Consider the following 72089-nt stretch of genomic DNA (forward strand, 5'->3'; position numbering starts at 1 on the left):
AGTTTTGCATTTTGTCAAGTTCACTTCGGATGTGTTAAATTGTCACATGCATATATTTCTTTCCGGCCTTCAGGACAGAGTCGAACAAGGATTATTTTTGCTAAGTGGGGGTCGAGGCTCGGTATGGGTTTACACAAGCCCCTCTGTGGAGGTAAAATATCTGGAGGTTTAAAGGAACTGAAGACGGACTTGCTCTCCGGGATTCTGCTGGTGCATACCGATTCGGTTCCCTGCTGGTTTAAAAAATAGTTGGTAAAATAATATTTAAATAAAGGTGTGTCTGACTCTGTCCATCAAAAGTTAAATATGTTTCACTGTATTTTTACAATGGGGGAGTCAAGTTTATTGGCTTATACGTTTGTTCATATCAACAGTCTAGTGGAAAATAATCCTCATAGGAAAGGGATGCTTGACTGGTGAGATAGGCTGTCCTTTTCCCAGCTGTGGCACTGTCCCTCCACTCACTTTTAGTTTCCTTTTTGTGCTTTGTCCCGGGTTTAACCTCAGCCGTACCATCTTAGTGCCTTGAAAGGGGTTTTAGTTATACTTTCAGGCTCTGTCTGACAGTTGTCTGCTCTCCCCTTGTTCAACTTCCCCCAAATCCCGTTTTATGCTAATATTCAGTCTCCCAATAATAAAACCAACATTCCCAGTATTTTTCTCCCTCTTCTCCATTACCCGCTTTAAAGGAGCCTCTCTCCCTCCCCTTATTTTATACATTTATATATAAAATAAAACTTTTTTTTTCATTTTTTAAAGAAGTTTTAGGAGTTGTTATACCGTTTTGTTTTGTATTCACTTACAGCTGGCGGTAAAATATCTGGTTGGAGATTTAAAGGAACTGAAGAAGGACTTGCTCTCCAGGAATCCGCTGGTGTATACAGTTTCGGTTCCCTACTGGTTTAAAAAATAGTTGGCAAAATAATCTTTAAATAAAGCTGTGGCTGACTCCATGCATCAAAGTTAAATATGTTTCAGGGTATTTTCACAATGGGGGGAATCAAGTTTCTTGGGTACATGTTTGTTCATGTCAACAGTCCCTGTTATTTACTTGGATTGTGAAATAGCTTAATAAAACACTTTGAAATATAAAAATTGGACCACAGGAACAACATGGCATCAAATTGTTCGTTTAGTCTTTGTTTATTTTTTTACATTAATGATGTAGCCCATTTTATTACTACAGGCACTTACGGGTCTCAATACTGTATGAACAAGTGGTATAAAAAAACAAGAGAGCCTGAGAAATCTCCGGCCATTTTCTACATTTTCTTCTGATCTCTGCTAAACCCCTTCAAGCCACATTGAGGCCTAGCATAAAAACAGGACAAATGGGGACCAGTAGTTATTTACAGCAGGATACAAAAACATTTTGGAGCCTGGAAACCATTTTTCATTTCTCACACCAAGACAGAATGCATCAAGGTTTAATTACTATATGTGTTAGGGCTGGCGAAACGCACCAAATAATAAAAGAAGGTAATAAGGTGCGTTCGCAGCCCGAGGTCCATCGTGCAGGGGTGGTAAACTGCTGCTCAGTAATGGCGGACGCTATATGGTGGTATAATAGAAGAACACCTGCGGGTTAATGTCACCGGGTGAGTACAGGGGCAGACTCTGTTGCTTCACAGAGCCGCACTACCGCTGAACATAAATGCCGGAGCCTGTTAAAGTTCACAGAGCTCGGCAAGGTAAACGCTCAGTATAAGGTCACAGAACTCCGCCCCAAGGACATAGGGTCAGAGGTCCTCTAGACCTACTAAGCGTGCGGCGTCGCAAACTGCGGATGCCACTAATTGACGCTGGCGACCGTGGAGTGGCGTTGATGCCAGTCTCTGACTCTGCCTCATACTTGATCCTCAGCCTGGGCGCTAACAGGCTAGGCTACACAACACATGCGTACCAAGGGTAGGGGTTTCATAATGAGTCATTCACCTGAGACATTCATACATGCATACAACACTCACTCCACATGGTCTATAATCCTGTTCTATATTAGCGCATGGCCAGGCGGCTATGCGAACCTTTTATAGTTGCAGCCTTCCGGGACCTTCCTGGTGGTCCAATCGGAGCAGCAACAGGACCCGAGCATGTGACCTCCGACCTCCAATGAGAGGTCATCCCATGGGCATGCTCAATAGGAGAAAAGCAGGACTTAGCCCCAGGAGCGTCTGCTTTCCGCTGGCTCATGCATGGTACAATACCTGAGCCTGGAGGAGCAACCAGACGCCTAGCATTAGCCTGGGCAAGTCACTGGGACCTACATCTCTGCTGAGCAGGAACCTCTGTGGCTGTAGAAGAATGGGAGACTGCAGAGGACATGGCTTGAGATTCCCCCTGTGCAGTGGTGGGAACTCAACGCCTAACAATATGATTACACTATGTAATTCCAGCAGCGGATTTGTCTTAATTGAATCTGTTTTTCTAGTAATTTAAACTACACATCTGACAACATGTAAAAAGCCTTTCTTTGCGTTTAATAATGAGAACATCATATCTAATGTCAGTCTCAAGGTCACTAATACACATAATAATATAAAAGGCAAGTGTAAAATTGCTTGTGCTGCTGATGTTCCTTATATATACCAATCCAATGCATTGAGATGCTACAACTTTCAACATTGAAATTGCAGCACTGAGAAGGAAAAGTTGTGGAATTAGGGAAATTACAGGATGGACAGATATGTTAAAGATATGCAAATGATGAAAAAATGGAAACAACATTTTCAAAACATCTGTTTATTTATTCAGTATTGATTATGAATACCACACAGTAAAATACCCGCTCTTAAGCTCAAATGGAGTAAGGAAGGTTTAAGATGAAAAGCGAATATCAAAAATTGCTGAAGAAAAATAGACATGAGTAACATGATGAGGCTGTGTGGACCTCAGATGCTGGACATGGGAAGGCCTCACTCAATGGTAATTACCTGCACGCAACCTCCGATCCTCACAAGATCTCCTTCTCTACTCCCCGCTTATCTCCTCTTCCCACAATCGCATACATTTCCCCCGTGCGTCACCCCTACTCTGGAACTCTCTACCACAACATATCAGACTCTCGCCTACCATGGAAACCTTCAAAAAGAACCTGAAGACCCACCTCTTCCGACAAGCCTACAACCTGCGGTAACCACCGATCGACCAAACCGCTGCACAACAAGCTCTACCCTCGCCTACTGTATCCTCACCCATCCCTTGTAGAATGTGAGCCCTCATGGGCAGGGTTCTCTCTCCTCCTGTACCACTTGTGACTTGTAGTGTTTAAGATTACTGTACTTCTTTTTATTATGTATACCCCTCCTCACATGTAAAACGCCAAAGAATAAATGGCGCTATAATAATAAATAATAATAATATTACAGTTACATGTGAAAAAATATCAACTTAATTGCAAAATTACTTATTTAAAGAGAAAGAAAAAAGTTAGAAAAAAATCCATTGAGTGATCCGCATTGATGTCAGCCAAGAGTTAAATTCATAGTTACAGGTGGCTGGGCCAATAACTAGAAATTAATTCATACTATGATTTGTATCAAATTAATCTTATATTTGGCACTGTCAAGGATAACAGCCGGGGGAATCACTCAGATCACATTGCTGACACCAGTTGACAAGGGAATGCAACTCTGCTGCCTACAATCGTCAGGACAATTACGCATTTTCTGACGAGTGATGGACGAGGCTGCGGCTGCTTCCACTATTAGGCTGACAACTGGGGAACTCGCAGTGAGCATATGGAATATACACCTCATTCCAACGCATGCAATATATTATATATATACACAGTTGTGCTCAAAAGTTTACAGAATTTTTGCTTTCTTGGCCTTTTTTCAGAGAAAATTAATGATAACACCAAATCTTTTTCTCCACTCATGGTTAGTGGTTAAGTGAAGCAATTTATGCTGCTATGTCCTGATCCATCTGCTTTCATCCACAGGTACGTCTGAACCCTCTTACTCCAGAATACCCACTGCACCCCTGAACCCCATGCATTCCTCATTTTCTGCTTTTTAACTGGTAAGTCTGTACTCTGTTTTTTCCCCTGAGTTTAATTCCATGTATCATACTTCAAACTTACTGTATGCATATTGATATGCCCATGCTCCTCACACATAGTCTTATCCTTCCATCTTATTCTGCCTCTTTCTTCAGCTTTGATGCTAGTCAAATGTCCTATTAACGGCAATCTGTTAATTGCTCCCTGCTGAGAACTGTCCTCCAGCCCCCTCCTCCCTCTCAATCTCACCTGGCTTCATTTCAGGGACATTTGAATGTTATAAGTTGAACAGAGCAGGTCAGATGCGACATCATTTGAAGTGTGACATCTTTTAAAGTGTTACATCAGAAATAGTCCAGAAATCGGTCAGAAGGTAAGAATAACCACTGCTTTCTAATTTTAATTGCCTTTCCTTTCTTACCCTGCTCTTTAACCATGCTTACATTTGCCTCACCGTTTTTGCTCCACTAATCTTCACTCTCCTTCGCTATCCCAAATCCCTGCACCCCCGAACCAAATAACTATCTCCCCCTCTCTCTTACCCCCCTACCTCGCTTCATCTGCAGACACTCTCCTTAACCTCAGACCTCTCCTACTAAAATATAATACAAGTCGATCACTCTCCTTCACCCACCTGCTTTCCCTTTGTCTGCTTCTTCTTACTGCTGGTGAAATATCCCCCAATCCTGCCCCCCCCCCCCGCCTCATACATCCCACTAATCCTCACCCCTATCTTTCTCACACTAAGAGAAACTTCCGCAATCCCTCACACTTAAAACCTGTCCCACTGACCCCCACCCTCCCGCTTCCTCTCTCTGGAGCATTGTGGAATGCCCACTCGGTCTGCAACAGGCTCCACCTGGCTGACACCCACTGATACGGTCTCCCTTGCCGCACTGAGTTACGGCGGCCTCCACTTTACCTACACTCCTCGCCCTGGCAACAGACATGGTGGAGGAGTGGGTTTCCTTCTTTCTAAAAACTGCTCATTTAACCCTATCCAAACCACACCCTCCCTTATCCTCCCTTCTTTCGAGGTTCACTCTGTCCATATCTACTCTCCCTCTACTCTCAAATGGCTATCATATACCGACCACTGGGCTCAGCCACTGCCTTCATTGACCAATTCTCCACCTGGCTCCTCCACTTTCTCTCTGCTGACATCCCTACCATCATCATGGGGGACTTCAACATCCCCATTGACACCCACCAGCCAGCATTCCTCCAAACTCCTGTCACTTACCTCATCCTTTGGACTTACTCAGTGGTCCTCCACAGCCACCCACACAGACGGGCATACATTAGACCTCATCTTCACCCGCCTCTGTTTCCTACCTAATCTCACAACCTCTCCCTCCCCCCTATCTGACCACCATCTACTCACCTTCTCATCCTTGTCCTTCTCACCTGCCCCCCATGTCCAGCCACTAGCACATCCTCACAGAAACCTTGCACACCTAGACACTCACAGACTCTCAGACTCTCTTCTACCTCAGTCCTCCATATCTTCACTCCATGATACAGACACCGCCACCACTTTCTACAGCACCACCCTCCCATTAGCCATAGACTCAGTCGCCCCTGTCATGTATGGCAAAGTGCGACGAATCAATAGGCAACCCTGGCACAACAACCTCGCCAAAAAACTTCGACAAGCATCCAGGGTCGTTGAGCGGCGTTGGAAGAAAACACGCCTGCCAGACGACATCACTGCTCTTAAACAAGCTACACTTGCCTTCAAATTAGCCCTCACCTCTGCTAAACAGACCTATTTCACAAACCTTGTATCTTTATTATCTCACAACCCAAAACAACTGTTCCGCACATTTAACTCTCCCCTCCGCCCACCACTGCCACCTCCAACTCCCCTCATCTCTGCCGAGGACTTTGCCACCTACTTCAAAAACAAGACCGACCAAACAAGACAAACCTTTACTGTTCCACCACCCCAACCACTCCACATACCAGACCTCTGCCCTTCCATAATAACCTCCCTCTCCAACATCACTGTAGAGAGCTTAATCATCTCCTTACCAAATCACACCTCACCACCTGTGCACTTGACCCCATCCCTTCCCACCTGCTCCCCAACCTCACTAACACGCTCATACCAGCCCTAATTCATCTCTTCAGCCTATCACTATATTCTCGCATCTTCCCCTCTACCTTCAAACATGCCACATCACACCCACCCTCAAAAAAACAAACCGTGACCCAACTGCAATGCCCAGCTATCGCCCCATATCACTGCTCCCGTTTGCTTCCAAACTCCTTGAACAGCATGTCCATGCTCATCTTTCTTCCCACCTCTCATCTAACTCCCTCCTTGACATCCTCCAATCTGGTTTCCGCCCCCACCACTCCACTGAAACTGCCCTGACCAAAATAACTAATGACTTACTCACAGCCAAAGCTAACAGACAGTTCTCTATCCTCCTCCTTCTCGACCTGTCCTCTGCCTTCGACACAGTCGACCACTGCCTACTGCTACAGATTGTTTCTCCCTTGGCATCAAAGACCTTACCCTGTCCTGGATCGCCTCATACCTTTCTGACCGCACATTTAGCGTTTCCCACTCCCACACTACCTGCTCATCCCGCCCTCTCTCTGTTGGAATCCCCCAAGGCTCTGTCATGGGGCCCCTACTTTTTTCCATCTATACCCTTGGCCTAGGACAATTCAAAGTCCCACGGCTTCCAGTACCACCTGTATGCGGACGACACTCAGATCTACCTCTCTGGCCCAGATGTCACCTCTCTGCTATCCCAAATCCCAGAGTGTCTATCAGCCGTATCCTCCTTTTTCACCTCAAAATTCCTCAATGTAGACAAAACTGAACTCATCATCTTTCCTCCATCTCACATATCTTCCCTACCCGATCTATCTATTATGGTAAATGGCATCACGCTCTCTCCCACACCTGAAATCCGCTGCCTCGGAGTAACTGTCCACTCTGCCCTGTCCTTCAAACCACACGTCCAAACTCTTGCCACTTCCTGTCGCCTCCAACTCAAAAATATTTCCAGAATCTATCCCTTCCTCAGCCCTCAATTTATGAAAACTCTTGTACATTCCCTTATCATCTCCCGCCTTGACTACTGCAACACTCTCCTCTGTGGCCTTCTTGCTAACTCTCTTGCACCACTCTAGTCTGTCCTCAACTCTGCTGCCCAACACACCTCTTCCCCAACAAATCCAGTTCAAACTACTAACAGTGACCTACAAAGTCTATGATTCTATGATTCTAAGTCATCCACAACCTGTTCCCTCCCTATATCTCTGAACTAATCTCGCAATGTCTTCCCTCACATAATCTTCGATCCTCCCAAGACCTCCTACTCTCCTCCACACTTATTCGTTCCTCACACAACCGCCTCCAAGACTTCTCTCAAATATCCTCCATCCTCTGGAATTCCATGCTTCAACACGTCCGATTATCCACCACCCTCGGATCCTTCAAACGAAAAGCTTACAGCCTGCAATAACCATTCTACCGCCTCACCACCGCCCGAGCTGCCGCCTCATCACCACCAGAGCTGCTGCACCCCGGAATCTTCTGTCTTTTCCCCACTATCCCGTAGAATGTAAGTCCGCAAGGACAGGGTCCTCTCCCCTCTGCACCAGTCTGTCATTGTAAATTTGTTTACTGTTAACGATATCTATAACTTTGTATGTAACCCCCTTCTCATGTACAGCACCATGGAATTAATGGTGATATATAAATTAATAATAATTATTGTCAAACTACTGTGTTTTCTCTTTTTAATTATGCAAATTGTCTCTTCAGAGAGGAAGAGGACTAGAACTCTAGTGCCACCTATTGGAGGTAGCAATCCTAAAAGTCAATGTTGACCCTTTAACGAGCCTAGTTACATGACTTAGGATAAAAGCCAAGCCAGAATCTCCATTTGCAGACACTGTGTTTCGAGGTACTACCCCTCATCAGTGCAAAGTGGGAGATCTGGTTTGGCCGTGAGAGAGGCGTCTGACCGATATCCAAGAAGTATCATTTCTCCTTGAGGAGAATGACATGCTGAGCATGTCGAGGTGAGGAGACTTAAAGCCACAATGCTCCTCTGGGAAATATGCTAATTATGCAAAATGTCTCTTCAGAGAGGAAGATGACTAGAACTCTAGTGCCACCTATTGGAGGTAGCAATCCTAAAAGTCAATGTTGACCCTTTAACGAGCCTAGTTACATGACTTAGGATAAAAGCCAAGCCAGAATCTCCATTTGCAGACACTGTGTTTCAGGGTACTGCCCCTCATCAGTGCAAAGTGGGATATCTGGTTTGGTTGTGAGAGAGGCGTCTGACCGATATCCAAGAAGTATCATTTCTCTTTTTAAATCATGATAACCCAAAACATCCAACTGACCCTGATCAAAAGTTTACATATCCTGGTGATTTTGGCCTGATAACATGCACAGAAGTTGACACAAATGGGTTTGAATGGCTACTAAAGGTAACATCCTCACCTGTGACAAATGCCAGGAAAATTGTTTGGGATGCAAAGAAAAACCCATAAATAACATCAGCTGAAATACTGTACTCTCTGAAAACTAGTTGTGTGGGTGTTTTAAGATGCACAATAAGGAGGCACTTGAAGACAAATGGGGTGCATGGTCGAGTCGCCAGAAGAAAGCCAAATGACATTGATCAAAAGTTCACATACCCCATTTCTTAATACCGTGTTTTGCCCCCTCTAACATCAATGACAGCTTCAAGTCTTTTGTGGTAGTTGTGGATGAGGTTCTTTATTTTCTCAGATGGTAAAGCTGCCCACTCTTCTTGGCAAAAAGTCTCCAGTTCTTGTAAATTCATGGGCTGTCTAGCATGAACTGCGTGATTGAGATCTCCCCAGAGTGGCTCAATGATACTGAGGTCAGGAGACTGAGATGACCACTCCTGAACCTTCACTTTGCTCTGCTGTAGCCAATGGCAGGTCGACTTGGCCTTGTGTTTTAGATAGTTGTCACGTTGGAACGTCAAGGTATATCCCATGCGCAGCTTCAGGGCTGATGATTGCAAATTTACCTCCAGTATTTGCTGATCATGTGCTGCATTCAATCTTTCCTTCAACTTTGACCAAGTTCCCTGTGCCTTTGTAGGTCACACATCTGAAAAATCAGCAATCCACCTCCCTGTTTTACAGTAGGAATGGTGTTCCTTTCATCATAGGTCTTGTTGACCTATTTCCAAATGTAACGTTTATGGTTGCGGCCAAAAAGTTAAATTTTGGTCGCATCACTCAAAATTACCTTGTTCCAGAAGTTTTGAGTCTTGTCTCTGTGCTGTTTTGTGTATTGTAGGTGAGATATTTTGTGGCATTTGCACAGTAATGACTTTCTTCTGGTGACTCGACCATGCAGCCCATTTTTCTTCAAGTGCTTCCTTATTGTGCATCTTGAAATAGCCACACCGCTAGTTTTCAGAGAGTCCAGTATTTCAGCTGATGTTATTTGTGGGTTTTACTTTGCATCCTGAACAATTTTCCTGGCAGTTGTGGCAGCTGATTGGACACCCATTACGGGTAGGATGTGGCTTCAGGGGTGCAGTTTACAGAACAAGAGGAACAGAGCTATTAAACTGTATATATTTAATCCAGAAAGGTAGTGTGCATTTATAAAAAATAGACAAAGATGATCCAAAATGAGAACAAACCAGTACGATATATACAATTACATGAAGTAAAAAATAATGAAAGAGAATTAATAATCCTGATGTTGCAGAATGGCTTTTATCTTTATGTAGGGAAGCATGCCGATTAGGAAAATGAAACCCTTTCACAGTGACCTATGTCTTCCTGAATGAACAAAACTTTCATTTTTATTAGCTCAAGGCTATTCCCCCCTTGATGAGGTAACATGTGGTCTGGTTGTGGGATGTGATCAGTCCTTCAGAATTCCATGAGATCTCCAACTTAAGGCCCCGTCACACTAAGCGATCTTGCTAGCGAGATCGCTGATTTTTTGACACATCAGCGATCTCGCCAGCTCGATCGCTGTGTGTGACGGGGATCAGCGACCAGCCCCCCTGCCGGTTATCGCTGATCGTGCTCAAGCGGCCTGGGCCGTTTTTCGAACGCTGGTTTCCCGCTGCCCAGCGTGCATCGCTGCGTGTGGCAGTGAGAGACCAGCGATCAGCGACGCTGGTTGCTAATGTGAACGTCGGGTATCCAGGAGCCGCGGCTCCTGGATACCCGTCGTTTACCTTGGAAGCCAGCCAGTTAAGCAGCAGGGAGCTGGCTGCCAGTCAGCATGGCACCACCAGTCATGACCAGTCAACAGAGTAGAGTGGAAGAGAAGCTGCTGCTCTGTCGATATGATGTTGGTGAAAGCCACTGAATCACCGGCAGGAGCAAATTGGTGGCCGCTCTGTGTCGGCAGAGATGGGTGCTGGGCCCAATGGTACCAGTCTAACCAGATTTTATATAATGTGTAGTATACTATTAGTATATTATACTCCACCAGTCCAACTTTGCTGTGCTAGATCCACATTATACTTTCTAATATACAGCATGTTGTAAACCACTGCACTTAGTCCAGGAGATCTTTAAAGCTGTCTGTATTTAGGAAACGCCACAGGGCAATGAGTTTCCCTGAGCAACATCATACACAGTTCATTGAATTGTAAGACAATGCTGGTGGAGCGCGGTGTTTCAACATAGTTATGCAACATTCTCAAAGCCATGGTTAAAAGCCAGCATCTCTGGTGGTCTAGAGTGGTGAGGGGGTTAAAAGTCCCAAAATCAATTGGGCCAACATCAAATTAGTTGCTTTTGGAAGTATACTGGTGACTGGACATCTGGCAGGAAAGATGTATGCATAAGAAAATTTCCCACAGAGTCAGGACAAGGGATAGACATAGATGGTTGTCTAGGGTGCCAATTGAAGAAGGAGTACAATTTATGGATTACAAAAAGCCACACATATAAAAGCAGAGGCAAACATGGGTGACTCGGGGGTGGGTAAATTTCCATCCAATTGTTATGCTGATAATCAGGGACCACGACAATATGGGCATATGTTGAAAGCACAGTTATTGACACCAAGAGAGTTCACCCCACTGCTTAAAACTACAGACTTTTCACTACTTCTCTATTCTGTAAAGCAATACTCGATACATTTATATGCAGTTTAGGCAAAAAGAATGTCATTTTCAAACAATGGATATTATCACTGTTATTGGTCATAACATAGTGATTATTGCTGTTTATGATGGGGAAGACAAAAGTAAGCTTCCCTGCTATTTTACATGTTACTTTAGGCTATTTATTTCAAGTTATATTGCATTGCTCACTGATGTATTCCCAGAGCTAGCACATTTATCAACATAATTCCCTTCTCTGTTGAGCCTCATGTCTAAGTTATAGATCAAATAATGAAATTCCTGCTGATAAAGCCATTTTCCTTGCCCATATAGACTTCTTTTTGATCTGCTAACAAATGACCTGCTGATATGGCTTGGCGCCCCACATTTTGTCATCCATTACACTCAAGAGACCATAACTAAATTCACAGCAGGATATCTATGCATGTGTACTGTCAAACCATTATTACCATATATATGAACAGAAAAACAGCAAAGGGATAAAACAGTAACAAGTGATTTGCTACATTGGCAGATAGATTTTCCGCCAGACAAATCTCATTGCTTCCTTTTAGACAGAGTTCATGGCCTCACACCTTGTTTCACAATGGAGTCGTCTTTTTGGAAAATCCCATCCTGTTCAGGATCTAGAATGGCGAGCAGCTACATATCACATTTTTTGCTTAGCAGTACCTGACATATCAATGCAGTTCAGAACAACGGTAATACTTAACTTCCCTTATGGTAACGCTACAGGAAAAAAAACTACAGTTGATACACCTGTCTAATAAAAACAAAAAAGCAAAAAAATAGACAAAACCATACATTCTATCACTGGTTCAGTGATCGGAAACAAAGATTGGTTATTAATGGAACACATTCGGATTAGGTCACAATTAACAGTGGGATACCACAGGGGTCTGTATTGCACCCTCTGCTCAGCAGGATAACACAGGGGTCTGTTGTGGACCCTCTTCTTTTTAAAATTTTCAGCATAGCTTCATAATACTAAAACAAATCATAGGGGAGATATGCGACGGTCACATTTCTTTTGTCATGATATCTCTACATACAAGATGTGGACAGAAAGCCCATGATCAACTGAATAACCCTATCCATATATTTTAGTGTACCCAGTTGCAAGGGAATACCTTATGTGGTTAAAACATTTTTTAGCCTAAATAAATGTTGCTAAATATTAATTGAAAAACAAACTAAAAACATAACAGTAACGAAACACATTTTTGTCTCCAATATTACTAAATAAATGCTCACATACGTGTAACTCAAAATGGTGCCAACCTACACAGTGCAACCTGTCCTGCAAAAAACAAAGCCTCATATAGCCATTTCAGGTAATGATGAACAGAATATAGTAAGACAATTATAGTCTTGAAGGGATTAAACTATTCACCCCCAAAATACTTAGCAATAGCGTAAAAATGAATGAGGTATCATACGAAAAAAAGACAAGTAAATGAGATTGCACACACTTACACATGATGCAGACGTTAATAGCTCCATATTAGGGGCAAAGTTCCTTCCTGACTCCATCTGGCAATCAGACTAGTTCCCTGGATTAACGCCCCATCACACAATCTAGTGCCCATAACCTGTAATATTATATTTATATTTATTTATTTAGAAGGTTCAATAGTCTCACTGCTCTTACAGTAAAGAATCTGCATCTGTGATTATGATTAGTAACATAAAACTTGGCACTCAACCTAAGGCTACTTTCACACTTCAGGTTTTCGGCGTCAGGTGCGATCCGGCGTCATGCCGGAACGCCGGATCCGGCAAATGTTTAGTAAAACCGGATGTGACGGATCCGGTTTTCTGACGGATCCGTCTTTTTCTTGACAGACAAAACCGGATCCGTCTCATCCGGTCCATCCGTTTTTCTATCCGTTTTTCGACGGATTACGCCGGATCCGGTTTTTAAAATTGACCCTTGTGGCCTTCCGAACGGGATTGGCTACTGGAAAACTATATATAGCATGTTCCTACAGCCCTTCTTTGACAGGTTGTAGAGGAGAAAGTGCAGGTTGGAGAGAAGAGCAAGTTACTGGCGAAGATGGATGTTGTCATTTGAAATATTTTGAAGAATTTGGCGGATTTTATAGCGGAGGCGAATCGTTTGAGGGTGATTGTTCTGGAGAAGGAGAGAGCGAGACAGCAGCGCATCAGGCATCGTAGACGACGTTTGTGGATCCACCCCATCACAGCCAAGAGAATGATGCGTGGGGTCTATTCTACACTCTGCATGGACCTTCGACGAAACCCGGATAAATTTTTTGGATATGTTAGGATGAAAATGGAGAATTTTGATTACTTGGTGGAGCGCATTGCACACCTCATAAGAAAAGCGGACACCTATTGCCGCTTCTCTGTTTCACCCACAGAGCGTCTGATGGTGACTTTAAGGTAAGCCACATTTATTGGATGTGATCGCATCAGAGCACACTTTCACTGCAATCTTGTTGGTGGTAGTTTGTATCTCCAAGTGTTATAGCTCAGTTTTGGTATGTAATGCTGTGATTTAAAACTAATTTATTGTTTTTTAATTCCCCACAGATTTCTTGCAACTGGAGAATCCCTTTCGTCACTGCATTTCCAGTACAGACTCGGGATTTCCACCATATCTGGAATAGTGAAGTACACATGCCGTGCACTGTGGGACTCCTTAGCTGAAGAGTTTTTACCAGAGCCCACAACAGAGAGGTGGATTGAAATTGCTGACAAGTTTCAACAGATATGTCAGTTTCCCAACTGCTTGGGCGCTGTGGACGGGAAACATATCCGCATTGTAAAGCCAGCTGGATCGGGATCGGAATATTTCAATTACAAGAAATATTTTTCAATTGTCCTCATGGCCATCGCTGACGCGGAATACAAATTTATTGCGGTTGATATTGGGGCCTATGGCCGCTCCAATGACTCTCAAGTTTTCAAACTGTCTGCCATGGGGCGTAAACTGTATGGAAACACCTTCCAGTTCCCACCACCTAGACCGCTGCCGCAAACATCTGGTCCACCTATGCCATTTGTCTGTGTAGGGGATGAAGCCTTCCAGCTGTCAGAACACCTTTTGAAACCGTACTCTAGCAGAGGATTGACAAGACCAAAACGCATTTTTAATTACCGCCTCACAAGAGCAAAAAGAATGGTTGAACGTACCTTTGGTATTCTGACAGCCAAATGGCGGGTCCTATTGACTGCAATCAACCTCAAGACAGAAACTGTGGACGAGGTGATCAAAGCGTGCGTGGTACTCCACAATTTTGTTATCTGCAAGGAACCCATTTCCATTGAGGACACCTCTGAAGAAACCACCTTGCAAGATTACCATGACATTACCACTAGAAGTTCTGTGATGGTTTCAGTAATGAGGGACAATTTTGCACTATACTTTATGTCACCTCAAGGCAGAGTACACTGGCAGGATGACAGAGTGTGAAAGATTTGTGCCCAACCAAACTTGTGTACCTTCTGTACCAACAGTATATACCTTTGCCAACCAAAGTTGGCTATCTTGTCATGGTCTCTATTTTTAGCTTTAGGCCACAGGTGTGTACCTGGTTGTGTTTTATGCAAAGTATTTCACCTTTTAACAAAAGTTGTGTACATTGTTATGAAATCACCAACAATAAACACAACTTTTTAGGTGAAATACTTTGCTTCAAACACAACCAGGAACACAACTGTGGCAAAAAGCTAAAATTTACCCACAGTTATATACCTAGTTTTGAATACCATTTCACATTTTAAATACCCTGTATTTAACCTTTTTCGCCGCAGAAAGAAATGACAGACAACCAGTGTAAAATAATTTAACTTTTATTGAAAAATGTTTTTTTTAGTAAACTTTTTTAAAATTTTAATAAACTTGTTTAATAAAGCTTTGAAACCATAAAACTGGTCATTTTTATTTAAATACACACATTATAAATCTGTGTAGTGTGTGGTGGAAATACTGCTGTAGGGGCTGCGGGACACTTCGACACTGGGAGTGTGGAGAGAGGACTGGGATCGTGGTGGGGAAGGAACAGTTAGAGGTGAAGGTGTGGAAAAAACTACAGAATGGGTGGACATGTGGGAAGCAGAAGAGGTGGTGGGTGGTGGAGTGGAGGGTTGGGCAGGGACTGTAGGAGCAGATGATGTTGATGGCAAGTTGTATGGGGAAGGAGTTTGGTACGGGGCAGGTTGCTGGAAGTGGGGAGATGTCTGGTACGGGGCAGGTTGCTGGAAGTGGGGAGATGTCTGGTACGGGGCAGGTTGCTGGAAGTGGGGAGATGTCTGGTACGGGGCAGGTTGCTGGAAGTGGGGAGATGTCTGGTACTGGGGAGGTTGCTGGTACTGGGGAGTTTGCAGGTACTGGGGAGGTTGCTGGTACTGGGGAGGTTGCTGGTACTGGGGAGGTTGCTGGTACTGGGGAGGTTGCTGGTACTGGGGAGGTTGCTGGTACTGGGGAGGTTGCTGGTGCTGGGGAGGTGGATGGTGCTGGGGAGGTGGATGGTGCTGGGGAGGTGGATGGTGTTGGGGAGGTGGATGGTGCTGGGGAGGTGGATGGTGCTGGGGAGGTGGATGGTATGTAATAGGAGGGGGAGGATGGAAAGTGGCTGGAGGGGGTGTAGATGTAATAGGAGGGGGAGGATGGAAAGTGGCTGGAGGGGGTGTAGATGTAATAGGAGGGGGAGGATGGAAAGTGGCTGGAGGGGGTGCAGGTGGAGGAACTACTGTGGTGGGAGGAGGAGGTTGGGAGGTAACTTGCTGGAGAGCAGCATGGCATGAATGCATTACATGCATCTGCTGGGCAGGAGAGAGCGTTTCCATGCGCTCCACAACAGACCTGAAAAAGGTGTGGTTTGGCGAAGATCTTGCTTCTGAATGCATGGTTTGCAGAAGTGTCTTCACCTCCAGAATGCTGGAGTTGATCTGCTGATAGCCTGCAGAGATTTGCTCTGACAAGACTTTTAGACAGTTCTGGAAAGATGCATTCAGATGCAAGAACTCTGGCGCATAAGTCTTTTCCTGACCCCTCTGCCGCTGCCGCCCAGTACCCGCAGGTGTACTAGAGGTGGCAGGGGCAGAAGGGTGGGGTAAAGGGAAAGCGATCTCCTCACCAGCAGCTTCATGTAATGTAGGCGGCCACGATGCTCCTGTGCTGGTGGATGGGACAGATGGGTCGAATGTGTGGGAAGGCTGGGAAGGTGCAGATGTACCGGGGCGGTCGAAGTGTCCCTCGGTGCCGGTCTCCTCAGGGATCGCCTCAGAAGGGTCCAATCGTGCAGGCTCCCGAGTGCTGCTCACCGTGCTGTGGAATAAAGAGAAAAAAAAACAATTAAAATAGTGACATGGTATGGCCCTGGCTGAAAAAAAAAAGTTACATCTAAACATTTTTTTGTCACATGTGGTGTGTAATATTTACCTTCTGGTGAGCATTGTCTCCCGGAGGAACGACAGGGCTCGTGCGTACTTGTACTTGCTCCTGCGTCCTCCAGATCCACTCGGGGCCCGCATCTCTTTATTGAACTCCTTCTTGAAACGATCCCTCACAGACCGCCACCGCTTCACAATTCTCTCCCCTGAAACGAGAAAGGACAAAGTGGTTAGTATACAACATCAGTGTTTCCCAAACTCCAGTCCTCATGGTCCCCAGGGGTCATGTTTTCAGGATTTCCAAAGTAAATAGAAATCCTGAACACATGATCCGTGGGGACCATGAGGACTGGAGTTCGGGAAACACTGGTTTAAATCAAGCAACCGGTACTGTATATACTTACGCTCTTTAATCTGGGCCCGAGCTTCGAGGTCCTCCCAGCGGTCCACAAGGAGCGAACAGATTTCCTCCCAGAGTCGTCGGGTAACGATCAGGTCAGCGTGGCATCGGTCAGCCATATTCCAGAGCGGCTCCCTTTCTCTGACGAGATCGATGAGGCGGTCCACATCAATCCCTCCATCCTCACCGTCAGAGTTGGGAGCACGCTGTGAAGGCTGTTAAAGAAAAAGACAAAAATAACATAATTAGCCTCCACAAAAGAAATGAAATAAAAAGTGCAAAAAAAACAAAGCAAAAATATTTATACTTACACGCTGGTGACCGCCGCGTTGCTGTCGCCGACGACCCTGGGAGGCACTGCGAGGACCTCTTGGCCGAGCACCAGATTGGGAAGACTAGAGAAGAAAACAAAAAATGTTATGTCTTTGGATGTAGGCATTTGTTTGCTGTGTGTGGTCTGCAGAACATTGTTTTCTATGTGTTGTGTGTAGTGTGATGTTGTGTTTCTGCGTTTGATGCAAAAAACTTACCAATTGTGAGCCCACTCCAAGTGTCTGTCCACCCCTTCCTTCTTCTTCTGGGAGCTCCTCTTCATCTTGTGATTCCTGTTTTGAAATAAAAGGCAATGAATACACATATATTACAGAGATGATGGATTTTGGAAATAAAAACTTACCGTCAAACGCTGACGATGCGAGGGAGGGCTCCCTGAAGATGTGCTGTCTTCCTCATGGCCAGACTCCATGGCTGTGGGTGGTGTTTCTGCTGCTGCCATTGCTGCTGTTGCTGCTGCTGCATCTATTGGGCGGCTGTTGAATAAAGAGAAACAAAGGGCCAATGAATATCTTGATATTCCATAGCCCTAGTTTGGAGGAATGGGGGATTTGATAATTACCGTCTCTCATCTGCTGCTGGACTCCCCTCCCGCTGTTCAGCATGCTGCTCCATTTGGGGTGGTGCTGATGGTGCTGCTGCTGCAGATGTCTGCTGCCTTCTCCTGCTCCTGGTTCTTGGCTTGGGTGGCATGTTGGGTGTGGCTGAGGGTCCCATTGTCTTGCTTTTATATATGTCCTGTGGGCAGAGCTACTGAGCATGCTCAGACCAAAGAAACCGGATCCGGCCGGCGGATCCAGCTGTGATCCGGCGCATTGCGGCGCTCATAGGCTTTCATTGTATGAAAAAGCCGGACACGCCGGATCCGGCGTGTCCGCCTTTTTCGACGGATACAAAAAACGTTACAGTCAACGTATTTTCCAGACGCCGGATCGCGTCACATTGCCGGATCCGGCGAAAATCGGATGAAACGCATGGCCATCCGGCTCGATCCGGCTCTAATGCAAGTCAATGGGGGGGAAACCGGATCCGGCATTGCATTTCGACGGATCCGGTTTTAGTCAAAAGCGCCGGATCGCGCCTGAAGCAGAAAACCTGATGTGTGAAAGAGGCCTAATTCAGAAATCCAGTTGATATTTTTAATGCAGTCATTCAAAATAACAGCAGACATGTCGGTCCCACACGGACCTTTGTCAGTCCGACTGCTTAAGTGGAAAGAGATATGACGCTGTATACGCCTGTATATTAGGAGGACATAAATGGGCTGTAGGTGCCCAATTGGGATGTAGATAGATTGGTGGCTGTGGCTGTATGTGTCTCTCCTACACCAACGCGGTATCCACCGCTAGTTAGGTGTGTGATTATGATTAAACCTTCTTTCCTCTAAACATTGAGCATGCCCACTTGTCTATTTTGCAGCCCTAGGTGTAAAAATATCATTGAAAAGATCCCTGCACTGTCCCCTCATGTACAGTGGTGTGGAAAAGTGATTGTTCCTTTCTGATTTCTATTTTTTTGCATGTTTTCACACTTAATTGTTTCCGATCACCAAACAAATGTAAATATTAGACAAACATAACACAAGTAAACACAAAATGCAGTTTATAAATGAAGGTCTTTATTATTAAGGGAAAAAGAAATACAAACCTACAGGACCCTGTGTGAGAAAGTTATTGCCTCTTAAACATAATAACTGGTTGGGCCACCCTTTGCAGCAACAGTTGCAATCAAGCATTTGCGATAACTGGCAATGAGTCTTTTACAACGCTCTGGAGGTATTTACATACTGTTATAAGATCGCCCCTAAGCCTTGTTTTTTTTCAAACTGAATAACCCTACATTTAATATCATATCCTGATATTGCAGTTCACCCATTTAGTTAATAACTTTGGTTGCTCTACTCTGCACCTGCTCTAGTTCAGCTATATCCTTCTTATACACTGGAGACCAAAATTGTGCAAAGTATTCTAATTGTGGCTATACTAGTGACTTTTATAGAGGCAACACTATGTTCTTGTCATAAACATAAAGCGCGGTTGACCACAGTTTTGTGCACCTCTGAAAAGAAGGACATCACTGAATAAAGGTCAGACAGAGTACCACTGCTATAGATACATAGCTAGTTTCATGGATAGATATAGAAATCATATTTCTTAATAAGAGATATTCTCCATAGAACAAGGGCAGCAATAAAGAACATTTGTGAGCTTTAATCCCTAGACCAAAATATAAATGTGTGTAAGTGGGGTCACAAATTCATCCTCAGCCTTGCTTATACCAAACTATAAAAAAAACCTTTATTGAAAGTCACATAAACAGGGCATATAAATATAAGTTACTCCACACATTAAAGGGAATCTGTCACCCCTTTTTTGAGATATCATATAATGATATCATTCAATTGTGTGTCACATAAGGATTCTCTTAGTACTTTTGCTTCCCCCTGACCCCCGCACCATTCATGCATAAATACCTTTTTTATATCGGTTCAGATGTATGTAAACTGCCGCTGTCCGGTCTGCTAGGCGGGGCTTATTCACCTGCTCCCCCCCTGTCTTGCTCTACGCATTTCTTCTTGTGTACCAATTTTAAAATGCCTGTACGTCATGCGAAAGCCCCAACGCACATTTCGCTTTTGCTTCCTCAGGGGCAGTGGGTTCTGTGCTATGTAAGATGTTTATATATCCTGCGGCATGGAGATATATCAAATCAGAGATGGGAGGAAAAGTATGTTCCACCATGAACATCGGGCACATGAAGGCGGTACTTCCGGTGCCAGTCTGCCACTTCCGGTGTTGCAGCCGCGATGCGTGTCAGGAAAAAGTGCTCCGGTGACTTCAATGGCACGCATCGCTCCATAGGACACATTCAGGGGCGGTAGCAACCTGGAGGAGCTGACATCATGCGCAACTTGTGGTAGGTTTACCCCATTTATATTATAAAACCTTCCAAAATGAATTCTACCCACCCTGGCTCCCTTTTTAATTCCTTTCTTAATGAATCTCCTGTTCCTGAATTCATGCTACATTCTTATATAACTTTGATCCATAAACAAGCTAAGGATAGGATGGATTGTAAGAACTATAGGCCTATAGCTCTCCGTGTAAACTCGCCCCGCAAACAACAAGCCCTCACATGACTATGTCAGATGAAATATGGAAAAATTATATCCATCAAAATATGGAGAAGCAAGTTTTTGCAATAAAAAGCGTCTTTTAGTGTGTGTCAGCAGACTAACATAAAAAATTATATAAATTTGGTATCGCTGGAATAGCACCGACCTGAGGAATAAAATTGATCAATTGCTTATACCACATGACAAAGGCTGTAAAAATAAATAAAACCAATTCTTCACCTGCTGTTGATTTTTTTCATCCTGTCTCCCAAAGATCGCAGCAAGGCTTGGCACACACTTATCGTGCGCTCTAAACTGAGCACTTATACTGGGGTTTCCATGTAACTCTCTGAAAAATGTAATTCTGATGGACCCCCCGGCAGAAGATGACCTATAATGAGGCAGATGGAGATACTGTGGATGCCGTGTGGCTGCCTATGATCCGGGGATGTCTGTCTTTTTAGGCGTGCTTAAAAGCGCAGTCTAACACAGCTTTGTGCACCACTGAAAAGAAGCACATCGCTGAATAGAGGCCACACAGAGTACCTCTGCTGCTGAGTTATAGTGACTGGATCTCTCAGGGGGGGTCTCATCTGGAACATGTCACTCAGAGATTTAGGCCGGGGTCACACTGGCGAGGAATACGGCCGAGTGAGAGGTGCTAAAAGCACGCATTACACATGGACCAATGATTCTCTATGGGGCAGCTCCCATCAGCCGTATATTTCTCATCCGTATTCTACAGTCCGTGCCAATCGCAGCATGCTGCGATTGTCAGCGTACTACGGCCGTAGTACGCCAATGCAAGTCTATGGGTGCGTACAAAATACGGATTACACACGGACCACACATGTGACTTGCGAGAAATACGCACCCGGTGTCTTTTAGCAAAGCCGGCAATTCAGTGCGCTATACAGTAAACTCACACTGACAGGTTTAATAAAGAAACGAAAGAATAGATATATACACATAGAATACATACATATATATATATGCATTCTATGTGTCTATCTATTCTTTGGTTTCTGTTAGAAACCCTGTCATAGGGCTCCATTATATGTCCATTTTGCAAGCCTGCGAGAAAATCTCGCTATACGGATGCCATACGGATTACACACGGATGCTTACATGCGCAAAATACGCGACCACACCTTGATTAAGGATGACATACGGAGCACTGTTTAGGGGCCATTCATCCGTATTACACATGTAAAATACTGACCGTATTTTGCGTCGGTTAGTGTGACCCCGGCCTTAGAGGTAAATCCCGATGCAAGTGCTCAGCTTAGAGAACTCACCACACATCTAGATAAACTCCTTGAGGGGCCTAGTTTCTACAATGCACTTTTTGCTTTTTATTTACAGCAGGGTTTTTGCTCACTTTTTCTCTTGTAGGTTTTATATGTTTGGTGGCCAATGTGAACATGCGTTTATGTTCTGCATGTGTACCAACTTAAGTCACGCTCAATCTTTGTGGATTTTTTCTAAAATGTGGTAACTTGTTGGGGAGGTTTCCACTCTTTTGGCACATCAGGGGTGCTCCAAACTCTACATGGCGTCCGGTAATGATTCCAGCAAATTTTGCATTCAAAAAGTCAAATGGCGCTCCTTCCATTCCGAGCCCTGCTGTGCGCTCAAACAGTAGTTTTCCTCCACATTTTGGGTATCGGCGTACTCAGGTGGAATTGTACAACAAATTTTACGGTGCACTTTTTACTTTTACCCGTGTGAAAATAAAAAAATAGGGCTAAAAGAACATCTTTGTGGGAAAAAATTGATTTTTTATTTTCATGGCTCAGCATAAAAAACTTCTGTAAAGCACCTGGGGGTTCCAGGTGTTCACCTTAAATCTAGATATGTTCCCTGAGGGGTCTAGTTTCCAAAATGAGGTTACTGGTGGGGTTTTTTCCACTGTTTAGGCATATCAAGGGCTCTCCGAATGCGACATGGCGTCCGCTAAGGATTCCAGCAAATTTTGCGTTCAAAAAGTCAAATGGCACTCCTTCTCTTCTGAGCCCTGCCATGCTCCAAAACAGTAGCTTTCCCCCACATATGGTGTATCGGCGTACTCAGGAGAAATTGCACTATAAATTGTATGGTGCATTTTCTCCTGTTACCATTGTGAAAATAAAAAAATTGGGGCTAAAAAATATTTTGTGGGAAAAATTTTATTTTTTTATTTTCACGGCTAAACATAAAAAAACTTCTTAAATCTAGATATGTTCCCTGAGGAGTTTAGTTTCCAAAACGGTGTCACTTATGAGAGGTTTCCACTGTTTAGGCACATCTGGGGCTCTCTAAATGTAACATGGCATCTGCTAGTTATTCCAGCAACTTTTATATTCAAAAGTCAAAAGGCAGGCCTTCCCTTCCGAGCCCTGCCGTGGGCTCAAACAGTGGTTTTCCCCTACATATAGGGTATCGGTGTATTCAGGAGGAATTGCAGAGCAAATGTTATGGTCCATTTTTTCCTGTTACGCTTGTGAAAATGAAAAAATGTGGAACTACAACAAAAAAGATAAATATTCACTTTTTTCTTCCACATTTCGATAATTCATGTGAAACAAGTAGAGGGTTACTAAACATGCTGTATGTGGTTTTGAAGACTTTGAATGGTGCAGTTTTTAGAAGGGTGTCAGATAGGGGTATTTTATGTCATATAGACCCCTCAAAGTCACTTCAAATGTGATGTGGGCTCTAAAAAAATGTTTTTTTAAAGTTTGTTGGAAAAATGAGAAATCGCTGGTCAACTCTTAACCCTCATAACTTCCTAACAAAAAAATTATGTTTTAAAAATTGTGCTGATGTAAAGTAGACACGTAGGAAATGTTATTTATTAACTATTTTGTGTGACATAACTCTCTGATTTAAGGGCATACAAAATAAAAGTTCAATCTCAGAATTAGTGGGATATGTTGAAACGTTCCAGAGTTATAACCACATAAAGTGACAGTGGTCAGAATTGTAAAATTTGGCCTGGTCAGGAAGGTGAAAACAGGCTTCGGGGTGAATTGATTAAAGGGGTCCAGATAAAAGTTAGAGTATTCAAACTTTTCCTCTTTGCAGATGACATTCTTCTAACTCTCCCAACCCTGACTTATCTCTCCCTAATCTACATTCCCTTTTCTTAGACTTTGGTAATCTGTCAGGTTATAAAAAAGACAACTAAAACAGAGGGCTCTCCCAAAAAATATGCAAGATCCTCAATAGAATCTTCTATGTAATAACTTCAAATATCACTGGAAGGACGATACTCTTAGGTATTTAAGAATTAACCTAACATCATCATTTTAAATTCTCTATAAAAGCAACTTTCCATCACTATTAGGCTATGTGCCCACGTTGTGTTTTTTATGCATTTCCGCAGCGTTTTTGCCGCAGAGGAAACGCTTAAAAAACGCTAATAAAACGCACCCCCCCCATGCAATCCTATGGGATTCTGCAGTTGCTGTGCCCATGCTGCGGATTTTACTGTTGCGGAATCGCATAGCAGTAAAACCCTCAGCATGTTCATTATTTCTGCGGAATTGCGGCGATTCCGCCACCATAGGATTGCATTGAAACGCTCACTTTATGTATGTGGCTATGCCCACCATGCGTAAAGTGAGCACTTCATGCACGGATGGTACCCAGGGTTTGGTGGACAGGAGACTCTCCTCCATGCCCTGGGTACCATTTTCCTGTAAAAATAGAATTAAAATAAAAAATCGGGATCTACTTACCCTCGGACGGCCCCTGGAGTTCTCCCGCCTCTCAGCCATGCTGCCAGCATCCTCCGTTTCCAGGGATGCATTGCGCGAATGACCTCTGATGACATAGTGGTCTCACGTGATGCTGCATCATCAGAGGTCATTGTCGCAAGGCATCCCTGGGAACAGAAGTTGCTGTCAGTGCCAATGAGGGGCGGGACAACTCCAGGGGCCGATGGAGGGTAAGTATATTCTCAATTTTTTATATTATTTTTTACACCCTATCTTTTACTATTGATGCTGCATAGGCAGCATCATTAGTAAAAAGTTGGTCACACTTGTCAAGCACTATGCTTGACAAGTGTGACCAACCTGTCAATCATTTTCCAAGCAATGCTTAAATTTGCTAGGAAAGCGCAAGCATTCTGTAAGCTAAAAACGCTTGCAAAACGCTTGTGTTTTGCGGGAAAACGCATGCGATTTTCGTATGCGTTTTACCCGTTGCAGGGAGTTGCGGAAATTTCGCAGCATTTCTGCAACGTGGGCACTTAGCCTTAAAAGTAATCTGTTACCTTTTGACAAGATGTATGTCTTTACCTTTATATCTGTTGGGTCTTATCTCAGCAATAAAAATGACCATTCGCACAAAACTGCTATACTTATTTGAAACTTTACCCATACCTGTTCCACTCTGAGGATTAAAGTTGCTGGAAGCAGCCAGTTTGAGGTTAATATGGGCAGAAAAATGTCACAGAATTTCAAAGTCTAATATGCTGATGAGTAAAAATTTGGGTGGTCTGTGTGTGTACGTCACTTTGTTCATTACCAATGGGCTACTCATCTACGGAGAATCCCAGCATGGTCATCAAAGACCGCTTATGCTAAATGGATGGAAATTGAAATTCTCTGGCTTGCATCAGTTCATCCTATCTCTCTGATATGGAACGGTTCATCTAACCCTTCTTTTAATGTACTTCTAGGCCCCATGAACCTTACTAGAAACATTTGGAGGACTTGCTCTAAAAATTCAAATTGTCATCAATAAACTCCCCCTAACATCCATGAACATTTAAATAAGCAAACTGAGCTCAGAGAATAAGTCCTTAATTGGAGGACATTAGTGGTGTGAAAGTTTTATAGTTCTATTATCCAAGTAAGATTAGAGGCCTGGTGCCCTCAACTTCTTTGGAGCAGATTCCTCAGATTCTGTCATGAGTCATAAATCACCTTGACAGATTTAGTCCTGTGTGGATGGAATCAAAGACTCTAATAAATTTTATTCCCAAACCCTGTGATGTTTTTGTGATTTAAAATTACCCTTTAAACAATATGAAAGTTGCCATATTATGTTGTGTCCTGGACCACACAAATGTTTGTCCACCGGTAAATTTTTTTTTTATCTGTAATTGTGTAGTGATGAGATCTCATCTTTGCTCTCAGTTTCTGTCCTGTTTCTCCCACATAAAGGCCCCCAATAGGACATATAGTGCACAGAATTAAGTACACCACATTGGAAGAAGAACATGTGAATGTCTCGGAATCTTATAGTCCTACTGTGTGTGTTAGGAATCTGTATCCTGTCTTTGGTATCTAGATGAGCGCAGGTTTTGCAGCTTTTCACATTGCACGAATAAATTCCTCTCTGTGCATCTGAGGGCATTGAACTTCACATCATGTTTCTTAAATATCATTTTTTACCCTGAACTAACAGGTGTGCTGCCTTCGTTTTTTGTCTCTATCTATCTAATCAGCTCATCAAACTGTCTCTATTAACTATTTCCCAGACATAATATGCTTGCACTTTGCCCACTTGGACAGACAGATTTAATTTAATTTTAAGCACATAGCACTTTGATTGCAATAATTTGAAGGTCAAAATAGGCTGGGTCATGAAGGGGTTAAATTTGGAGGTTGCCTGTAGTATAGTAAGGGAGGGCCTTTGAATATTGTCTTAGGCTGGTTTCACATTTGCGTTTTTTAGCGCTGGAAAAAAACGCTAACCTGCGCATGCGTTTTTTCCCCTATATTTAACATGGGTGCGCATACCTGCGCGCTTGTAAGCGCATGTATGCGATTTTCATGCGCTGCGTTTTTTTGGGGTGTGCGATTGGATTTTCCAGACGCATCATGTTGCATTTTTTGGCCCTGCAAAAAAGCGCATGCGCACATATGCGCACGTTTTGCGCTAAAAATGGCCATTATAGCCTATGGATGCGCATATGTGCGCACTGGCATGCTCATGTAAGCGTTTTTTTGCATATGCGTTTTTTTTTTTTAACCATGGAATTTAGGGGTTTGAGTTAGAGTTAGGGTTAGTTAAGGGGGTTTAGGGTTAGGGTTAGGGTCAGGGTTAGGGTTGGGTTTTGGGTCAGGGTTAGGGTTTAGTATGGTTTGGTTAAGGGTTAGGGTCAGGGTTAGGGTCAGGATTAGGGTTAAGTATGGTTTTGTTAAGGGTTAGGGTCAGGGTTAGGGTTAGGGTTAGGGTTAGGGTCAGGGTTAGGGTTAGGGTTAGGGTCAGGGTTAGGGTTAGGGTCAGGGTTAGGGTTAAGTATGGTTTTGTTAAGGATTAGGGTCAGGGTTAGGGTCAGGATTAGGGTTAAGTATGGTTTGGTTAAGGGTTAGGGTCAGGGTTAGGGTTAGGGTTAGGGTTAGGGTCAGGGTTAGGGTTAGGGTTAGGGTTAGGGTTAGGGTCAGGGTTAGGGTCAGGGTTAGGGTTAGGGTCAGGGTCAGGGTTAGGGTTAGGGTTAGTTAGGGTTTAGGGTTTGGGTTAGGGTTAAGTATGATTTGGTTAAGGGTTAGGGTCAGGGTTAGGGTTAGGGTTAGGGTCAGGGTTAGGGTTAGGGTTAGGGTCAGGGTTAGGGTTAGTAAAGTCAGGGTTTGGGTAGTGTGAGGGGCCACCTAAAAATGTTGGAAAAAAACGCAAACGCGGTAAAAACGCGCTAAAAACGCATACAAACGCATAAAAACGCTGCGTTTTTTTCATGCATGCTCATAAAAATGCTTGAAAAAAACGCAGCAGTTGTATGCTTATGTATGCGTTTTTTCAATGCGTTTTTTTGCGGGAAAAACGCGCTGCAAAAAAAAGCAAGTGTGAAACTAGCCTTAGCCGGTCATCCTTGTCAAAGATGTGGTGACGTTTTTCTGCAATTTTTCTTAGTACCTCAAGCTGTGGGTTGTAGGCCACCACCAAAGACCCTCCCTTGCAAAGGCTAGGTAGGTCACCAGCAAAGGATAGGCAGACAGCTGCAGGATAATATTAATATGCTAGGAAGGGGCATGGACATTGGCCCCCTCCCAGACTAGAAACATCACCTCTCAGCCGCCTCTAAAATGGTGCATCCATAAGATGTGCCATATCTGGCACTTAGCCTTGCTCTTCCAACTTTCCCTGTGGGGGTGGCAAATTGGGTGATAGGGTTGGGGTTGCTGTCACCTTTGTTAGGCGACATCAAGCTCAGGGGTTAGTAATGGAGAGGCACCTATAAGATACCCCTATTACTAACTCCATAGTCAAATTGGTAAAAAAAACCACCCAGAGTAAAGTCCTTTATTTGAAATAATGACATAGACTCCTTTATTGAATTAAAATTAACCAAACACTTATACTCACCTTTACGCCCAATCCATTGAAGGCTATGCCCCTGGTAAAAAAAAAAATAAAGTAACATAATTCCCACCTTTCCCCGACATGAAGATAATAATCCGTTTGTCGATAGCCGTCTCTAGCTCTGCTACATCTTCTTGGCACGTGGAACACTGGCATGATGCTAGTGCTCAGTATGTCAGGAAGTAGAGAAAATGAGCTGCATATGTTTGCGCACCTCAGTGCCTCTTGGGACGTCAAAAAGGTGAGCAGGTTTCATATTCAATGAACTCCTTTCACCTCACTGATGTCACCGCAAATGTGAGAAAGTTCTCACGCTCGCGGTGCCGTCAGAAAGGTCATGGAGTTCAGAGCCGATGGACTCCTTTCACTTGAATGTTATCAGCGTGAATGGCATGAGAACTTTCCCATGGCGCTCGTGCTGACGATGTTGAGGTGCACAGAGTTCATTAGATATGAACTCATCTCACCTTTTAACCTATCACCGCGAGTCACTGAGCTGACCATGCACTCGCAGCATAGTGTCTCTGCTTCCTGACATGCCGAATGCTCACATTGTGCCAATGTTCAGCATGCCAAATACATGTAGCAGAGCTAAAGTAGTCTATGGACAAAATGGTTTATTGTCTTCCCGTCGGAAAGGTGAGGAATATGGTTGATTATTTTTTTAAACTCTTTTACAGAGGACAAGGACATAAAACGATTATCATCACGTTTGGGACAGGTGAGGATTATGTTGCTCTATTTTATTTTTTTTAAAGGTGACATGGGTTTCAATGGATTGGATGTAAAGGTATATTTTTTATTTTGAATTAAATAAAGGAGTCTGTCATTACTTCAAATAAATGACTTTATTCATGATGTTTTTTTATTTACTATATGATTATGGGGTTAGTAATGGGGGTGTCTTATACACGCTTATCCATTACTAATCCCTGGGCTTGATGTCACCTGACAAAACAAAGGTGACATCAACCCATTTGCCACTGCCACAGGGTAACTGGGAAACATGAGGCTTCGTGCCAGATTTGGTGCATCTTATGGATGTGCCATTTCTAGGGCGCCTAATAGCTGATGTTTTTAGTCTGGGAGTGGGCCAATATCCATGGCCCTTTCCTAGCCTGTTAGCATCAGCCAGCAGCTGTCTGCCTAGTCTTTGCTGGTTATTAATTATAAGGGAACCCTATGTCATTTTATCGAGGGGGTACCCCCATTTTAATAACTAGTAAAGGCTTAGTAAACAGCTGTGAGCTGATGATAATAGCCTGGGAAGTTCCATGTATTTTACACACTTCCCTGGCTATAAACATCAGCCCCCTGCTGTCCGCTTTCCCTCTGCTAGTAATAAAATTTCAGGGAATCCCACATTTTTTTCAGAAAATGTATAAAGTAATAAAGGCATGTATGGTAAGCTACACATGTAAAGCACTGATTATATATCTCACTCACATATTTATATGTAATATATTTACGGTATAAATACATACAGCTCTGGCAAAAATTAAGAGACCACCACATCAAAACCCTGTCATGTGCAGCCCATTCTCCAAACCTGAACCCCATTGAAAACCTCTGGAATGTAATCAAGAGGAAGATGGATAGCCACAAACAAAGAAGAACTGCTTAAATTTTTGTGCCAGGAGGAGTGTGAAAGACTGGTGGAAAGCATGCCAAGACGCATGAAAGCAGCTTTTAAAAATCACGGTTATTCCACAAAATATTGATTTTTTTTTTTTTTTACATAAAATGTGTAAACAAAAAAATACACGTTTCAAATCGTCATGTCCGTAAAAATCCCATCTACTCGTAAAAGCGTCACCCTAGTTAACCCCTTCAGTGAACGCCGTAAAAAAAACACAAAAAAGTCGCAAATTATACTTTTTCCAAGCGGAATCATCATACCGCTTGGAAAAAGTGCAATAACACGCAATCAAAAAGACGGATATAAATAAACATGGTACTGCTGAAAATGTCATCCTGTCCCGCAAAAAAACGAGCCGCCATACAGCTCCGTCAGCGGAAAAATAAAAAAGTTATAGCTCACAGAATAAAGTGATGCAAAAATAATTATTTTTTTCTATAAAAGTTTTTATTGTGTAAAATACACCAAAACATAAAAAAAGATGTAAATGAGGTATCGCTGTAATTGTAGTGACCCGAAGAATAATGCTGCCATACTAATTTTACCACATGCGGAATGATGGAAAAAAAAAATAATAATTCTAGAATTGCTAGTTTTTGTTCATTCTGCCTCCAGAAATCAGAAGAGAAAGCAATCAAAAAAGTTATGTGCCTGAAAATGGTACCAATAAAAACATCAACTCGTCCCGCAAAAAACAAGCCTACACACGATTCTGTCGGCAGGAATATGGAAAAATTATAGCTCTCAAAATACAGCGATGCAAAAATTTCTTACAAAAAAAAAAGCGTCTTTTAGTGTGTGACAGAAGCTAAACATGAAAAAAGACGCTTTTTTGTAAGAAATTTTTGCATCGCCGTATTTTGAGAGCTATAGTTTTTCCATATTCCTCCAGACCAATTCTTCACCTTTTGTGGATTTGTGCATTCTGCCTCCCAAGGATCGCAGTAAGGCAATCACAGTGATTTACCCCCACATATGGGGTATCAGTGTACTCAGGACAAATTGCACAACAACTTTTGGGGTCTAATTTCTCCTGTTACCCTTGTGAAAATAAAAATTTGGGGGCAAAAATGATTTTTGTGGAAAGAAATATGATTTTTTATTTTCAAGGCTCTACGTTACAAACTTCTGTGAAGCGCTTGGGGGTTCAAAGTGCTCACCACACATCTAGATAAGCTCCTTGAGTGGTCTAGTTTCCAAAATGGTGTCACTTGTGGGGGGTTTCCACAGTTTAGGCACATCAGGGGCTCTGCAAACGCAACATGATACCCGCAGACCATTTCATCAAAGTCTGCATTCCAAAACGGCGCTCCTTCCCTTCTGAGCTCTGTCATGCACCCACACAGTGGCTTACCCCCACATATGGGGTATCTGTGTACTCAGGACAAATTGCACAACAACTTTTGGGGTCCTTTTACCCTTGGGAAAATAAAAATTGGGGATAAAAAGATCATTTTTGTGGAAGAAATATGATTTTTTAATTTTACGGCTCAATGTTATAAACTTCTGTGAAGCCCTTGAGGGTTCAAAGCTCTGACCACACATCTAGATAAGGTCCTTTGGGGGTCTAGTTTCCGAAATGGGGTCACTTGTGGGGGGTTTCCACTGTTTAGGCACATCAGGGGCTCTCCAAATGTGACATGGCATCCGATCTCAATTCCAGCCAAAAAGTGAAAAGGAGCGACTTCCCTTCTGAGCTCTGCCATGCGCCCAAATAGTGGTATATCCATGTGGTATCAGCGTACTCACGACAATTTGCACCATAACTTTTGGGGTCCTGTTATACCCTTGGGAATATAAAAATTGGGGTGAAAAGATTATTTTTGTGGAAAAAATATTATTTTTTAATTTTACGGCTCTACGTTATAACCTTCTGTGAAGCCCTTGGGGGTTCAAAGTGCTCACCACACATATACATAAGTTCCTTGGAGGGTCTAGTTTCCAAAATGGGGTCACTTACGTGGGATTTCCACTGTTTAGGTACATCAGGGGCTCTCCAAATGCAACATGGCGTCCGCTCTCGATTCCGGCCAATTTGACATTTAGAATCTCAAATGATGCTCCTTCCCTTCCGAGCTCTGCCATGTGCCTAAAGATTGTTCTTCCTCCACACATGGGGTATCAGTGTACTTTAGAAGTATCTAAAGGGTTAATAAACTTCTTGAATGTGGTTTTGAACACCATGAGGGGTGCAGTTTTTAGAATGGTGTCACTTTTGGGTATTTTCTGTCATATTGACCCCTCAAAGTGACTTCAAATGTGAGGTGGTCCCTAAAAAAATGGTTTTGTAAATTTTGTTGTAAAAATGAGATATCGCTGGTCAAATTTTAACCCTTATAACTTCCTAACAAAAAAAATGTTGTTTCCAAAATTGTGCTGATGTAAAGTAGACATGTGGCAAATGTTATTTATTAACTATTTTTGTGACATATCTCTCTGATTTAAGGGCATAAAAATTAAAAGTTTGAAAATTGCAAAATTTAAAAAATGTTTGCCATATTTCCATTTTTTTCATAAATAAAAGCAAGTCATATCAAAGAAATTTTACCACTAGCATGAAGTACAATATGTAACGAAAAAACATTCTCATAATCGGCAGGATCCGTTGAAGCGTTCCAGAGTTATAAGCACATAACGTAACAGTGGTCTGATTTCAAAATTAAGGCCTGGTCTTTAACCTACAAAATGGCTTGGTCGTTAAGGGGTTAAATTTTTTACTCTTTGTTTCATTGCAGCCATTTGGTAAATTCAAAAAAGTTATTTTTTGCTCATTAATGTAAACTCTGCACCCCATCTTGACTGGAAAAAAAACAGAAATATAGAAATTTTTGCAAATTTGTTAGAGAAAAACTGAAATATCACATGGTCATAAGTACTAAGACCCTTTACTCAGTATTGAATAGAAGCACCCTTTTGAGCTAGTACAGCCATGAGTCTTCTTGGGAATAATGTAACAAGGATTTCGCGCCTGGATTTAGTGATCCTCTGACATTCTTCCTTGTAGATCATCTCCAATTCCATCAGGTTGGATGGTGAACATTGGTGGACAGCCCATTTTCAGGTCTCTCCAGAGATACTCAATTGGGTTTAGGTCAGGGCCAGTCAACAATGGTCACAGAGTTGTTCTGAAGCCACTCATTTGTTATTTTAGCTGTGTATTTAGGGTCGTTGCCTTGTTCGTAGGTGAACCTTCGGCCAAATCTGAGGTCCAGAACACTCTGGAAGAGGTTTTCATCCAGGATATTTCCGTACTTGGCCGCATTTATGTTTCCTTCAATTGCAACCAGTCATCCTGGCCCTGCAGCTGAAAAACACCCCCACAGCATGATGCTGCCACCACCATATTTCACTGTTGGGATTGTATTGGGCAGGTGATGAGCAGTGCCTGGTTTTCTCCACACATACCGCTTAGAATTATCACCAAAAAGTTCTATCTTTGTCTCAATAGACCAGAGAATCTTATTTCTCATAGTCTAGGAGTCCTTCATATGTGTTTTTAGCAAACTCTATGGGGGCTTTCATATGTCTTCCACTGAGGAGAGGCTTCCGTAGGGCCACTCTGCCATAATAAAGGCCCAACTGGGGGAGGGCTGCAGTGATAGTTGACTTTGTGGAACTTTCTCCCATCTCCCTACTGCATCTGTGGAGCTCAGCCACAGTGATCTTGGGGTTCTTCTTTACCTCTCTCACCAAGGCACTTCTCCCACGATTTCTCAGTTTGGCTGGACGGCCAGGTCTAGGAAGACTTCTGGTGTTCCCAAACTTCTTCCATGTAAGGATTATGGAAGCCATTGTGCTCTTAGGAACCTTGAGTACTGCAGAAATTCTTTTTTAACCTTGGCCAGATCTGTGTCTTGCCACAATTCTGTCTCTGAGCTCCTTGGCCAGTTCCTTTGATCTCATAATTCTCATTTGGTCTGATATGCACTGTGAGGTCTTATATAGACAGGTGTGTGCCTTTACAAATCAAGTCCTATCAGTTTAATTAAACACAGCTGGACTCCAATGAAGGAGTAGAACCATGTCAAGGAGGATCACAAGGAAATGGACAGCATGTGACTTAAAAATGAGTGTCTGAGCAAAGGGTTGGAATACTTCTGACCATGTGATATTTCAGTTTTTCTTTTTTAATAAAGTTGCAAAAATTTCTACATTTCTGTTTTTTTTTTTCAGTCAATATGGAGTGCAAAGTGTACATTAAGGGTATGTGCACTGCACACGATGCGGATTCTGCTGTGGAATTTTCTGTGCAGATTTTGCTAAATACGTAGGTAAAATGACCTGCATTTTACCTGTGGATTTACTGCAGATTTTCTGCAGTTTTTCTGCGGATTGCCCCTGCAGTTTTACACCTGCAGATTTCTATAATGGAGCAGGTGTAAGGGTATGTGCACATGTTGCAGATTTGTGTGCAGAATTTTCTGCACAAAAAATGCATCTCCTGGCAGAAAACGCAGCTGCAGATTTCACAAACTTCATCGCGTTTTTTGTGCTTTTTTTGTGCGTAATTCTGTTTTTTTAGTGCGTTTCTTCATAGCGGTTTTCCACCTGCGGATTTCTAGAATGGAGCAGGTGGAAAACTGTAGCAAAAGCGCACAAAGGAAGTGACATGCTACTTTTTTTATTCACATGCAGTTCTGCGGCATGTACGCAGGGCCAAATCTGCTGCGTATATGCACCAGAAACGCACCGTGTGCACATAGCCTAAAACTGCTGAAGAACTGCACAGAACTGCTTCTTCTCCATTTACACCTTTGGCCTGGGACAGCTCATAGAATCTCATGGATTTCAGTATCATCTCTATGCTGATGACACACAGATCTACATCTCTGGACCAGATATCACCGCCCTACTAACCAGAATCCCTCAATGTCTGTCCACTATTTCATCCTTCTTCTCTGCTAGATTTCTGAAACTTAACATGGACAAAACAGAATTCATCATCTTTCCCCCATCTCACGTGACCCCCCCAACAAACCTATCCATTACAGTAAATGACTGCCCACTCTCCCCAGTCCCACAAGCTCGCTGCCTCGGGGTAATCCTTGATGCTGATCTCTCCTTCAAACCACATATCCAAGCCCTTTCCACTTCCTGCCGACTTCAACTCAAAAATATTTCACGAATCCGTTCATTCCTCAACCAAAAATCTGCAAAAACCCTAGTCCATGCCCTCATAATCTCTTGCCTTGACTACTGCAACCTCCTGCTCTGTGGCCTCCCCTCGAACACTCTCGCACCCCTCCAATCTATTCTAAACTCTGTTGCCCGACTAATCCACCTGTCCCCCCGCTATTCCCCAGCTTCTCCCCTCTGTCAATCCCTTCACTGGCTCCCCATTGCCCAGAGACTCCAGTACAAAACCCTAACCATGACATACAAAGCCATCCACAACCTGGCTCCTCCATACATCTGTGACCTCGTCTCCCGGTACTTTCCTGCACGCAACCTCCGATCCTCACAAGATCTCCTTCTCTACTCCCCTCTTATCTCCTCTTCCCACAATCGCATACAAGATTTCTCTCGCGCATCACCCCTACTCTGGAACTCTCTACCACAACATATCAGACTTTCACCTACCATCGAAACCTTCAAAAAGAGCCTGAAGACCCACCTCTTCCGACAAGTCTATAACTTGCAGTAACCACCGATCGACCAAACCGCTGCATGACCAGCTCTACCCTCGCCTACTGTATTTTCACCCGTCCCTTGTAGATTGTGAGCCTTCGCAGGCAGGGTCCTCTCTCCTCCTGTACCAGTCATGACTTGTATTGTTTAACATTATTGTACTTGTTTATATGTGTACCCCTCCTTACATGTAAAGCGCCATGGAATAAATGGCGCTATAACAATTAATAATAATAATAATAATAATAATAATAATAATAAAAAGAAGTGACATGCTGAGGTTTTAAATCCGCAGCAAATCTGCGTGGAAAAATGTGCAGCATGTGCACTGCATTTTTTGTTTTACATAGCCTTAAATGGTACTGTACATCACTTGCAGTTCTGCTGCAGATCCACAGGGCCAAATCTGCTGCAGAACTGCAGCAGAATCCGCACCATGTGCACATACCCAAAGAGAAAAAAAAGAACTTTTTTGAATTTACCAACTGGCTGCAATGAAACAAAGGGTGAAAAATGTAAATATTTCCTTGCAAATAAAGAATCACTCTATGTAAAAGCGCATGTTAAAATCGCATTGCGTACGGATTGCATTTGCATGTCATTCGGATGTCAGTTGGATGCTGGGTTATAAACATCAGATTGTACTTGCATGAAAATCGCATGCTACTTGCATGACACTCGTTCGACTTTTAAGGAACAATATAAGACATTTTTATGGTGATGGGTATGAACCCTAATGCATATAATTTGCAGCTTATAAAAGTGTCCCATTTGCTTTATGTAATTACATTTCTTAGGACATTGTCTAAGTTTATGGCGCTAAGATCATCTATTACCTGTTGGAAATTCACCTTTATGAAATTTAGTGTCCTTGTTGTCCCTCCACTATACATCTTATTAAAGGTTACATGAAAATGTATTATTTTGTGATTACTATTAATCAAGTGACCACAACCCATAAATTTGATTATGCGGTAGGTATGGCCTGTAAATTAACAACCCATCATAGCTATTGTCCAGCCATGTCTGTTATCTCCACTATATCATAATTTTCTTTCAACAATATTAATTCTAATTCCTCCATCTTGCTGGTGAGGCTACTGACATTAGTGTATTACCGGTCCTATCCTTTCCCCCCACGCCACCCCTACTTTCAATACTTTGGCCTGGGTCACTATCTACACTATCTTCTCCAGTTGTATAGTAATTGCCCCCCCCACACACACACTTATCTTCATTAGCTTCAATTATTATTAAGAGCAATCTCACCTCATCAGATGTTTTTTTTTTTCCTTAAATTATTTTTTCATACCATGTTGGAGTGAAAATAAGAAAAGTAAATTTTATGACATATTTGTGAACTTAAAAGAAGGCATTTTCCCCTTTGCCTTAAGGATGAGAACATTTTTGCATATACAAAACATTTGCTGCTTTTTTTTAAAAAACAGGTTTTGCCTCACAGAAGGAATCAGCTGTGATCTCATGCTGTCCTGTCTGAATACTCTCTTTGCTTCCTCCCCTGCTGAGGGGCTGTGGTATGAGCCAACCATGTCCCTGCATGGTCAGACACAGCCATAACACAGTACATAGTAGGGGCACATTTATAAAATTGTTCTTGTTCTGAGATAATTTTTAACACATCTGTGAAGACACAGCTTTGTATCTTAATTAGCCAGATAGATATTTTTTGCAAGCCAGAAAGAATAGACTGTTATCTGTATGTTGACTTTTGAATTTAAGTGTTTCTTTCTGATTGATCAAGAAAACAGACTTTTGCTTGTGTAAGGGTAGGTTCACATTTGCATTTGAATCCACAGCGTATCATCCGCATTCTCAAACACATGCTTACGCAGCGTTTTTTATCCGCATCATCTTAGGCATGACGGCAAAAAAATGCAGCATTTACATACGTGTGTATGCGTTTTTGCATGCATTTGTGTTTTTTATGCTCATGCATTACAAATTTTTTTTCCAGTAGCTTTTCCTTGACATCAGACACCCACAGTAGGTGTGGCTCATGGGATTTCCATATATATATATATATATATATATATATATATATATATACACATACATACACACACACACACACACACACACACACACACTGCACTGAGGAAATCCTCATCTTTGGCTGCTTTATCTAGCTGCAAGATGGATCTTGACCTGGACAGCTTCCTAGAAGATCTGAATTTACAATTGAAGTTGGCCTTTGCTTTTGCTTGTCAAGAGTACAGAAGAAGAGAAATACTGAGAAGATGCCATTGTTGCTATTGGCAACACCCCATCCTTGAACTCCGAGAGAGCCGTGGAGCCTACCACTCTTTGTACACCAAGTTGCAGCAAAACCCGGAGAAGTTTTTTTGACTACACGAGGATGTCGCAACAGAGCTTCCCTGACTTGCTGCTATGTATCCAAGGATCCATCACCAGGCAGGACACACAGCTCCAGCAAGCAATTCCTGCTGAGGAACGTCTCTTGGTCACCCTGAGGTACGTAGTGTTGAAAAAGAAATTCCTGTCAGAAATATCCCTAACCCTACCCTAACCCTAAGCAGTGTACTGTTTTTTGTTTTTCATTTTCTTTTCCGCAGATTCCTGGCTACTGGAGAGACATTGTCCTCGTTACATTTCCAATTCCGGATTGGGGTATCCACGCTTTCTGGGATTATTGTAGACACTAGTCATGCTTTAGTTGGCATTCTGTGGCAAGAATTCCCCCCCCAAACCACAAGTGAACTCTGGATTCAAAATGCTTCCAAATTCCAGGAAATTTGCAATTTTCCTAATTGTGTGGGGGCTGTGGACAGCAAACACATTAGGATTATGAAACCAGCTGGAAGTGTAACAAAGTACTTCAATTATAAAAAATATTTTTCCATAGTTCTAATGGCTATTGGGGATGCCAATTGTAAATTGATTGGCTCTTTTGGACGAGGCAATTACTCGCAGACTTTCAATAACTCAGACATGGGCCAACGTCTGTATGGGAATGATTTTAATTTTCTGCCACCATGACCTCTGCCCAACACTGATGGACTGCCAATGCCTTTTGTTGTTGGTGGTGATGAGGCACTCCAAATGTGTGCCAACCTCATTAAACCATACTCTAGTAGAAACTTAAATCACATCAGGACCAAAACCAGGAGCCAAAAAAATCTGCCCACCTTGAACCCACCACCTCCAACCTCACCTACCAATTTGTCACTATCTTCCCTTGTGTCTGTTCCTTCTGATTCCACTTTGTCCATTGTGTTTGTGTCGGCGGCAGCGCATAAAGATAAAAAAATCAATAGTGGTAACAAAATACTAGAACTTTTATTTTCAACACTTTTACAAATTTTATTTTCAACATTTTTAACAAAAAAAAGGGTTAAGGTTGAGGTGATATGTTTTTTCTTCGGGGTTTACATGAGGGTGAAATGGGTAGGACCTTAGGAGTGTGGAGCTGTGATCATTGGGTGGTAGTTGATGAGGAAGGGGTCACAGGGGAAGGGGCAACCAATTGAAGGATTGGATCAGGAAAGGCAGTAGAGACATTGGGGATAGATGACAAAGTGGAATCGGAAGGAACAGACAGAGACACAAGGGAAGGTAGTGACAAATTGGTTGGTGAGGGTGGAGGTGGTGGGTTCAAGGTGGGCAGATTTTTTTAACTCCTTGTTTTGGTCCTGATACCAAGATTTTTTTTTTGGACCTTGCTTTTCTTGGCCGAGAGGGAGTGTTGTGACCTGTAGCAGTCATCTGGCCCAGTCCACTGGGCTTCATTAGGGGTGCTGTAGTGGGCAGGGGTGCTGGAATGAGCAGGGGTGCTGGAATGGGCAGTGGTGGTGGACTGGGCAGCATCGTTGATCCTGATGACTGCAGGGGTGCTGTACTCTGGAGCATGGTGGTCGCTCGGTGAACTGGAGGTGGTGGTGGTGGAGGATAGTTCTGTGCTTTGGGAGCTGGATAGTAGACTTGCTGCTGGTAGTATCCTCCGGCCTGTTGAGTGTAGGATTGTGACAGCTGCTCGGACTGCTGCTGCTGCTTTAATGCGTGGCTGTAAGCAACCTGGCAGGCCTGCATGACGAACAGCTGGAGTTGAGGCATAAGGTTTTCCGACATGCTCCTCTCAATTGCAGAAAAAAAATGTTGCGTCGGTCTATTATGGTCGGCTTCCAGGCGGTCTAGGCGATTGTTGGCTTCCATGAACCCATTCTTCACTCTGTCAGCAATCAACCTAACCCTATCCTGGAAGTCCGAGCTTAACTGAAGAAACTCGGGCATGCCTGACCTCTCCCAGGCCATCTGCCGCTGACGAGAAGACCCAGCAAAGGCAGAGGAACTGGGCTGAGGGAGGGGAAAACCTGATGGACCGGCTGCCTCTTCTCCAGCCTGTGTAGCCTGCAAGGTTGCTCCATCGCTGGTGGATGACTGGGACTGTGTCTGTTCAGTGGCTGGTAGATGAGGGGCCGGTTCAACCGAGGAGGCTCCTGGTTGTGTGGTGCTGCACCAGGTTCTGTGGGGAAAAGAGAAAAAACATTAGTGCAAAAATCAAGGTTGTGTTGTGCTGCTCCAGGTTATGTGTGGGGGAAAAAAGTAAAAATTAGTAAAAAGAAAAAACAAGTATATTACTCACTCTTGCACTAGGTGGATGAGTTGTTCATTATCTATATCCAGTGTGGCTTCTTCCCATTGTGAAACCTATAGATAAAATAGAAAAAAAGGAATTTTAAGTAAAACTGAAAATAAAATGGATTACAACTCTGATGAAAGGAATACTTACACCCCGTCTTTCCTCCTGAGACACATGAGCCCGACAACCCTGGGAAGAATCCTTTACACTGGACTGCTCCTGCTCTTCATCACTGTCTGGTACCTGTAAAGAAATTAAATTATTTAACACATGTGGAGTATTGCCAGTCAATACATACCAATTATTAAAGTGAATGTGATTACATAATCTTCGTCCTGTCCACCCTGGGAAGAAGCCTGTTCTCCACTTGAGGACATGGCTGAAGAGCAGGCAGCAGTGAAACACTACAGAAAAGAACAGAAGAAAAATTAACTTGTAAAGATCCAAAAACAATGTAGACCAAAAAAAAGGACAACAATACATTACAGGCAGTATTCCAACACCACAGCAGTCAGCACAGGCCAGGGATAGAAGGCAGCACCAGGAGCCAACCACAGCACCAGGAGACGACCAGGGGAAAACCGCTGCACCAGGAGAGACCCACTGCACCAGAGAGAATCGGCCAGTCTACAAGGAAAAGAAAAAGCATTCAGAGAGACAGACATTTCCAAAGCTTCTATACTTACATAGACAGTTTTGTCCTCACCACAACAGAAAGCAGCACAGGAGACAAACTGGAGAAACCCGCTGCACCAGGAGCCAACCGCTGTACCAGGCCAAGTGACACGTCTAAATTTAAACAGAAAAAAAAATTAATAGAAAGTACAAACAGCAGTGATGGAGGGTGACATTTTCTAAGGTTCTATACTTACATAGCCAGTGTTGTGGTATCATCCAAAGTACAAAGAGTTTTAGCCTTGCTGTGTCCACACTTCCTTATATACAGCTCTTAATTATCAGGTACAGTTGTGGCCAAAAGTATTGACACCCCTGCAATTCTGTCAGATAATACTCAGTTTCTTCCTGAAAATGATTGCAATCACAAATTCTTTGGTATTATTATCTTCATTTAATTTGTCTTAAATGAAAAAACACAAAAGAGAATGAAGCAAAAAGCAAAACATTGATCATTTCACACAAAACTCCAAAAATGGGCCAGACAAAAGTATTTTCACCCTTAGCTTAATACTTGGTTGCACAACCTTTAGCCAAAATAACTGGGACCAACCGCTTCCGGTAACCATCAATGAGTTTCTTACAATGCTCTGCTGGAATTTTAGACCATTCTTCTTTGGCAAACTGCTCCAGGTCCCTGATATTTGAAGGGTGCCTTCTCCAAACTGCCATTTTTAGATCTCTCCACAGGTGTTCTATGGGATTCAGGTCTGGACTCATTGCTGGCCACCTTAGAAGTCTCCAGTGCTTTCTCTCAAACCATTTTCTAGTGCCTTTTGAAGTGTGTTTTGGGTCATTGTCCTGCTGTAAGACCCAAGACCTCTGAGGGAGACCCAGCTTTCTCACACTGGGCCCTACATTATGCTGCAAAATTTGTTGGTAGTCTTCTGACTTCATAATGCCATGCACACGCACAAGCAGTCAAGGAGTCCAGTGCCAGAGGCAGCAAAGCAACTCCAAAACATCAGGGAACCTCCGCCATGTTTGACTGTAGGGACCGTGTTTTTTTCTTTGAATGCCTCTTTTTTTCTCCTGTAAACGCTATCTTGATGCCTTTGCCCAAAAAGCTCTACTTTTGTCTCATCTGACCAGAGAACATTCTTCCAAAATGTTTTAGGCTTTTTCAGGTAAGTTTTGGCAAACTCCAGCCTGGCTTTTTAATGTCTCGGGGTAAGAAGTGGGGTCTTCCTGGGTCTCCTACCATACAGTCCCTTTTCATTCAGATGCCGACGGATAGTACGGTGTTATGAATGAGTCACCGAGGAGGAAAAACAAAAAGCAAGCTAAGCCCAGAAAACCGGAGAGGTTGGTAAATAGTGGATTGCAGACCCCTGATCCTATCCACAACAACTAGCAGTAGCCGTGGAGCGTACCTACGGTGGTATTAGACGCCTCGTCATGGCCAGAGAACTAAATAAGCCTAAAGAAAGAAAGGGAAAATCTAAACTGCCCCAGAGCAGACCCCAAAGCAATAGACAGCCCCCAACATGTATTGTCGGTGAAACAAGATGAAAACACAGACACAGGTAGAAAGATAGGCTGAGCTAACGATGGGGCCCTCGCTAACTAGAAAGGACAGGAAAGAAAAGCTGCTGTCTGCAATCACGCAAAAAACCCTGCCAAAAAGAATGTCCAACACGTCTGATGGAAAAAGGCCCTGAAGTCGCTAGACTTCAAATCACTATATCAGCACTCAGGTATATTCTGAAGACAGAGCAAAGAGATCAACTGATCAGAGACAAAAAGGGGATTCAGCCCAGTCCCAGCCAGGGCTGGCTGAACACAAAACTAAGTAAACCAGACAAAAAACTCATATGAACAATAGCAGAGAAAACTTAGCTTTAGGAAGGCAGGAACCAAACTGGAAACCAGGAGCCACAGTCAGGAAAAATCACCAGCAAGAAACTAGGGAGTCGGCTGCCTTAAATCCAATCAGAAACTCCTGATGTCCAATCGCAGTCCTCTTCCTCAGGTGGCCGGTCTCTGCCATTTAGATCAGCTTCCTTACCTCCCTTCACCAACAGAGGGAGTCCAGATAGAGAACTCACTACTCCTCTGTCAGCACAACCAGCTCCATAACCCTCACCAGAAGCCAGAGGCAAACCCGAAAATGAGCTCACAACAGTACGGGTTGACACTGTTGTACCCTCGGACTGCAGGGCAGCTTGAACTTGTTTGGATATTAGTCGAGGTTCTTTAGCCAACATCCGCACAATCTTGTGTTGAAATCTCTTGTCAATTTTTCTTTCCGTCCACATCTAGGGAGGTTAGCCACAGTGCCATGGGCTTTAAACTTCTTGATGACACTGCGCACGGTAGACACAGGAATATTCAGGTCTTTGGAGATGGACTTGTAGCCTTGAGATTGCTCATGCTTCCTCATAATTTGGTTTCTCAAGTCCTCAGACAGTTCTTTGGTCTTCTTTCTTTTCTCCATGCTCAATGTGGTACACACAAGGACACAGGACAGAGGTTGAGTCAACTTTAATCCATGTCAACTGGCTGCAAGTGTGATTTAGTTATTGCCAACACCTGTTAGGTGCCACAGGTAAGTTACAGGTGCTGTTAATTACACAAATTAGAGAAGCATCACATGATTTTTCGAACAGTGCTAATACTTTTGTCCACCCTCTTTTTTATGTTTGGTGTGGAATTATATCCGGCTTTAGGACAATTCTTTTTGTGTTTTTTCATTTAAGACAAATTAAATGAAGATAATAATAACAAAGAATTTGTGTTTGCAATCATTTTCAGGAAGAAACTAAGTATTATCTGACAGAATTGCAGGGGTGTCAATACTTTTGGCCACAACTGTAGATGAATCACTTCCTGGACCAACTCATTAAAAAAACCCATGCATAAAGAACGCATGTGTGCACCCATGTCCTTGTGTACGCATGCGTTCCCGTAGACCTTAATGCGTAAATTTGACGCACTCATCCATAATGCGCATGACTGTGCAAATTTGCTGGATATTTGCGGCTTCCAAAAATCCAACATCATGCATTCGCCGGACCCTGCCACCACTGGAAAACAACGCATGCATACGCTAACTCATGCGAACTGATGCAAACACATGCCACTGCGTCCACCATGTTAAAGATAGGGAAACATGATGCAAACGGATTGCTGCGGATGAAACACTGCGCAAACACGCTAATGTGAAAAAAGCCTAAGCTTGTAATATCGACTTGTAAGTTGACAATTGATGTAACATATTTTGCTCTTATCCTTAATGACTAGGGATGTTTACCGATATGCTAATTATACATTGTCTAGGCCAGATAGTTTGTTGGCTTTTTAGAGGAGGAAAAAATGCAAATAGATCTCCATTATTCCCCTTTTATTTGTGAATACTGGATCAAAGACATTTGTTAATTATAAAAAGAGGTTTCATGCCTCTAGAAAGAGAGCCAGAGATCTAGCCAACACATCCAAACATCCAAAGGACCAGAGACCAGAGAGCAGCCAGGACATCATGGCTCCATCAAGAGGGGCACAGATTTATTATTCTACAGGATGCCAGCTCGGACCTGGCTGGAAGAATACAGATCTGCTCCACTGACCATTGCTGAACCATGGATACGTTTGGAGAAAGTCAGGATTATAACCTGCTGGTCATCTGGCTCCATGGAGATGTTTGGAGAAGCCAGGTTGTGACCCTCCAGTCAACTGGCTTTTTATCTGAATGGACTGTGTTCTTCCTCACCTTGTCATTATCTCCTCTCTGTGTGCGTACCATATTTGGGGTAGTCGACCCTGGAAGATGAAGCCAGGTTGTGAGCCTCCGGTCAACAGACCTTGTACCTGAATGGACTGTCATCTTCCTATGCTTGTCATTACCTCCTCTCTGTGTGCGTGCCACAGGTGGGGTAGTCGACCCTGGAAGTTCTGAAAAAATAGTGCCATTATCCATTCGAGTCAGCCTCTAATTTGCATCATCTTGGGCTATTTTGCTGGGAGTGTTCTACATATTATCTGCTTGTTTTTTGGTTTAATAAAGCATTGCCACACTGTTTTACCCTCACCCTGTGTTGTCTGAGTAGCGTTATGCCCACGGTAAAAAGGAGAGCGGGCATTCGGTGGGATGATCCCTGCCGATGCGGTTTCGACTAGCGGACCAGGACTCCCTCCACAACATCCAATTGAGGAATTTATTTTTATTCTAAGATCCATTGATTCAAATATCCTTAGTTCATGGCAAAACTCCTTTAAGCTTCCCTAAACAGTTTTGAAAAGTGTTGAAAACAAGGAGTATGGCTAAAAGGAACTGTAAATCCTTAATCCTGGATACCATTATTTTGCTCTAGAAATGATGCTAAGAACGGCAGTCAAGAGGTGTCAGAAGGAAAAAAAGCGTTAAGCAAGTTTCACCAAATTAATCATATATTGTGAGAAATTTGGTTCACTTTTTGTGTGCCAACATTTTCGACCATGACGGTATAATACAGTATTCTGTGCCGGTATAAGATGACTTTATTTATAAAAGAAATGTTTTGTAAAAATGTAGATGCAGTCCCACGGGATTACATGGAGAAGTCAGATTACTGGGGTTTGTCGTGTCCTCTTAAAATGCCAAGGATTAAGCCTTTTAACTAGAACAAGGGAGCAGAAGCGCGTCTCTGATACAATGCTTTTCCAGGAATTAATTTAGCATCCATGCTCTAATGATGCGCCTTATTACACTCATTACAGATATGCCATTACCAGGACTCCTAATGCTATTGAGGAAAGAAACATGATGCCTGGAACTGCATTCGTATTAAATATCTAAGAAAGCTTCTTTTCTTTCATGCCATTTGCCATATACATTTTATATAAGGCACAGCAGGTAATATTGGCTTTACAGATGCCAAGCCTTCTCTGTAATCATTTGCATATTATATTTTGTTAGTGATCTAATTCTATCCATTCATCTTTGGTAGTTAAATAGATTACCATATGTATTAGAAGGGTCAGTTAGTGAGGACTCTTTGCCTATTTACTTTAACCCCTTCATGACCTTTGATGTATAGACATGTCAAAGGTAGTGTCCCTGTCTCTGATGTAGGTGTGAGCAGGTGACCAGATGCAGTAATGAGCCGGAGGTAGAGCAAGGGTTAACATGAGGTTTAATTTAACAGAGGATACGCCACGCAGGGATAAAAGGAGGTACGGTTGAATTAAGGAGGGAATTTGGAACTTGGGAAAAACAGGTGACGGTAAATAAGGCAAAGAGTTCAGGGGTATTAGACTTATCAGTCCGATGACATCTGAAGTTAGATTCCTGGATGCATGCGGTGGCACCAAGGCCGTGGCACATAAGGGAGTCCGATGTAGTCCTGGAGAAGATGGCGTCCTGGATCTTGGCGGCAGGGCAGCCACTAGGAATTTCGGGGCTCCATACTGGCAAAATTTTCAGGGCCCCCTTGAGAATACGCCCAGGCTCCACCCCAGCCCCATCCTCATCCTCCACCCCTCCAACTGTCCACAATCCGACCGCGCTCTCTTGGAAAAACTCGACTTCTCACCAGTCACACATTAACAGTTCCCATCTCCAGATCACACACATAGCCAGTAGCTCTTGTTTTGGCCAAAAGATTTTTTAAATCTGCCACCACTACAAGGTAGAATCTTTTGGCCGGGCCCTGCTCTACTATAACCTATTAATCATTTGTTAAAATATCCAATACAATTTAGGTATATTTTTTATTTTTCAATTTTTAAAATGACTAATAATATCACATCCAAAGGGACAAATACCACATATTACCACCACAGTGACCTATAATACCACATACAAGGAACAAATACAGCCACATCATGACCAGACCGCATATTATCACCACAGTGACAGAATAATAGCACATACAAGGGAAAAATACCACCACACCATGCCCAGACCACATATTGCCACCACATGGTGACTGAATACTACAATACTGATCATTAATAAAAAAAAACATAATACTATCACCATAAGTGCTATTATACACAGGAGAGCTGTACTTAGTATGCAGTGTCTGTGTACAGGTAATACAGTGATCACCAGTGACATTATGCACAGGACCTCTGTATATAGTGCCAGTGTACAGGTAATACAGTGGTCACTTGTGACATTGTATGAAGGAACTCTGTATAAAGTGTATAGTGGAAGTGCACAGGTAATACAGTGATCACTGGTGACACTGTACAAAGGCACTCTGTATATCGTGTATAGGGTTAGTGTACAGGTAACACACTGACTCACCAGTGACATCTCTAGGTGAAGTCCTTCAGCTTCGCTTTTCATCTTTCATCCAGCACAGACCGCCATCACGTCTTCCAGCCAGAGTTCGTCTCTGTAGGAAATAGCACAGTAATCTAGAGCTCCACTTGCAGAACACATTACTTAATTTTTACCAACTTCTACACTACACCAGATGAAGAAAAAAGGCGACAGAGTGTTGCTCTGCACAGTAATAGGACCTTCCCCCATTTAAAACAGTATCCTTAAAAAAATAAAATAAATACATCACTGCAGTAATAATATCCCTTAATTAGCCCCTATGGTAATAATATCCCCCCCATCCTGGCCCCCGTGTGTCTCATTCCAGGCTCCAGTCATATGTTCTCTCATCCTGCTCTCATGAGTATCCATTCTGCCCCCATATGATCTTCCGATCCTGCCCCATCTGTCTACATCGTATCCATCCTGCCCCATGATCCTGCACCATGTGTCTCCCATCCTGCCCCATGTCACGCATCCTGCTCCTCCTGTGTCTCACATTCTGCCCCCTCCTGTGTCTCACTGTCATATTCGCCCTGTGTCTCACATTCTGCCCCTATGTCTCGCATTCTGCCCCGTGTCAAGCATTCTACCCCCATGGCCAGCATTCTGCCCCATATCTTGCATTCTGCCACATGTCCTGCATTCTGCCCCCATGTTGTCCAGCATTCTGCCCCATGGCCAGCATTCTACCCCATGTTGTCCAGCATTCTGCCCCCATGTTGTCCAGCATTCTGCCCCGGGCTCACCGGATTGCCACTTTCAATAAAAAAGAACAAAAAAACAAAACAAATTCTTCTTACCTTGCCACGCTCCTGCGGTGAAGCTCCCTCCACGCAGCTGAAGCGTGCACTCGCCGGCGACTGACAATGACATCAGATGCCGGCGACATGCGCGCTGCGGCTGACGTCAGCTGCCAACCTTCGATTGGCATGTCAATAGCGTTCAACTGCCCGGTTTAGCCTGCCGGTAGGGGCCCGGTGAGCAGATGAGATGGGGCCCTTTGCGTGGCCCCTCTGCCCACCGGGCCACATACGCCAGTCAGGGCAGTAATGCCCTGATGGAGGCCCTGCCTGGCAGCAGCAGTGTTTCCTCGTGGTCCCAACAGGGTCCTGGCGGCGATGGTGAATCCTCATAGTCCTGACGCGGGTCGTGGGTCCCGGAGATGAAGCAGAGGTACAGTCACAGTCTCTAACACTGCCAGAGTTTGATGTTACTCGGCAGATGCAAGCGGGTGTATCAGGATACAGTTCACAGCGGGTCACTCGGCTTTCCGGCTTCAGCACGCGCGCGTCTATGTCCTGACAGAAAACTTTGTCACTCACGGTCTCCGGTGTCAGCATACACTTCGCTGGTCTCAGTCGGCAGTCTCTGAGTGAGGGTCTGAAGCCCGAAGGCAAGCTTCATGCTCCGTCCCATTGCATGAAGGTCGGAGCCCTGACTATATCCTTCTGCGCACTGCACATTCCCGCCAAATGTGACTGGTTTCCCGCACACCGTGACTTTTCTAGCTTAGCCACGCCCCCTAACTCTGAGTGCAGAGGTCAGTCCGGGGCCTTAAACTTTCCCTCGTGCAACATAGGTGACAGCCCTGACAATTCCGGATCCATCACAGCAAAGGTGCGCCCGATCCAGTCCTTCTCCTTACACAAGCACCGACCCTGAGGCAGCATCTTTCCCCACACATGACAGCTGAGCTGATCAGCAGTCATGTGCCTCTAACAGCAGAGGCTAGTCCCGCTCATTGGCACCCCTGTCACTTGATCTCGGCGCACTAAAGGGTTGTCATGGCAGCCAGGGGTCTGTAGAAGATCCCAGTGCCTGTCATTGTGAATCTCCTATGAACATCACCTCATGGCCAGCATTCATAGGAAATTGTGATATTCACTACACCCTACTGAATCCCTGCTATGTGTAGCACAGACGATCAGATGATCGCAGGTTCAAGTCTCCTAAGAGGGGTATTAAAGCCAGTAAGAAGTAAAATATAAGTCTTACAAAATATGAAAAAAAAGCCACAAAAATTCAAATTACCCCATTTGCCCCACTGAAAATAAAACAATAAAAAATACACATATTTGGTATTACTGCACTCAGAAAGGTCTGAAAATATAAAATATAAAATAAATTAATTAGATAGGTAAACGACGTAACGAGAAAAAAAATCGAAATGCCAGAATTAAGTTTTTTTGGCCAATGCAACATTGCAATAAAATGCAGGAACAGGTGATCGAAGCTTCTCATTTACGCCAAAAAGGTATCAATAAAAAAGTCAGCTCGTGATGCAAATAATAAGCCCTCACCCAGCCCTAGATCCTGAAAAATGGAGATTTTGGGGGTCTGGGAAAATGGCGACATTAGCATTTTTTTCACTACTTAAACAAAAAAGAACCTATGCATGTTTGGTATTTTCGAACTCGCACTGACCTGGAGAATCATATTGCCAGTTCAGTTTTAACATTATTGAACATGGTAAATAAAAAATCCAAAAATTATAGGGGAATTGCACTCTTTTTGCTATTTCATCGCACTTGGAATTTTTTTTCCCCAGTTTTTCAGTAATTTATGTAATAAAATCAATGGTGTTACCGTATTCAAAATTACAACTCATTCAGCAAAAAACAAGCCCTCATACGGCCATATTGACAGAAAAATAGAAAACGTTATGGGTCTGGGAAGAAGGGGAGCAAAAAACAAAAGCACAAAACGCAAAAATGCAAGGTCGTGAAGGGTTTAATAGTGATTATGGCCATCATTTACTTGTCACATGGTAGCCAAGCAGTGTCCAGAAGCTGCTTCCGCATCCCCCCTGATCGTTAAGAGCTAAATCACCAGGGAACAACGATTTTTTAATTTTTTTTTTAAGTAGGCATCAACCTTCTTCTGACTAGTAATTTTTCTGTATATTTTGGCTTTGTTCCCCCCTCTTGCTCCAATAATTTTTTTTTTTTTCCTTAATCATATTTTTTCGTATCGAGTTGTAGTTTTGAATGCATTGTTCATTTCACCATACAATGTATAGGAAAGTGGAAAATAAAAATCAAAGTGTGGTGAAATGTTAAAAAAACAAAAGAAAAACACCTTTCTGACATTGTTTTTAGATTTTCATGGTGTTCATCTATACATATAAAATTGAATGTATGTGTGTGTGTGTGTGTCGCCAACCAATCACGAAGCATCTTTCATTTCACCAGAGCTGTTTAAAAGAGGCTGAGCTGTGATTGGTTGCTATGAGCAACAGTTTTCCCACTCCAGAAAACACCTCAGCAGACACTGAGGTGTTGGGAGAAATCTAGCATCCCCGGGAACATAAGCTCTCAGCTATTGTCTGCCCCCCCAGAAAGGAGCAGAGAGCACATAACAGAAATGAATCCCCCCCTCCCATGCCCATATACCCATCACACATCCTCAATCCCATAGGCACATCTTCTCTATTATAGGGATCCCTGGTACAGAAGTGAAGGCAAATCCACTCTGCGCTTTGGTACTGACCCCAGGCCTCTCTTAAAGGGATCTTCGGTATAGAAGTTAGGGCAAATCCCTCAGCGCTCTGATTCTGACTCCAGGCTTCCATTAAAGGGATCATTGGTATGGAAGTCAGGGAAAGTCCTTTCAGTGCTTTGGTTCTAACCCCAGGCCTCTCTTAAAGGGATCCTCGGTATGGAAGTTAGGGCAATTCCACTCAGCATTCTGCTTCTGACCCCAGGCTCTCTTAAAGGGATCTCCTGTATGGAATTTAGGGCAAATCCCTCAGCACTCTGAATCTGACCCCAAGATTCTATTAAAAGGATCATTGGCATGCAAGTCAGGGCAAATCCACTTAGCGCTCTGGTTCTGATCCCAGTCTCTCTTAAAGGGATCCCCGGTATGGAAGAGAGGGCAAATCCACTCAGCGCTCTGGTTCTGACCCCAGGCTGAAGGGATGATGTGGGATATTAGGGGTAGTAGTCCAGTGGCTCTGGCTGACGGGATGATGTGAGATATTAGGGGGAGTAGTCCAGTGGCTCTGGCTGACGGGATGATATGGGATATCAGGGGTAGTATTCCGGTGGCTCTGGCTGACGGGATGATGTGGGATATTAGGGGTAGTAGTCCGGCAGCTGTGATGGGATGATGTGGGATATTAGTGGTAGTTGTCCGGTGGCTATGGCTGATGGGATGATGTGGGATATTAGGGGTAGTAGTCCGGTGGCTTTGACGGAATGATATGGGATATTAGTAGTCCGGTGGCTCTGGCTGACTGGACGATGTGGGATATTAGGGGTAGTAGTCTGGTAGCTCTGGCTGACGGGATGATGTGGGATATAGTGAATGTGGCTATGCGGACTGGTCGGGGATATACACTCAGCTTTATATATATATATATATATATATATATATATATATATATATATATATATAATCATAATAATTTGTTATAACTAACCGTAGTCACAGTAGTTACTATGCCTGGGCAGCGCCGGGCTCTTCAGCTAGTTGTACGATAAAAATGACATTGCAACATACTTTTCCAGGTCGGTATGATTACAGCCATACCAACATTTTTATGTGTGGAATGTATTTGTTAAAAAAATAAATAAGTGGGTTTTTTTTGCTTTTTGCTTTTGCATCAACAAAAAAAAAAAAGCAATTTTAAAGTTGAGCTTCTTCCACCTTTCACTGTATACCCTTCTGGTTTATCAATTTTATATTTTGATTGATTGGACTTTTATGGACACAGTGATACCAAATATTTTATTTCTTTATATTTAACAAGTAATGGGTGATAATGAAGAGTGTGGGGATTCAAATGTCTATTTTTTATATTTTTAAAACTTTTTTTTACTCTTTATTTTTAGTACTTGAACCTGGCTTTTTTATTTAATGCAATACTATGCTATTGCAGTACATAAAAAACCCAATATAAAAACATAATAAGCAAATACCCTAAAGTAAATAGCAATAGCACATGAAAATACAAAACAACGTATAAACCATCCCACCACATTACTGTTTCAGTTTTCTTGCACTCTGTGCAAATTTACGTGTGGCCGCCCTTTTCTTTAAGCTGGACATTACATTCATGCAGTTCCCCATGGCTTAATGTCTATTTTCCGGGTCTCAGTCCTTCTTAGCCCTTAACATATATATACATCACTTGAAAGTGGTACGGCTTTAATGCTAGAGGTTAGGAGCGTCCCAAGTAGGGTCACCTTGACGTGGTGGGATGGGTTATACTTTTTTCATCAAGATTTATTTACTGCATGGTATTTACTTTTTTTGTCTTAGGTTTTGTCTGTTTAGTGGCCAGTGTGAACACGCGCCTACATGCTGCATGCACACCAACTAATATTCCATTTAATCTCTTTAGGTTTTTTTATTGCAGTACATAGTTAAAATGATTATGTTCTTCTAGGAAGCATAGCTTTAGGCTGGGATTCGCAGTAAGACAAGATGGCAGCCATAAAGGCTTTCAGCAGGTCCCCGGCTGCCATGACAACCCAGCGGTGCCCCAAGATCACCTTGTTGGGTGGGTGATGAGAAACTGCATGCAGGATCAATTGTGCTATTTAATATGGCATTGTCAGTGATCGACAGCTCACCTTGTAAATAGGTAATGTGCTGCTGCTGCTTGTGTTAACGAGAAATTAAATGACACCTTATCGGGTGCCCAACTGAAATCTTCATTTAGTATGGATTCAGTCTTTATTGCACAATGACACCCATCTTCTACAGCAAAGCAACAGTTAAAGCTCTTTCTGGTTCTGAGCTCCGTTGCTATGCAACACAATAGGAGGAATTTATTAAGGTTGAGATTTCAAACACCAGTTAGGAAAAAAAATGTCCACTGGAGTAAGAAGCTTCACATTTAAATTCTAAATGAACACCAAAACGACTTTTTACAATGCTTACTAAAGGGTATTAAAGGGGTTTTCCCACAAGCAAAGTACATTTTAATTAAAAGACCTTGGAATAAAATAAATTCCTCAATTGAATGTGCTAAAAATGATGTTCCTGTGCTGAGGTAATCTTATAAATGTGCCCCAGCTGTGTACTGTGAAATGGCTGTGTCTGACCATGCAGGAACATGGTCTGATCATACCACAGCTCCTGGGCAGGGGAGGAAGCAAAAGACTGTATAGATATTACAGCACGGAATCGCAGTTGATTTTTTTGGGGAGGCAAAACATTTTCCTTCCTGTTATTAAGCAATGCTTTGCAATGTTTTACCTAAAAAAAGAATCAGCTGTGATCTGCGATCCCACGCTGTAATATCTGCATACTCTTTTGCTTCCTCCCCTGCCCAGGAGCTGTGGTATGATCAGACCATGTTCCTGTATGGTCAGACACAGCCATTACACAGTAGGGGCACATTTATAAGATTATCTCAGCACAAGATAAAAAATGTTTTTAAAGCACATCCAATTGTGGACGTTATTATACAATGATCTGTAGATTAAAATGTTAATTAACATACATTTTGTTAGTGGGACCCCTTTAAACCTCAGCACCATTTATTTTTCTTTTACAATGCTGAGGATCAGGTAAATATTGCGCTACAGTGGGTGAAAATGTAGCTGGTGTCCTCTGTACATTATAGCTGACACTCTGCTGCATCGTCCATGAACGGTATTAGCACTGTTCCTGCCTATTTCAAACTCAAAATGACAATGTCCATCGTGACAAAGGAATCAAGATGGTTTATAGAGGGAAAATACTCCATCTTTTCCCAATTGAGACCCCATGGTGGCAAGGTCTAGTAGGCTGTGTCGGTGTTAGACTGAGGTCTCATGAAGTGTAGTACAGACGTATTGCAGTCTATAAAACCAGAGTACAGAGCACAAAGTTAAAAATATTCAAGTCCAATTGTGAAGTCAAGTAAAAATTAAAAAAAAATGCTAATAACTATTTCCTCACTGTTTTGCAAAAAAGCAAACAAAATATATATTGTAAAACACTGTTTTTAGTGTGCAAGAGAAGCAAATCATAAAAAAAAACCTATAGAAATCTGATAATCACTTATTGTAGTGACTCACAGATAAAGCAGTCAAGAGATGAGCGACTTTGCCTTTTTTTAGGGTCGAGTCCGACTCTCTCAAAAGTCGAGTCGAACGAAATCAGCCGACTATAGGGAAAAGTCGAAGGTCCGACTGAAACATGAAACCCAATGCAAGTCAATTGGGAAGCAAAATCGGCAGGGAGTGGAGGACAGTAAACACACCTACATGCTGGACCGCTTTTTTAAAGTCCGCAAAAACTCTCTCTCCGCTGCACATGTCATCTCGTTGCCCACAGTGTACATCCTTGCTCAGTGGCTGAAAAAAGTCACGTGCAAGCATTCTGGGAAATCCGACTTTGGCGCTCGGGTCGGCGACCACATGGCCGACCTCACGCTATGGTCAGGTTTCGCTTGGCGAAACCCGACTTTAATGAAAGTCGGCGACTTTTGAATTTGACCGACCCGTTTCGCTCAACTCTAGCAGTCACCACTTTTACCAAACATTAAAGGCTTTAAAAATTCCAAAACTGTTCGGCTCATCCTGCGTTCCAAAAATCTGATAAAATGTAATGTACCCGAAAATGGTACTAATAAAGACTTCAAAACTCATCCTGCAAAACCATACCTTCATACAGCTCTGTTGGTCAAAAAGTAAAAAAATGTTATAGATCTCAGAACATGGTGACAAAAAAATATCTGATGAAAAATCTTTGCAAAAGTAGTAAAATATAATAACTGATATACATGTAGTATCACTGTAATCGTACTGACTAAAAGAATAAAGTTGTCTAATCACTCACACTGCACTGTGAATGACGTTAAAAAAGAAAGAAATTCGTGAGCGGCTGTTGATTTGTTCATTCTGCTTCTCAAAAATCAATAAATCTAGGTTCATAATTATGCAGTGCTCTACACTTCCTACTCATCTAGGGTATGCAGCTTTATTGGTACATGGTAGCCATTCACCAACCATCCAATAATCCATCCATCTGGACAATCCAGGGTTGCACAGCACTCATCAGTATACAAGACTATTTTAAACTAAGTCTATGTAGGTCTGGGCCCTTTGCAACGATTTTTGCTGGAGAGCCCAGTTTAGGGGTGGCCAAATAGTATACTTATGCACAACTGCAAATCTTTGGAGCATCCTACACATTGAGATTCACTGGACTCCGAAAGGCACCAGCAGCTTTGAATACCGGTTTGCTGCTTTCTAATGGCATTTTAGCACCTGCTCTCTTAATCCGATTAATCTGTCTGGCAGAAACCTTTCTTATTATGCCTTTATCTGCACAAACCCATCTGTGCTTTGTATCAGCCACTTTTCACATTACGATAATCACAGATAAGTTTTCATGAAAACTAATATTCTCATAACTTGTCCAAGGCATTTGACACATTTTGGCAGCACAGAGTTCTCATTTCTTTCCAATATTGCTTGAAACTCTAATAATGTTGGACATACTTCTTAAGTTTAGGTATTTGAAATTGATTTAAGTGATCCAAAAAGCCCTGAGACACAATACCGTCCTTGAGCTTATTTAAAAAACAAAAAATTTAATCTTTATTACACTTAAATTCAATTTGCATAATAAATTGTAATGTGGTGTAAAGGCCTTTGTGGAGACATGGGGGTCAGCAGGCGCTCTAGTCCACTAGCCAAAACTGCATGAACCAGAGATCATCCCACCGAACGCCCGCTCTCCTTTCACCGTGGGCATAATACTATTCAGACAACACAGGGTGAGGGTAAAACAGTGTGGCAATACTTTATTGAACCACAAGACAAGCAAATAACATGTAGAACAGTCCCGGTAAAATAACCAAGATGGCACAAAATTACAGTCTCACCCTTCTGCTGACCCGCCGGTGTAAAAGCAGCTGTGACTTCAGAGATTCCAAGGCCGACTACCCCACCTATGGCATGCACAGAGAGGAGGTAATGACAAACTTAGGAAGCTGACAGTCCATTGAGGAACAAGGCCAGTTGACCAGAGGGTCACAACCTGGCTTCTTTGAACATTTCAATGGAACTCAGGTGAACGGTGGGTCCAAATCCTGACTACCCCAAATGTATCCATGATTCAGTGATGGTCAATGGAGCAGATCTGTATTCTTTCAGCTGGAACTGTGGTACCCTAAGCAGACATTCTGTAGAATGTCAAATCTGTTTCCCTCATGATGGAGCCATGATGTCTTGTAAAGAGTCTCTGGTTCTTTGGATCTCTGGATATCTTGGCTGCCTAGATGTCAATAAGAGTCTTGTTAGAGGCGCATCTCCTCTTTTTATAGTCAACAACTGTCCTTCAAGCCAGCATCCATAAGTCAAGAGGAAGATGTGATGAGGTTGACTTGCATTATTTGATTTGACTTTTTAATCAGTTTGCATAGTTTTTACTCCTCTGATTTGCAAATCAACCAGCTAAAAACAACAATGTGTAATCAACATATCAGGTAACATCATTGTTCAATGACCCCAACTCATTATCTTGCACTGATAGCAGAGAATTAAAAAAAAAAAAACACAAATTCAAAAGTCAACATATTGTAAGATAGTGGTTACTTTTTGTGTTGGGGGGACACTCACTTGGCTGCGAGATTTAAGGCACACAGGAACACTTTCACTTAAATAACAGTCTATGTGGTTTATTTCCTTCATAAACCGCACCGTAGGCCATGTTACACTTCACAGGCTTTACACATAGTCCATAACATTTCTTAGTACACGGCTTTAATATGCAGTCACTAGACATGCCTGACCTCTTTGTCCAGTTACCGTGGGCGACCACACGCCGAACAGTTCATTAACGTCCATGGAACACAACAGGCACCAACACACAACATTAGGTTGCAATCTCTAAACATGCTAGACCTTACTCCGTCCAGTTACCATGGGTGACCGCACAGTTCACTAACTGACCCCCTGTCAGTGCACACAGTTCCCCATACTCTGGGTTACCATCCAGGAGCTCCTGCTCCACATGCTGACTCCTGTCAGATCTCTCTCTCCCAGGGAAGCTGCCGAACTGGGATCACCATCCCAGCCAATGACCTGCTCACCAGGCCACCTGACAGTTCCAGATCATCAGACAGACAGTAGCTCCCCCAATGCAGTGCCGTCACTGACTCAGCAAACACACGTGGCCTGTCCGAATGCTGTTCAGGACGTCCGTCCCCACTTGGAATTGTCCAACACACAGGCCTCAACGGGTGCTATTCAGGGATCCTATCCTACTCCCAGGATCTCCCAACACACCGGCCTCCAAGTCCAGGGCCTCACCATGTGCTCTTCAGGAAGTTAGCACACCTTCCAACACATAAGCCTTCCAGTACCTTCCACACAAATCAATCAGGTCCATGCACTCTACCCATATGACCAGAACTCAGTCACATTATATGGTACGTAACCACACCCACACATGATGTATGGATCACATGGGCTGGTCACATGGTCATGATCTCACTGCAGGTCCTTTTACACACAGCCACACACACACAGGCTTTATCTTGGGTGTTCAGACACACGCCCTTGGGTGGGTATGTAGGTGACTGGACCCGCCCATCTCTCCAAGTCACCTGGAAACCTCCCAATGTAAAGAAAAAACCATCAGCAGTAGATCTGCTGATCAAAACACTCCCAGGCTTCCATCACAGGGCCACCCACCCCTGTGATACATATCGGCCATTTACAACCATGCCTCTCACTGTTTCCCCATCACAATAAAAGAAATGCCTGCATGCATGTCCTGGGGAGCCCATACAGCACCCCCTAACTGTAACAGGGGTCACTGAATCACAATATACACGGCTCAAAAAAAATAAAGGTAACACTTAAACAACAGAATATAACACCAAGTAAATCTAACTTCTGTGAAATCAAACTGCCCACTTAGGAAGCAACACTGATTGACAATCAATTTCACATGCTGTTGTGCAAATGGAATAGACAACAGATGGAAATTATTGGCAATTATCAAGACACACTCAATAAAGGAGTGATTCTGCAGGTGGGGACCACAGACCACATTCTCAGTACCAATGCTTTCTGGCTGATGTTTTGGTTACTTTTGAATGTTGATTGTGCTTTCATACTCATGGTAGCATGAGACGGACTCTACAACCCACATAAGTGGCTCAGGTAGTGCAGCTTATCCAGGATGGCACATCAATGCGAGCTGTGGCAAGGTTTGCTGTGTCTGTCAATGTAGTGTCCAGAGGCTGGAGGTGCTACGAGGAGACAGGCCAGTACACCAGGAGACATGGAGGGGGCTGTAGGATGGCAGCAACCCAGCAGCAGGACCGCTACCTCCGCCTTTGTGCAAGGAGGAATAGGAGGAGCACTGCCAGAGCCCTGCAAAATGACCTCCAGCAGGCCACAAATGTGCCTGTGTCTGCACAAACGGTTAGAAACCGACTCCATGAGGATGGTCTGAGGGCCCGAAGTCCACATATGGGGGTTATGCTCACAGCCCAACACCGTGCAGGATGCTTGGCATTTGTCACAGAACACCAGGATTGGCAAATTCGCCACTGGCGCCCTGTGCTCTTCACAGATGAAAGCAGGTTCACACTGAGTACATGTGACAGACGTGGCAGTCTGGAGACAGCATGGAGAGTGATCTGCTGCCTGCAACATCCTTCAGCATGACCAGTTTGGCAGTGAGTCAGTAATGGTGTGGGGTGGCATTTCTTTGGAGGGCCGCACAGCCCTCCGTGTGCTCACCAGAGGTAGCCTGACTGCCATTAGGTACCGAGATGAGATCCTCAGTCCCCTTGTGAGACCATATGCTGGTGCGGTTGGCCCTGGATTCCTCCTAATGCAGAACAATGCCAGACCTCATGTGGCTGGAGTGTGTCAGCAGTTCCTGCAAGATGAAGGCATTGAAGCTATGGACTGGCCCGCCCGTTCCCTAGACCTGAATCCGATTGAGCACATCTGGGACATCATGTCTCGCTACATCCACCAACGTCACGTTGCACCACAGACTGTCCAGGAATTGGCGGATGCTTTAGTCCAGGTCTGGGAGGAGATCCCTCAGGAGACCATCCGCCGCCTCATCAGGAGCATGCCCAGGCATTGTAGGGAAGTCATACAGGCACGTGGAGACCACACATAATACGGATATCATTTTGACTTGTTTTAAGGACATTACATTCCACTTTAATTTTGTGTGTCTCCAAATCCAGGCCTCCGTTGGTTAATAAATTTGATTTCCATTGATGATTTTTGTGTGATTTTGTTGACAGCACATTCAACTTTGCACAGAACAAAGTATTCAATGAGAATATTTCATTCATTCAGATCTAGGATGTGTTATTTGAGTGTTCCCTTTATTTTTTGAGCAGTGTCACAGCCATGTTGACAGACCACTACTCTATTATTATTGACATAATTTCATGCTAGTCAATAGTAAGACATGCCATTGGTCATTGATTATATGCACATTAGTGACCTTCAGGGCAGAAGCATAGTGATTAGACATTAAAAAGAATGTGTAGTGAGGAAGAAAATGGAATTTGAAAAGATATTTAAAGAAAACATGAACACAGGATCTATTCTGAGAATAAAGCTAAACCTGGGTAGGTGTGTGAGCTTGGATTTATTGTAGTTCACTGGACGCAGGACAACAATAACAAAAAACAAACAAAAAACCCCCAAAAGATAAAAATATGTTATATAGCTAAAACATCATGTGGCACAAATGCAAAACCAGGAGGAAACAGAAATTAAAAAGTCAATGAGGAAATATGTCACCTGGGAAAGCTTACCAATAGATAAGGAAGTGATGGCGCATGGAAAAATATGACCTATAGAAATAGGCAGGTAGAGTCTTAATACTATCTTTTCTCAAGGAGTAGCCAAAAAAAGCTCCATCTGATAAAAGTGTTTTGACAAAGGGATATTATAGGTCAAGATGATGAATTTTAAGAGCTATAAGGACAACTATAGGCCAGTGAGTCTGACTTCTATACCAGGAAAGATCTTTGAACAAATTATTAAACAACATGTATGTCAGTACCTGGAGAAGAATGAAGTGATTAAACAGAGTCAGCATGGGTTTGTAACTAATAAGTCATGTCAGACTAACTTAATTTCCTTCTATGACGGAATCACTGATGCGGTGGATCAAGGAAATGCTGTAGATATAGTATATCTTGACTTCAGCAAAGCATTTGACAAAGTATCTCATACAATCCCTATTGAAAAAATGACTAAGTATGGAATGGACAAGGCAACTGTTAGGTGGATTCATAACTGGCTTAGTGATCGGACCCAAAGAGTGGGCGTAAATGGCTGCACATCCAGTTGGATGAATGTCTCAAGTGGGGTACCACAGGGTTCTGTCCTGGGCCCTGTATTGTTCAACATCTTTATCAACGATTTAGATGAAGGAATTGAGGGTAAACTGATTAAATTTGCTGATGACACAAAGCTAGGAGGGATAGCTAATACTATAGAAGAGAGAGAGAGAGAGGATTCAAAAAGATATAAATAAACTGGAGCAGTGGGCAGCAACTAACAGAATGGTTTTTAACAGGGAAAAAAATGCAAAGTACTACATCTGGGCAATAAAAATGAAAAATGCATATATACAGAATGGGAGGAATAGGGCTAAGCAACAGCACATGTGAAAAAGACTTGGGTATACTAATAGATCACAGACTGAATATGAGTCAACAGTGTGATGCAGCAGCAAAAAAGGCAAATGCAATTCTAGGATGTATTAACAGAAGCATACAGTCTAGATCACATGAAGTCATTATTGCCCTCTACTCCTCTTTGGTCAGACCTCATCTGGAATATTGTGTCCAGTTTTGGGCACCACATTTTAAAAAAGACGTCAACAAACTGGAGCAAGTTCAGAAAAGAGCGACCAGAATGGTGACCGGTCTGCAAACCCTGTCTTATGAGGAAAGGTTGCAGGATTTGGGAATGTTTAGTTTGCAAAAGAGAAGACTGAGAGGAGACTTAATAGCTGTCTACAAATATCTAAAGCGCTGTCACATTGTAGAAGGATCATCTTTATTCTCATTTGCACAAGGAAAGACTAGAAGCAATGGGATAAAACTGAATGGGAGGAGACACAGATTAGATATTAGAAAAATCTTTTTGACAGAGTGATCAATGAGTGGAACAGGCTGCCACGAGAAGTGGTGAGTTCTCCTTCAATGGAAGTCTTCAAACAGAGGCTGGACAGACATCTGACTTGGATGATTTAGCGAATCCTGCTTTGAGCAAGGGATTGGACCAGATGGCCCAGGAGGTCCCTTCCAACGCTACGATTCTATGATTCTATGTATATACAGCACTGGGTGATAGGTTTAAGCAGGTGTGGAAAAAATGCTGCAGAGTAAGATTGCTTTAAAAAATAGAAGTGTTTACTTTTATCAACAAAATGGAAAGTGAATGAACAAGAGAGAAATCTAAATCAATATTTGGCGTGACCGCCCTTTGCATTCAAAACATCATCAGTTCTTTTAAATACACCTAGGCTATGTTCGCATGTTTAGTTTTTGTTACCTTTCTTCAGCAGGCAAAACCTGTCTTTTTGGCAGTAAAGAAAGCGACTTTCAAAAAGCAGGTGTTGGTTTTTTTTTTTTTTGGCGAGTTTTTACTGCACTTTTATGGTGCAGATTACATGTGCAATTTGACTACAGCATATGTTAATAAAGTTAATATAGTCTTGATGATATGGCGATCAAGGCTGTGTGGGGGCCATAAAATCACTTCCAGGACTCCTGGTTATCCTTGTTGTTGAACAACATTCTTAATGACATTTTCTGTATGTTTGCTTTCATTGTCCTGCTGTAGAATAAATTTGGAACCAGAAGCCTCCCTGACTGTGTAAACAGGTCACGGGATGCAACACGCAGATAAGAACATGGCAAAAGTAGCCAACTTAATTGTTTATTTCTCTAATGCAAGAATGAGAGGGATTGGTTTAACAGGAGGATAGATTATATAGAACATAGTCAATGCAGCATGAAATATACAATGTTGTTATCAGCACACTGTGATTCTTATAGCAAATTCTCTATACTATCTAGTTAATCTCCGATGCTGATAGCGTCCACAAATATACAACAATGTTCCAGCTCCTTTCTTCGAGCTGGAGCTTCCAGTTTTCCTGCTAGGCGGCAAGTCCTTCTGACAAAGTCATGCAATATTCTCTAGGCGTTTTTCACAGAGGCCGATCCCTGTCCAGTCTGCTGCACTAGTTCAAACTGCACCCTGTACTAAATGCCAGTGCTGGAAGTAAGCCTCGCTGACTTGCACCTCCAGTTCACTGCTATAGATGTCCACTCCTGAGTTGGGGTGCTCACTGGATCTTCAATGCTTGACCTGCATCAATCACCTGGACAAACAAAGACTGGGTCGTGGGTCTTGACCGGCGCAGATCTGGACTGAAGGTTTTGACTGACGTGGTCTGGTTCACCGACATTGATCGGCATCATTTGAACCCTGCTCACAAGCACACCACAACATGCTGGTTAAGGCCTTCTGGCTGGTTCTGGGATCTTGGCCTCAGCATCCCTCTCTACACATGTCCTGCTCGTCTCACCGGTTTACGCCAAATCTCTTCCGTCTTTGCTGCTATGGCATCTTATATCAAGGATCTGTGAAATCAGAACACATGACCCAATGCTCCCTCTAGACCAGTGGTTCCCAAACTCCAGGCCTTGCGGACCCCAACTGGTCATGTTTTCAGGATTTCCATAGTGTTACACATGTGAGAGAATTCCTGATGCCTTGATGATACTTCCATCACCTGTGAAATACTAAGGAAATCCTGAAAACATGACCTGTTGGGGTCAGTGAGGACTGGAGTTTGGGAACCAGTGCTATAGACTCTTCTCTGAAATGCTTCCTCTTCCTGTTAGTTCTGCAGGATTCTGATTGGTCAGTAGCTGGCAGTCTCTGGCTACAAATGCCTTATAGTGCTGGGGAATGTTATCCTTCGCGGCACACCCTCTTACAACGGTATTGCATGATGGGTAAGTAAGTATTTCTCACCATTGATGGCACCAATGCACCATTGACGGCACTCTTTATGATGGACACTCCATTGCCAAAAGTGCACACCTGAATAAATTATAACAAAACATTGACCATAAATGATGAAGCTGCTCCTCTTGGTCAGAGAAATGCTTTTCATTACATAAAATTGCAGGGATTTCCATCCACACAGCCATACATTCATTCTACAGATTGAACAGTGAGAAGGATGATTATATCAGTATTAAGATTTCATTTGACTGGAACCTACAGCCCAATCAATGGAAAATGACCTGAATTTGTATAGCACCTTCACTAAACTTCACAACTGGAACAACAAATTTGGACTGGAAAGGTTCTTCAAGTGTACACCAAATCCAGGTATATTTGTCAGCCTGACAAGTAATGACATGCAATTCACTCCAGCGAATAGTGTTTGCACTGCTCCAAGAGTCCATCATGGTGTATTTTACACCCATCTAGTCTCATATTCGGCTTCTTAGTCATTATAGAATAAAAAAGCTAGGCTCCTAACAAAGCTATTTTAGAGCTGTTTCTGCCAGAATCAATTTGGCACTCTTGTTTGGCGAATAATCCTGTCTATGAATCGTGTTCCTATGGAATTCTACACTAGCTACATAAAATCACAACATACCCAAATTTTATTTTGACACCAGTGGAGATTTCTCTCCAAGAATATGATTCGTGCAGAAAAAATGTGGGCTACTTATTTCTTGTAAGTGGGTTAATGAAAAAAAAAAACCCTCTACTTACGATGGCGCTTGTGCAGAAATTACCATAGCAACTAACTAATAGATATTTTTCTGGGCAGCCAGATACAGTCCCCGGCTTCAATCGTGAGCAGTGAAGGACATTGTCTATTACTTGTCACTATCTGCTGCTTGTAAAACATGGTGCAAAATTAAAGTACGCTCAATAAATTCTTCTGCGTTCCTGCGCTTTACGCCAATGAAGAGAACACAGTGCTTCTTCAGCTTGAAGAAGCTCCGTAAAGACCTAAGGGAGTCCTAGTCTTCAGCATGTAAGCTTGGTTTGTAATTTATTTTTAATCACTCTATACATGGCTTATGCTGAAGTGAGAGTGTGCATAATGGAAACCTGCAGGGATTGCCTATAAGAGCGAACATATGGCTGCATTACATGAAAGCTCTGCTTTGAATAGCATGCAGAAATGTCCACTGTGAATTTGGAGTGGAGATCAGTGTGCACTTCATCATTTGCAATATTCTGTGCTTTTTTTTCTGTTCCAGTGCTACTTCTTCTCTGCTATCTAGTATTCAAAGGATTATAACAAACACATGGAGCATATAACCCAAAGAAAGATTAAGAAAAAAGTTTTAATAAATAATTCATAGTATACAACTCAATAAATCACAACAACATATCAAAGACAAAGCTATTTAAATCAGATCTCAGGTGCATCAGAATGTGGTGCAGCACCACAGACACAAATGGTGAAATATGGATTTTTGTGGTACCCACCGTAATATCCTTTTTTCCGAGACGCTCATTGTGGGACACAGGACTGTGGGTGTATGCTACTGCCACCAGGAGGCTGACACTAAGTGAACGCAAAAAAGATTAACTCCTCCTCCTCCGTATACACCCTCAACCCTGATTATAGGCAAAACCAGTTTGGGTGCAAACAGGGGTGAACCTAGCCTCTCTGCTGCCTGTGGCAAACAGCAAAGTGATGCCTCCCCCCCGCACACAAAGTAATTTTTATGTCTCCATTGTAAAACTGAGTACAGTAGTGGACATTTTGATTTACATAAATAGAAAAAAAAAGGTGTCCAAATACAAGGATGTCAGCGCCATCACACGCACATACAAGAACAACACAGAAGTATCCAGAACAACGATCATTAATGGCAATAATAGGCCTGGCACAGGGCCGGACTGGGACAAAAATGCAGCCCTGCCACACAAATCCCACCAGCCCACAAACTATAACACTCATCAGCCCCAATCAGTGAATTTTTGCTATACTTTGTCGTCCCCTCATCACTCTCTTAAAGGAGTTATTTGAAGAGCCACATGTGAATGGCACCACAGTGCGTATGATTGACCTCAGCTCCATTTACATGGTGCTCTTGAAAGCTACGTTTCCCAGGATCATGGGGGTCTCAGCAGTCAGATCCACAACAAACAGAAAGTCATCCCATATCCCCACATAATGCTCCATACAGTATTATGGGCCCCATATATTACTGCATACAGTATTATGGGCCCCATATAATGCTCCATACAGTATATTGGGCCCCATATATTACTTCAAACAGCATAATGGGCCCCATATAATTCTTCTCACCATACCCCACTGCTCTGGTCTCCTCAGTGTATTCTGATCCTCCGCACTGCTTGACACAGGGACATCATTAACTCTTCGTATATAATTGTCCACTTGGACTGATAGTAATAGTGATTTGTTTGTACCCTGTTGTCTGGGGCTGGCCCACTTTATGGGGGTGCTCAGGGCATATGATTATACACCAGTAAAAAGTATGAAAGGCTCAATGTGACCAGTGTCTCCTAGTTTCCTACCCCTCTTATTCTACCGGTACTGTGGGCACACTGACTGATACTGAGGAAAAGAAAGAAAGAACAGAGAGAGAGAAAAAAGAAAACAGAGGAGAAAGAAAGAAGAGAGAGAGAAAGAAAGAGGGGAAAGAAAGAACAGAGAGAGAAAGAAAGAACAGAGAAAGAAAGAAAGAGGAGACAGAAAAAAAGAACAGAGAGAGAAAAAAAGAAAGAGGGGAAAGAAAAAACAAAGAGGGAGAGAGAAAGGAAGAGGGGAAAGAAAGAAAGAAAGAAAGAACAGAGAGAGAAAGAAAAAAGAAAGAGGGGAAAGAAAGAACAGAGAGAGAAAGAAAGAAAGGGGAAAGAAAGAACAGAGAGGGAGAGAGAAAGAGGGGAAAGAAAGAACAGAGAGGGAGAGAGAAAGAGGGGAAAGAAAGAACAGAGAGAGAGAAAGAATAGAAAGAAAGAAAGAGGGGAAAGAAAGAGAACAGAGAAAGAAAGAACAGAGAGAAAGAAAGGAAGAACACAGAGAAAGAAAGATTAGAGAGAGAAAGAAAGAAAGATTACAGAGAGAAAGAAAGAGGGGAAAGTAAGAGAAAGACAGAAAGAACAGAGCGAAAAAAAGAACAGAGAAAGAGGGGAAAGAAAGAACAGAGAGAGATTAAAAAAAGGAGAAAGAAAGAACAGAGGGAGAGAGAAAGAGAGGGCAAATAAATAAAAAAAACAGAGAGAAAGAAAGAGGGGAAAGAAAGAACAGACAGAGAAAGAAATAGGGGAAGGAAAGAAAGAAAGAAAAGAGAAAGAGAAAGAAAGATGGGAAAGAAAGAACAGAGAGAGCGAAAGAACAGAGAGAAAAAGAACAGAGAGAGAAAGAGGAAACTGTCATGGTTAGGACATGGTTAATGTCCTGTTCTCACAGGGTTAACTTTTGCCGGCCTCTCTTTGGATCTGGGAGGGGTATTTATACTCACTCCAGACTAGGATTCCCTGTCAGCTATACTGTTATTCTGGCTGTGTGTCTGACCCCCCTGGTGTGCGTGGATACTGCATTACTTGTTTGATTCCCGTGTATGACCCGGTCTGTCCCCTCACTCAGTTCTCTGTCTCACGTTTTGGTATTATTGTCTTCTCCGGTTCTGAACTCCTGGCTTGGCTATTGTTACTCCGTTACAGTTTGTCCCTATTGTACCATCCATTGCCCGTTCTGGTTTTCTGATCTATTGCTACGTCCTGACTATTCGCTCTGTCTAACCCTTTGGTACTGTCCTGCTATCTCGTCCTTTGACCCGGCTTCATCTGGTTTACGTCCCTCTCTAAGCCCCTTGGTAACTTGTCCCATAGTTACCTTTCTAGGAGTTTCCCAGCAGCTCCTAGCTCTGTGGAGCTTAGGTCACGCCCCCAGCAGTCACGTGCTTCAGGTCCTGATAGTCTGAAGCACGCATCGTCACCGCTGCTGCCCCGCTCCACAGGTATCTTTGAGCACTGTTTTTGTACTCAGGACACACGCACTGGCTCAGTGAGCAAGTGCAGTACGGTGTTCCTGACAGAAACAAAGAAGAGAGAGAAAGATGGGAAAGAGAGAGAAAGAACAGAGAGAAAAAGAACAGAGAGAGAAAGAGGAAAGAAAGAAAGAGCAGAGAGAGAGAGAGAAAGAAAGAATAAGTGGAAAGAAAGAGAACAGAGAGAGAAGGAAAATCGTAATTACTTACCGATAATGGTATTTTTCTGATCCCACGACAGCACCATGGAGAGAGGGATCCGCCCTCAGGGACAGAAAACCTACAGATGAAAAAGGCAGTACCTCTCTCCCACATCAGTTGGTTTACAGAGCATTACACAGAACTTTCAGCTACAACTCAAAGGTTATAAAAAATCCAAAAGTTAATCAAATTAAGCTTAATAGAGGCACCGTGTAGCTAAGTACTAAAGCTAACTATCTCACTCTAGTGTGCACGCCTGTGTGTGAAAGGGAGGGGATGTACGGGTGCCGTCATGGGATCAGAGAAATACCGTTATCGGTAAGTAACTGCGAATTTCTCTTTCCCCCATGATGGCACCACAGAGAGTATTACAAAGATTGTACATCTAGGGAGGGACCACTGCCTCCAGAACCCTTTTCCCAAAGGTGAGATCTGAAGAGGAGGTCAAGTCTAGACGGTAATGTTTGAAAAATGTAGAGGGGGAAGACCAAGTGGCAGCTCTACATATCTGGTCTATTGAAGCGCCGGCTTTCTCCGCCCAGGATGATGCCACTGCCCTGGTTGAATGGGCCCTTATGTCCTCCGGGATGGCTTTCACGTAGGAGGTAGTACAAAAGGAATGTACTCAACTGGATGCCTTTTACAATAAAGGAACTGTCAAACCAATTTTTCTTTTTGAGCGCCAAGTTTTTGTACTACATTGTTAGGTGGCTGGATACCCAACTTGTGCACCTCTCTCCTCATTGAGTGCCGTGTTTTTCTATTTTTCACGCAGGAGGAGTAGGATAGGGTGATGGCCTCTCTTATCCATCTCGCCAGCATGGCCTTCGATGCTTTTTGACCCTTCAGAGGACCCTGAAAACAGACAAACAGAGCCCTATCCTTCCTAAACTCCCTTGTGGTTGTCAAGTATTGGACCAGGCACCTTTTTACATCTAAAGTGTGTAATACCTCTTCTGTTTTGTTCTTGGGTTTGGGACAGAAGGAGGGTAGGGAGATTTCCTGGGTCCTATGAAACTGTGATGATACCTTGGGGAGATATGCTGGGTCGGTTCTAAGAATTACCCTATCATCCAGTACTTGCGCGTGAAGGGTGAGTGGGCAGACAAAGCTTGCATATCACTAATGCGGCGGGCCAAAGTTAAGGCTACGATGAGGGAGGTCTTAGGGGACAACATTTTTAAGGGAACCTCCGCTAGGGGTTCGAAGGGAGATTTGGTTAGTGCGTTTAGCACTAGGTTTAGATCCGGGGGGGGGCGTAGGGGGATCGGCCTGGATCTACTTGAGGCTCTAATGAATCTCATAACCCATCTATTTTTGGCTATGTCATGGTTATACAAAGCTCCCAAGGCTGCCACCTGTACTTTTAAGGTGCTGGTAGCTACCCCCTTTTCCAACCCCCTCTGTGGGAATTCCAGAATTTTGTCTGTTGTGATTTCTCCCGTTGGGTCGGAGCCAGACACTGACATGAATTTTTTCACACTTTGCCATACGCTTTAGTGGTTACTGGCTTTCTGCTTTGTAGTAGCATGGATATCAAGTTTGACGAGGAGCCCCTGTTGCTTAGGAGTTCCCTCTCAAAAGCCAAGCTGTCATGTGTAAGGTTTTTATGTGGGGGTGATACACTGGTCCCTGGGATAGCAGGTCTGGAGTTTTTGGTAGAACCCAGGGATCTGTTACAGACATTTTTCTCAGCCAGGGGAACCATATTCTCCATGGCCAGAAAGGCGCTATTACCACAACCGTCACCTTGTCCCCCTGTATTTTCCTCAGTACTAAGGGGATGAGAGATATTGGAGGGAAAGCGTAGGCCAGATGATAATCCCAGGGTATTGTGAAAGCGTCTAGAGCTACTGGGCCCCCACGGGGATCGATTGAGCAGAAGGTTTCCAACTTCCGGTTCTGACTGTTCGCAAATAAGTATTTCTGGTCGGCCCCAGAGTTTCACAACTTGGTTGAAGACTGACTGGCTTAGTTCCCACTCCCTGTTTTAGACGTGTCCTGCTTAAGAAGTCTGCCGTTCGATTTTCCGAACCTTTTATGTGAAGGGCTGTCAGGGATTCTAGATTGTAACATAGTAACATAGTAATTAAGGTTGAAGGGAGACTTTAAGTCCATCTAGTTCAACCCATATCCTATCCTAACTTGCCCTAACATGTTGATCCAGAGGAAGGCAAAAAAAACCCATGTGACAAACAGTAAGCTTCACATTGGGGAAAAAAATTCCATCCCGACTCCACATACGGCAATCAGACTAGCTCCCTGGATCAACGCAACACTAAGGAAACTAGTGTATATACCCTGTAATATTATACTTTTCAAGAAAGGCATCCAGTCCCCTCTTAAATTTTAGTAGGGAATCACTCATTACAACATCATATGGCAGAGAGTTCCATAGTCTCACTGCTCGTACAGTAAAGAATCCGCATCTGTGATTATGCTTAAACCTTCTTTCCTCCAGACGTAGAGGATGCCCCCTTGTCCCCGTCACAGGTCTAAGAGTAAAAAGATCATTAGAAAGGTCTTGGTATTGTCCCCGCATATATTTATACATTGTAATAAGATCACCCCTAAGCCTTCGATTCTCCAAACTAAATAACCCCAAGTGTAATAACCTGTCTTGGTATTGCAGACCCCCCAGTTCCCTAATAACCTTGGTCGCTCTTCTCTGCACCCGCTCCAGTTCAGCTATGTCTTTCTTATACACCGGAGACCAGAACTGTACACAGTATTCTAAGTGTGGTCGCACTAGTGACTTATATAGAGGTAAAATTATGTTCTCCTCATGAGCATCTATGCCTCTTTTAATGCATCCCATTATTTTATTTGCCTTTGCAGCAGCTACCTGACACTGGCCACTAAATGTGAGTTTGTCGTCCACCCATACACCCAGGTCTTTTTCAGTGACTGTTTTGCCCAGTGTTTTACAATTAAGCACATAATTATACATCTTGTTCGTTCTACCCAAGTGCATGACCTTACATTTATCCCCATTAAAGCTCATTTGCCATTTATCAGCCCAAGCTTCTAGTTTACATAAATCCTCCTGTAATATAAAATTGTCCTCCTCTGTATTGATTACCCTGCAGAGTTTAGTGTCATCTGCAAATATTGAAATTCTACTCTCTATGCCCCTTACAAGGTCATTAATAAATATGTTAAAAAGAAGCGGGCCCAAAACTGACCCCTGTGGTACCCCACTGCTAACTGTGACCCAGTCCGAGTGTGCTCCATTAATAACCACCCTTTGTTTCCTATCCCTGAGCCAGCTCTTAACCCACCTACACATATTTTCCCCTATCCCCATTGTTCTCATTTTATGTATCAACCTTTTGTGTGGCACCGTATCAAAAGCTTTTGAAAAGTCCATGTACACCACGTCCACTGCATTCCCTTGGTCCAGTCCGGAACTTACCTCTTCATAAAAGCTTATCAGATTAGTCTGACAGGAACGGTCCCTTGTAAACCCATGTTGATATTGGGTCATAAGTTTATTCTTCTCCAGATACTCCAGTATAGTATCTCTTAGAAAACCCTCCAGGATTTTACCCACAGTTGAAGTTAAACTCACTGGCCTATAATTTCCAAGTTCAGTTTTTGTCCCCTTTTTGAATATTGGCACCACATTTGCTATACGCCAGTCCTGTGGTACAGACCCTGTTATTGTGTTCTGCCAGGTGAAAGATGGACTTTGTTACCCTCCATCAGCGCTCAAGTTCTGGTGCCCCCCTGGTGGTTTAGATATGCTACCACTACCTGGTTGTCTGAGAAGACCCTTATGTGATGGGAGCGAAGTGAATCTAGAAAATGAATGAAAGCTAGTTTTACTGCCAGCAGCTCCTTCGTTTTTGAGGAAGCTGACTCTCTTCCCTGGGTCCAGGGCCCTTGCGCCACCTGGTTGCCTAGATGTGCACCCCACCCCCCGGGGCTTGCGTCCGTAGTTAGGATCTTTGTCGCAGGCAACGCCCAAGGAACCCCCTTGGTTAGGTTGGCTGGATCTGTCCACCACATTAAGTAATGTATTGTCTCTGGTGAGATGTCTAATTGCATGTCTAAATTCCCGTGTAGGGAAACATCTGCGTCTAATATTCCCCACTGTAAGTCTCGAGTATCTGTGCCCACTGAACTGCTGGCATGCAGGCTGTCATTGACCCCAATAGTGACATTGCTTTTCTCAGGGTAGTGGTTGGGGAGGCTATCATTTGTGACACCATCTGTGTCATTTTTTGAACCTTCCTCTGCAGAAGATAACATTTCTGTTCGATTGAGCCCAGTATTATCCCCAAGTACTCCTGCACCTGACTTGGTATGAGTTTGGACTTGGACAAATTCAGCATCCATCCTAGACTCAGTAGAGACCTCATGACCATGTCCAATTGTTCTTTGCAGTAGTGAAAAGTGATGCCTATTATTAAAAGATCGTCCAGGTATGGGACTATCAGGATGTTTTGCTCTCTTATGTGGGCCATTACCTCTGACATTACATTTGTAAATACTCTTGGTGCAATAACTAGCCCGAAGGGGAGGGCTCTGAACTGATAATGTTTTATCTCCCCCTGGATTATCACCGTCACCCTGAGGTATTTCCTGTGGTCTCTGTGAATAGGCACATGGTAATATGCATCTCTCAAGTCTAATACAGCCATGAAGCAAGATGGGGGAAGCATTTTTATACAAGATTTTATTGTCTCCATTTTGAAGTGCTAAATTTCCAGGAACTCGTTCAGCCTTTTTAGATTTATGATCGCCCTATACGATCTGTCTGGCTTCCTGCGAGGGAGGAGGGGAGTAGAAGCCTTTGCCCCTGTCTTAGTAGGGGACTTCTTGTAATACGTTTTTCTCTCTTAGATTCGTTATTTCTTGTTGCAGAGCCAGCTGCTCGTGTGATGTCCTTTGGGGCGTTATCACAAAAGAGTTGTTTGGGAGGGTAATGAATTTTAGCCTCAGACCTTCCTTTATTATGTTTAGTATCCATGAACTCACGGATATTTTTTCCCCCGACCTGGGGAGTACCTTCATTGCGGCTTCTTATGGTCGGGGGGTTTGTTAAACATAAAGCCTTTATTTTTGTTCCTTCTATCCTCCCATCCTTCTTTGTTCCCTTTTGGGGGCTTCCGTCGCATAAACCTTCTGTTCCGAAAAGGCCGTTTGTATGCCTGGCTACGGAACCCGGGAAAGGATTTTTTCTTGTCCCCTGCATTGTCCAAGATGTCGTCTAGCGTTGGGCCAAATAAGAATTCCCCCTCGCACGGGATTGCGCACAATTTGTTTTTTGTTTGCAAATCTCCGGGCCAGCATTTCAGCCATATGGCACGTCTTGCGGCATTCGAGAAGGCCGCTGTCCTGGCTGCCAGCCTGGTCGAGTTTACCGACGCATCCGCCAGGAAAGCTGCTGCTCCCTTCATTACAGAAACTGACCTTTGCATTGTTTCTCTTTGGGACTTTTT

This window comes from Dendrobates tinctorius, unplaced genomic scaffold (assembly GCF_039654945.1).
Source record: "Dendrobates tinctorius isolate UK_male_01 unplaced genomic scaffold, ASM3965494v1 ptg000223l, whole genome shotgun sequence".
NCBI lineage: Eukaryota > Metazoa > Chordata > Amphibia > Anura > Dendrobatidae > Dendrobates > Dendrobates tinctorius.